The sequence below is a fragment of the Equus przewalskii genome, chromosome 21 (genome assembly GCF_037783145.1).
Source record: "Equus przewalskii isolate Varuska chromosome 21, EquPr2, whole genome shotgun sequence".
NCBI classification, from domain to species: Eukaryota; Metazoa; Chordata; class Mammalia; order Perissodactyla; family Equidae; genus Equus; species Equus przewalskii.
The window spans coordinates 3,384,978-3,457,066 of record NC_091851.1 but is presented as its reverse complement, the minus strand read 5'-3'; the positions used below and the strand labels follow the sequence as shown (position 1 = coordinate 3,457,066).

At 43.2% G+C, this 72,089-nt stretch overlaps 1 long non-coding RNA gene across 1 annotated transcript; it reads left to right on the top strand.

Moving 5' to 3' along the window:
- The first annotated feature begins 47,430 nt into the window (after positions 1-47,430).
- On the top strand, positions 47,431-53,217 carry LOC139078065 (uncharacterized). The gene is made up of 4 exons (XR_011530796.1): positions 47,431-51,724; positions 52,164-52,270; positions 52,587-52,730; positions 52,962-53,217. It is a non-coding gene; the product is annotated as an uncharacterized lncRNA (long non-coding RNA).
- The last annotated feature ends 18,872 nt before the right edge of the window (positions 53,218-72,089 follow it).

The window sequence follows — 72,089 nt, the reverse complement described above, 5'->3', positions numbered from 1 at the left end:
TTTTCACTTACAGACAGGTTTTCAAGAATAAATTAAAGTCGTAAAGCAGGGGGTAGCTGTATGTTGCAAAGCCCTGTGCAGACTAATATTGCATAGAGAATGATGGGGCAGGGGATTGTGATGTGCATTATCTGGTTTAATCTTCCCAGCAGCCCTCTGGGGACAGGCGCAACAATCCATTATGCAGAGAAGTGATGATGGTTTTCTACTCCGTCAGTGTAGCTTACATGAAGCTATGTTTCCCAGAACTGCCTTCCATGCATAGTTCTACCTTTTGGTTGTGTGAGACCAGAAGGGAGAAGGGAAGTAGCAACGCTTGCACGGTGTACAGGGGTGAAGTGTCACCTGGTGGGTGTGGACTCCTCCAGCTCCCACTCATGTCCTCCTTCAGCTTCTCCAGGTCCTGGGCAGCACAGGTGCAGCTCTGTGGGGAAGGCACAAGTTTCTTCTGAAGGTCACCTGTGTCATCAAGATTGGAGATGGTGAGAAGGGATGTGGGCTTCAGTTGGTTCTTGTGGGTTCCTTCTTCACGTCTAGCTTTTCTTCCAGATAGCCCACCCTGCTAACCTCAGTGACTTCAGATCTACCACCAGATGTAGAAGCAATGATCTTTCTAGATTTTTCCACCAGCTGCCACATTGCACAAGATCTAGTCCCTGCAATAAATCCCTTATTCCATGTCGCTCATGGGGCTCAAGCTCTGAGTAAACCTGACTGATACAGGAGTCATCAGATTCAGAGAGATGTGCCTTACTTCTGGCCATATAGATCCTCAGGGGACTTGAGAGAAGTGAAGAAAATTTATTCAACTCCCATCCTGCGCCGGGGCCTGGGTTCAGTGCATTTACTCTTTGGATTGATGAGTACATTTGATCTTTACAGCAGGTATTATTACCATTTTATAGGTGAAGCGGCTCAAGTTTTATTAGGGCTAGTTCTACAAATCATTTTTTTTTTGCCTCAGGGCAAGCTGATATCCAAAATTTATTTTTTTTGAAGAATCTGTCGTTGTAAAAATATTACTCTGGAGACAAATTTTCTGAGAGCAGTAAATACCAGAAGCCAAGCCAAAAACTTCGGCACCCTGTTGAGATTGGGAAAAGGCAACATTGAGTTATTTTCACTTAAATTTGTGACTTGGAAAAAAATCAACATGGATACTCTTCTTGTTCCCTCCAAGGCCTGTGGCTGCAAATTTTTTGCATGCCCATTTGTTTCACTACAGGGAATGGTAGCCCGAAGGTGCTGGAGATACACGGGTTACAAGGTTCTACAGCTGTATATTCATTTCCCAGAATTCAGAAAAGTGCAGTGGTCAATTTGGTAAACATCACTTCCATGGAAATTCAGTTTACTCAGGTTGTGTATTTGAATATTAAGCATACCCTGTCATGAATCAGGCTTGTTGGTTGACCAGCTGGCTAACCATTTCTTTGGGTTCAGTCTTTCTCATGTCTTTTGCTACTCCAGGCTGGCATTCAAATGCCGGGTCCTGAGCATGTTTTGAAAGAATACATTTGAATGCAATTACTAAGCCTCCTTTAGAAGTCCAGCAGCCCTGTCCATTATAATAATTGATAGTCCAGAAACTTGTTAGAGAGAAAGGAATTTAATCAAAGCTAAAAGTAATTTATAGGGTAAGTCCGACATACGCATACTTTCTCTAAGCCTTGGTTTGATTGGTTTTCATTTTTGGGATGTGTATTTGACATTTGGAACAATTTTGGTCAATAATGCTTTCATTCAAGGCTGAGAGTTCTTGACCTGTGTATAGAAAATGAGGGAGAGTGCCAAGGGAAATTTGGTGCCGGTGGCGACTGCTGAACTTTCAGGATCATTAAAATATACTGCTAACTGCATGAAATAAGCACATTTGACTCAGGTTTCTCCTTTGGGATGGTATTGGCCGGTTTCCCAGGAGAGAAACTTCTTCTCCCTTCCCAAAGATTCTACCTCTAGTTAGACAGACTGCTTCTTCGGTTATAGTGGCTGCAGCAGATGCCCTGGGTGCCTCGCCCTTGTCTCCGCAGAGCTTGTCTCTAATAACCTCAGGTACTGATGTCTTCTTACTGGGAAGTCTGCAATTCTTCCTGAACTTTTCCTAGACTTAGGAGCATGTTGGCCTGGACACATGCAAGCTGTAAATTCTGGGGAGTTAGTGCATCAAGAAGTAGCCCTTGGACAATGATGGATGGGAATTGGTGGGTTAATGTACAGCTGCCCCTCACGATGGACAACTAGGAGTGTATTCTCTACAGTTCCCTCTAGTTCCCCAGTGGGAGTGAGGCCCAGTTGACCACAGAAGTAACTTTTTCATATATACAACCCTTTACTGGATGCTTCTGTTCCCTGACTCACGTCCCCACTCTCCTGATCACCTCCCAAATAGCCTATGCATATGAATCCTTGTCTCAGGATCTGCTTTGGGGGAGTCCAAATCAAGATAATGGCCTTTATCTCTGGTCCTGTCGGGGCTGGCTTTGTGGGCTCAGCCTGAGGAGCAAGGTCTCTTGTGCTGATCAGATGAGTAGATTACTGGTGGACCCATCTGTAGAAGGAGCCAGCCAAGAGCAGCTGGGAGAACTGAGTCCCAAGGCAGCTTCTGCAGAAGCAAGATAGAGATGGAAGTGGGGAATTGGGCAGTGATCAGCAGGAGGATGGTTGAAGAGGAATGGAACCTTAATGGCTGGTAGCAGAGGTTTAAGGGGGCCTATAGGACGCTGGCCAAGAGACTGTTAGGAATTTCTCTTTTCTGCAGATACTTGATGAAGTACTTCATCCTCTTCTTCTGTCTCTTTACCCATCATCTGTGAGCTAGGCTGACGACTCTCAAATAGCTAGCCCCACCTCTGAAAAACCCCTCTTTACAATAATTGACTATAACTGCACCCAGACGCCCTGTGGCTACCTCAGCATGCCCCGAACCAAATTCATTTTCTCTCTGTAATCTTCCTTTTCACCCCACCCCAATGCCCCAGATCTTTTCCTTCTTCAGCGTTATTTCCTCACATTAAGAACACGCTCTACACTTCTGAGCCATGTGCTGTCGCTTTTCCCCGATCTTCCCCCCTTACCCAAACTGCTTGACCCTGTGCCCTGAATTCCTCCTGGATGAGTCTTCTCTGCCCCTTGCCTGCTTCTTATCCACATTCCCTCTCACTCCAACTTTTCAATAGTCTTGTGACTCCTTCCGCTCTCCCACTACACCCCGTTTGTCCTTCCTTCATGTTGCAACCAGAATACTCTTTCTAAATGACGAATCTGGTCATTTCATTCCCATCCCTAAAACCTTTGATGACCCTCCATTATCTACAAATAAAAGCTTCAATAATTTAGTCTGGCATTCGAGGTTTTTCACATCCTTGTTCTATTTCTTTTCTTATCCTATCTGTACATCTGTCTTCCTTGTGCTCAAGAAGTGTGCACACATTGAGATGCTCCTCTGCAAAAGGGTTTCAAGATAAGAAGCTGGACAACACTGCCCTCTCTGGCTCACTCTTGGATATTCAAAAGGTGCATCAGCACATTCTAGACTCCGAGAAGTCTCAAAATAAAGAAATCTGTTTAATTTTGCTTAACTCAGTGTTCCCTAACTTATTTGACCACAGAGTCTCTTTGTCACCTTTACAGAATGGCAGCTCTTAGTAACATTGTGAAGAACTAGTGTTCCTGGAAACAGGCCACTTTTTCTGACCACACCAGACTTCACATCTGAAACACACGTCAAACTCTAGGACTAGAGTTTTGTTTGTTTGTTTTTTTTGTTTTTCCCTCAAGCTGTTCTCTTACTCTGAAATGATTTTACCCCAGTGTCTCTCTCAAACTTCTAAGGCGTCCTTCAGGGTCTAGCTCAGATGACCCCCTCGCCATGCAGCCTGCCCTCGTGCCCACCAGTATCCCTGCCTCTCTCTTGCTCCCACTCAGCAATTCCTGGTACCACTGTTAGAGGAGTGATTTCTTTCTGCCTTCTGGTATAATTACTTACATTCCTATTCAACTTTAAGATCTTTAAGGACAAAGATGTTTTATTTTCCTTGTTTAAACAATGTTGCCTACAGTGCTATGCAAGTACACTGACCCCAAATACTTAGTGAGCAAGTTTTTTTCTGAACTGACTTTATATTCATTTCATGATTCTCTGTGACATCTGTCCAAGCGACAGAGGAGCATTATTTGTTCAGTCAGATCTGGTTTGAATCTGCCTACCAGCTGGTGACCTTGACCATCTATGGAGCTTCTCTGAGCCCCAGTTTTCTTACAGAGCTGGTGTGAGAATTAAAGGAGGTGATGGATGGAAGGGGCTTAACACCATATTGGAACCCAATCTCAAACCCATAATAAGGGACAACCTGTATTGAGTGGTCCCCAGGTGCCAGCCTGGGACTAAGTATGTTACAAGCATTATTTAATTAAATCCTTGCCACACCCTTGTGAGATATGTGTTATTATTCTCATTTGACAGGTGACAAAACTGAGGGTAGGATCTGAGCTTTTAGTCTCTCTTCAGAGCCCCTGTCTGTTGAATCACCACATGATACTGTAGACTGAGGGAGCAAAAGTATTTACCAATTGTTATTTATTAGTTTTTGGTGAGGAAGAGTCCCTCTGAGCTAATATCTGTACCAATCTTCCTCTATTTTTTATGTGGGTCGCCACCACAGCATGGCTGATGAGTGGTGTAGGTCCACACCCAGGATCCAAACCTGGAAACCTGGGCTGTTGAGGCCCAGAATGCCCTGAACTTAACCACTATGCCACAGGGCCGGCCCCACCAATTGTTATTTTTATTCACAGTGACTGCAAGAGAGGTGGAATTCAACAGAAAAAGGGGATATCAGAAACTTCTGAATTGAAGGAGACGTAAGTGTTGTCACTGTTGACACCAATAGTCCTAATTGTGAGGTCTGGCACAAAATAATGCTATTAACATCTCAGCTTCCTTATCTGTAAAGTGAGGGTAATAGTGATATTTTCACCTCGCTGAGCTGTGAGAATTAAATGAGGTAACGTACATGAAACGCTTCACCCGTGTGTGGCTCGTGGTAAGTTTTCTGATGAATGGTAGCTCTTGTTGTTATATCTCAGCATCATCATCATGCATGGGGAAGAATGACCTCAGATGAAAAACTGCCACCTTGTGGTTATGCAAATTAGAAACATTACACATAAGTTGTCAGTAATCTTTTCACTAGAGGGAGGGAAAGAATTAATTCAACCTTGAAATTTCATTCCAGTTTCATCTGAAAAACAAAAAGCAAGAAAATCTCTTCTTTTAAAACTCTGGGACTTATGAGAACAAGTCCCTGGAAAAAACCAAGCCCATAACAGTGCAGGAGCAGGTGCAACCACAGATCTTTGCCTGTGTGGACATGGAGCAAAGCTGGCGAGTCATTGCCAACTGCCCATGAAGGCCTTTGAGGCTGTATCTACAGTGCTGCACAGATCCAGCCTCTCCTCAGATGCCTATGCTGCTGCTCAGCTGCATGTCCTTACTGCTCCCTAAACTGGTCTCCTTTCTGCCAGCCATTGATTCCGTTGTGGCCATCCTTCACACAGCTGCCCGAGTTATCTGTGCATCACAGGGCAGGGCACGGTGACCTCCTTCTGGAAACTCTGAAAGAGAAGGAAATTTAAGTGTGTTAGCATGGCATTCAAGGCTCATCATGTTTGACTCTAGCCTACCCACCCAATCTCGCTCTTCACTACCCATCTGCTTGCCTTCTGTGTCAATCTCCTTGGGCTTCTCGCAGCTGTGATTTCAGGCTTCCAGGTCCTTGTTCACCCTGTTCCCTCATTGTGGAGTATCTTTTATCTCATTTTCCTCCAAGATGCATAAAAAGCCTTCCCTTCCATGAAGGCCTACCTGATCAACAAAGACAAAAGGTACATTATGCCCGGAAGGCCCCTCTCCCGTCATCCCTGTCCCTGGGAGTTTCCTTAACCTTTCTACTATAGCTGCTAGTATGTTCCACTTTATATTATGATTGGAAGTTGACATGTTTATGTTCTCAACTCTGTTGTAAAATCCTTAACATATTAAGCAGCCATGTCTATCTTAGGCAGGATCCAAGCAGATCTGGACTTAAATATTGCTTCTGCGATTCTATCAATTTGAAGTTGAACAAGGAAACTAATCTCTCTCTTTTATTGATTGTTATTATTATTATTGAATTACGCAACTGCAGCCAAACTGTTAGCTGATCAGCAAACCCATTTCCTTCTTCTTCCTCGTCACACAGCTGCACATCATTTCTCATCCTCCCTTAGGGTTAGGTGTGCTCATGTGACAGAGTTCTGGCCAAAGGAGTGTGAACAGGAATGATGTTTGCTACTTCTGGTCCACGCCCATGAAATCCTTTTGTGCAATCCTCCATGCTCTTTTCCATTTCTATAGCAACCTTGGATGTCATGTTTTGAAGATGGGGATGGGGGAGTCAAATTTCATGATGGCCTCCAGTGATCTTCTCCTCCTGGTATTCATACCCTTGTGTGAATTCATACCTTTGTCTGTACCCTCTCCCACACTAAATACAGTGGATGTGTGTCACCAATAAGATGTTAGAGAAATGGCAGTGTGTGACTTCCAAGACTAGGTCATAAAAGCTGGGCGTCTTTTGTCTTGCCCTCTCTTGGATCACTTTCTCTGGTGGGAGCCAGCTGCCATGTCATGAGGACACTCAAGCAGTCTTGTGGAGAGGTCCCCATGGCAGAGAACTGAGACCTCCAGTCATCCACCAGCACAAACCCTCAGTCATGCTGGTGAGCCATCTCATAAATAAATCCTCCAGGCCCAGCCCAGCGTTCAGATGACTGCAGCCCTGGCTGACATTTTAACTGCAACCTCATGAGAGACTCTGAGCAGAACCACCCAGTAAAGCTGCTCTCAAATTTCTTCCCCATGGAAACTGATAATGTTTAATGTTGTTTTAAGCCACTAAATTTTGGGGTGATTTGTTATGCAGCACTATATTGTGAATATAGGGGGCCACAGATGGAAGCGGCTTGGGTCCCTGAATGACTCCTTCGACGGAAGCTTCCCACCGAGATTTGGGGTTTTACCTCTAAGTGGGAGCCCTGAGACTTAAACCACATTAGCTTCACAGTAAGTCTGCCGTTCTCAGACCCCAGTAAATTTCTCTATTTATTCAGGTCTTCCTTTTATGGACTTTAGTAAAATTTTATAATTTTCTTCATGTAGGTTTTGAGTTTTCTTCCTTCCTTCCTTCCTTTATTCTTTCTTTCTTTCTAGTGGTTAGGAACTTAACTGATTTGTGTATGCTGATCTTTATGTTTAGCTACTTCCTTAACTCTCATGTAAATATAAAAATCTGCTAGCTATTTAATTTTGGATTTTCTAGATAAGTCATATCATGTGCAGAAAATGACAGTTTTTCTTTTCTTTGCTAGTGTCTTATTTCTTTTTCTCATATTTTTTGTGATGACAATACTTCTCATAGGCCTTGTGCTTTTAATGGCTCACCATTAAGCATGACAGTAGTTGAGGATTACTAGTAAATACAAGTTAGTATATTTTATTTGATGTGTAATTTGCTAAACATTTTTTTAAATCAGAAATTGTTTTTGAATTTTATCAAATCATTTATGATCTCTATTGAAATCTCAATATCATATTGTTTTTTAATGTAATATATTAATGCAATTATTAACATAAATAGACTTTTGTAATTTTGAATTGATCCTGCATTCTTAATATAATTGTTATTTCAACATAACATATATTTTAAAAATACATATAGTTGAACTTGTTTTGATGCTATTAAATTAAGATTTTTGCCTATATATTTACATGAGAGAAGAGTCTATTATTTTATTTTCTGGAGTTGTCTTTCCCTGATATGGATATAATTGTTTATTTTAGCTAGTAAAATGAATTAAGTAACTTTTCATTTCTTTCTGTTCTCCTGAACATCTCCCGTACTCTAGGATCTGTTTCTTTATTATTCCATAGAATCTTCTCATAAATCTGTTTGGGCCTTATCTTTTTTTTTCCCGTTAGGAATAAAGCTTTGACTGCCTTTGTAATTTCTTCCAAGGTTTATTATCTACTGAGCTTTTTCACTTTTTCTTAAGCCAATTTTAACAACTAAAAAATCTCCTCTACGATTCTATATTTCCTTTCTTATTCTTAAACTTACTTGTTTGCTTCTTCTCTCCCAACTTCTTAATCAGATTTTCCAAGACTTTGCCTATTTTATTGGTCCTCAGATAAGCAGTTTTTGGTCTAATAAATTAATTCTACTTCATTTGGTTTACTATTTTAATAACTTTTTCTCTTTATTCTTTTTCTACCTTCTTGAGTTAAACTTTAGGCAAATGCAGTCCTGCTGTAAGTTTTTCTCAGAGTACACCTTAGTCTTCATTCCATACACTTTGTTATCAAATATTTTATGGTTTATTGCTAAAGACTGTACAACTTACAGTTTGATTTTTCAGCAGCTGTTCGCATCAGTGCTTTACATTTTCAAGTAGTTCTCTTTATTTTCATATTCTTTCTCCTCTTTATCTTTTCTCTTTCTTTTCCTTATTCTAATTTTATACCAATATGATCACCATGTTAACTGTATGACTTCTTCAAATCTGTTGATATGGGTAAATCTTTAATAATTTATTTTGTTCTGGTGGCTGTATCAATAATTGAGAGCAGTAATTTGAAATTTTCTACTATTATAATATGTTTGTTAATGCCTCATTTTGGTTTTATAAATTTTGAGGCTACTTTGTTAGGTGCATTCAAGTTTAGAATTGTTACAGGTTTCTGAAGACGTGGACGTTTTATCATGATGTTCTGTGCTTCTCTGTCCCTCTCAATGATTTTTGTACTCAAATACCATAACATAGTTTGTTCAGCTTATTTTTGATTAATATTTACCTGGCATTTTTTTCCCATCCATTCTTTTAGACTTTTGATGTCCTTAAGCTGAAGTTGTACAGCTGATAAACAGTGTAGAGCTGGATTTTATTTTCTGTTTTATTTCAATCAGACAAGTTCCACTTGATTGGTGAGTTGCAGCCATTCTTGTATGTTATGATTATTGATATGTTTGAACTTGTCTATTCTCATCCTATGTTTTTATTCCTATTTGACCTACTTTTTCTAGGCTTTTTTCTCCTTTATTGCCACTGATTAGAAGGAGTAAAGTTTCATGATTTATTTTTCTTGTTACATTTTTTCCCTCTCTCTGTGGGTTTGGAATTTATGTATTTATGTAATTTACATATTTTATCTCTGTTTTATATTATATATTTGTATCTGTTATTTTAATGAATCACCATACGGTGATTTTATACATATGGGTAAATATCCAAATGTAGAAAATGTAACAGTGTCTAAAGCCCAGCTCACATTTTTCAGGGGCACAGTTGGGTGGGGAGCAGAACGCAGGGTGTCCATGGTTTGTGGAAACCTCTGGCTACAGCCCACGTAGCAGAGATATTCTGGTATTTCACAAGGTTTTAAGGTGAAGGAGGAGGAGCAGAAAGTAGACAAAGTTGGCAAAAAGAGCAACCCAGGAATCACAGAAGAGCACAGAGTCTCAGAGACATAAATGTGCGCTTCTCATTGGGACACAGTTTATGGATTTGCCAGTGTGTGTTCGTGTGTTTGTGTGTGAGTGTATGTGTGAATGTGTGTGAGTTTGTGCATGAGTGTATGTATGTGAATGTATGTTAGGGTGCGCCTGTGTGTGAATGTGTCCCTGAGTGTGTGTGTGAACATGTGTGAGTGTGTGCTCACACGTGAATACATATGAGTGTATGTTTGTGTGAGTAGGTGTGTCTGAGTGTGTGTTTGTGTGTGTGTGTTACACTAAGCACTGAAAACAGGGAGAGGCAGAGAGTGGGAAAGAAGCCAGAAAATACATCTGACATTAAACAAAAAGGAAAGAAGGTGGTGAGGAGGCTGAGCAAGCACGGGCTGTTCCTGTCGCCATGTCGGAAAACGTTAAAGGCCAGATCTGAGTTGTGGGTTCCTTTGCAGAAGACAAATGGATCAGGGGAAATTGAATTTACCTGGCTCAGAGGTTATAGGTTGACAGCAATAGTGACCCAGACAGGCCAGTCTGCGTAGTTCAAAATCATCTCCTCTTTCACAACGAAAGCCCAAATGACGTTATTTCTGAGACTCCTATCCTATGCTGTTGGCCTTCTGTTTCATACATCAGCTATCAGTATGAGAATCAATTTGTTGACTACGGTTACTAAAGAAGTTCCAGGTCTCATCTCAGTGTAATCTATACTCTGATCAAATTATAAACAGATTTCTAGAATTCAATAATGATAGTCCACATAGTGTAGAAAAGTAGAATTCAAATCAAATATTCTCTTGTTCAGTGACGAGAACACTAGTGACATGTCAGCTTATGAGAAACAGATACAGCAAAATAGACTACCCCCATGTCTAGTTTCCTTCTCTCCATGAGCCAGAGTTAGAAAATCTCCTGAAGTGACCGACACACAAAAGGGAGTTAATCAGTGTGATTTAAAAAATATCATGTTGTCTTTCTAAACTGTATTTTTTGTTGCCATTAGCACTAAAATCTCAGCACATGCACTTCCAACCCCAAAAGAAATGCAGCCTTTCTGCGTCATGCAGGCTGTCTTCCTAGCCTGCTTCCTTTCACAGTCCATGTTTTAGTGAATGAGAGGAGGGCTGGAATATGCCTTACACCAATGAAACACCTTCGATAGGGGATGCAACTGAGAAACGAGGAAATGACACATTTTCCTGGTATCGTGTGAAGAATGAAGGGATTTTTAAAAAGACCGATTTATCTCCTAAGTCAGCTGAACACTACCGATAGTCCCAGAACAAGTATGGAGATGGCTATGCAATAAATTAGAGACTACTAATTTAATAATGGGGAGAAGCACAAATTTGAAACCAAGGCTCTATGTGTGTTTTATTTAAATAGCCTATTTCCTGTGACTGTTTAGAAAATGCCAATTATTTTTTTAAAATCAGATAATTTGAAGTCACTTTGAAATACCAAGTTTTATAACACCGGTTTTGCTACTATCGTTAATTGGAAGATCCTGGGAGGCCATCCTGCTCTGTCCAGTAGCTCCTGCTGTCTCAGAATTCTCAGTGATCCTTTTGGCACCCTTCAACCTCACACTGGCTTTGTCCTTACCCTTTTCCTCCCTGCTGCTTCATATTTTCTGGCCATGCAAACTCCTTCAAGCAGGCTACCAAGGACCAAAGTTTACCCTGAGGTCCTACTTCGAGCTCTCACCGGGACATCTGGGAATGTCCACATAAGAGTCAGCCACAGGCCTCCGGGGGATGGTAGTTGTGCATTCTGGATGGGAGAGAAATTGTGTACAATATTTCTCTGATGGGTCATCCTCCCCAGCAATTCCTTGAGTGGAATTTGGTGTCGTCCCTGCGCTGTCCTGTCAGCCCAAGCCCTCGCTGGCCTCCACTGCCGCAGGTGGACGAACACATGTCAGAAAACATAACTTCAGGCTTCTTGCTCTGAGGAGGAGGCAAAGGCCTCATGATCATCAATCTGTCTTTCATATGGGTGGGTCAGGGTGGATTTCTGAGAGAATCTCATGATTCACCCACAGCCCATTCATCCTGCTCAAGCTGTAGGTCAGGCTCCATTTAAGACAACGTCACCGTTAATTAGGAAAAATAGGGGGTCAAGAACATTATAAACTCAAGAAACTCAGAGACATAATCAACTCCTGGTGGATGGCGGAGTCTGTTTTGAAGGTTGGTCCTGGGGCTTTTCAAGTGTGTATGTCCTGGACACGATGAACCTTAGTAGGAGAGCAAGTGGGGTTAGGACCAGGAGTTTCTGCAGAGCCCCTTAAATCAGGGCTGCCTCCCACCAGGGAGAAGCACATAGGAGGGGGCTGCTGAAGATAAAGGTCTGCATAAGTAGATCTCTATCCTTCCCTGTCAGCAGTCCTTCCTTTTGGACCCATCCCAGTGGCCGGCCTGTCCTAGAATCTCAGATGCATCTATCAAAGTCTCTCAATTCTTTTTCCCTTCAGACTCTCACTGACTCAGGCCATGTGCTTCCAGTATATCTCTCATTTCCACTTGATCTCACACCATTCCCAGCATCACCTTCCTGAAATACAGGTCATTTCAGTGGCTCCCTATTGCCTACATCATCTACTTTGCTATTGAGTCCCTCTAGTGAGTTTTTCATTTCCAGTATTGGATTCTTCATTTCTGATTGGTTCTTTTTTTTTCCAATTCTTTGTTGATGTTTTCACTGTGTTCATGCAGTCTTCTCCCAATATCAGTGAGCATCCTTATGAGTTTTTGTTTGAACTCTTTTCAGGTAGATTGCTTATTTCTGTTTCATTTAGTTCTTTTTCTGGGGTTTTGTCCTGTTCCCTTGTTTGGAATGTATTCCTTTGCCTCCTCGTTATGCCTCTTTCTCTGTGCTCATATCTATGTATTAAGTGAGTCAGCTATGTCTCTTGTCCTTGGAGAAGTGACCTTATGTAAGAGACGCCTTTTGAGGCACAGCAGTGTGCTTCCCTCCTGTCACAAGTCCAAATGATCCAGGAGTGACCTCAATATGGGCTGCTTGTGTTCTTCTGCTGTGGCAGGGTTGCTCTTACTGAAGGTATCCAGAGTCTAGTCTTTCCCTCCCTGGCTGGCTGTTCGTAAATTGGGTTTGGGGAGCCCCAGCACTGTTGGCTACAAGGTCTAACAGCACACTTCTGTTGCAGTTTTCCTGTTAAATGAGTAGACACCCAGTGTAGCTGGTTGCTAGGCTCAGGGGCTTACAGTTGTTGTAGGCCTCAGGACTGCAAGGCTGTTGTCAGCTCTCTTAGGATCGCAGCTGTGTGGGGCAGGCCCTAGGCATGGGAGCACCCAATTGTTTCATGCTTTGGAAGGTGGAGCCAATCCCCTTTGTGGCTGTTTGTGAAGTACAGGTCTTCTGCCACTGATAAGCCCCACCCCCTGCAGGACCACACACACCATCAACACAGTCCTGGCTTGTGCACCCTTCCCAACTCCCTGGATTGTACCCCATTGCCCCACTGCAGAGGCCCCCACCTCTCCACCAACGTCCTCCACAGTTCACCTGGTCCTCACACAGGCCCTGCCCCACAGAAGCGGACACACTTGCCTGCCTGTAGAGGATCAAGGCACCCAGTCATTGCAGGCTGACAAGTAGCCTGAGGGTTTGCTGTTGGGTGGGGCTGATCCCTAGGGCCGGCTGCCTGCCCTGGCTGAACTGGATCGAATCTGTGCTCTAGTGGTTGTGGCAGACCCCTGGGCTAACAGGCTGGGGGAAGAACTCCAATGGCATCTGCCACGGTCTGTGTCAGCATGCCTGTACTAGGTCTCAACAATGGCTGCCACCAATGTCTCAGTCTCTGGAGAGACCTCACCTCTTACCAGGATATACCCAGAGCCCACCAGGTGAGTCATTTTTCACCAAAGAACTGTGCACCTTTCTTTCTGGTGATTTTAGGTTGCTCGCTGAGATGGGTGAATTTGCGATGGGCCCTTTAAGAGCTGGCTTTATTCTGCTTATGTTGATAGCTTTTCTGGGGGTATCCCCTGTTGCAGTTAATAGCCAGCAAAGCCAGATAATAGGATATTCATCTCAGTTGTGCTGAGTCTGAAGGATGCTTACAGAGGTGACATGCCCCGACTTGTGTCCCCACTCCTTCAGGGAGGGCTTTGTACCTTAGGGTGGCTCCTGCCTCACTGGCTGTGAAGCTCCATGGCTGGTGAAGGTGGCTTTTTTCTCTCCAGAAGGAATTTCTGCCTCTTCCTCCTCAGTCAGGACTGTCCCTTGTTGTGGGGGTTCTTTTTATCCAGTTTTCAGTTCTGTCTCCAGGGTAATTTTTCTAATAATAGTTGTGACCTGGCTGTGTTTGTGGGAGGAGGTGAGTTCAGAGTCTGCCTATGCTGCCATCTTGATGAGATCTCCATCCCTGTTGTCTACAGAACAAAGTACCAACTTCTGGGTTTTCTCCACATGTCCTTAACCTAGCACACTGATATAATCTTTATTTCTTGAGGGATATCTTCATTTTGATGCCTCTGGACCTTTGTGTATGCAGCTCCCTGAGCCTGGAAAGCTCTTCTCTTCCCCATTTCCAATGATTGCAAGACTTCATGCTGGTCAAGACCCCTCTTTACTGCTCCTTTTTGTGTGATACCTTCCCCAAGGTCACCAGTTGGAGTTCATTGATGTTCCTTCCTCATTTCCTCCCTGAATTTAAGCAAATGGGAGCATTTCCTCTATGCCATTTTGTGTGTGTCCTATCTGACTTTGTGTTATTTGTTGAAGTTTTACATTATTTATTTTATTCCCCCAGCCAGATGACATTTCTGCTCCCTTTTCTGCTCCTGGCTTGGGGCACCTGGGGAGCAGCCTCTGCCTTTCCTGCATCTTTGCCTTCCCCCTTGCAGGGACAGTCACCTGTTCAGGGGCAGGCAAGGTGGATGTCCCACTTCCATCAGACCAGAGCTATCAGAAGTGCCCGCTGCCTCAGTATTTTCAAACATAAGCTTGTATTTATTTATGAGAAAATTCTAAGCCCTTCCTTTCTTTGTTCCCGTTTTGACGCCACATAGAAGCTCTCTTTGAGAGATGTGTGCCATCCCCTGGGTTGTAACACAGTTGCCTATTTCTGGGCCCAAATTGGGCTCATACATCCCACTCCTTTCTTGGAATTAGGATGTCATCCTAATTTGAGGAGGGTCTGGGGTGTTAGGTTACTTTGCTTGGTGCCTGGGTAGAACTTCCTTGGTGCAGAGCCCAATGACATTAAATTTTCTGATAATTATGAGAAAACCATATTATGATTCCATAATCAAAATTATATAAAGAAATTGACATTATCTCCACTTTATCCTACAAACACAGTTGGTTCTGAATGGATCAATTTTTTATTGTCCAGGTACATCTAGTAAGTGCTCAATAAGTATGCTTTATTCTCATTTTTTATGTCTGCAAAGTCTTAATCTCCTCTTTCTTTACTTTGAAACGTGGGAAGAAGATTGAAAATGGCAACAAGCATGTCATAAAATCACATAGGATCATTTAGGAAAGTGGGGAGGCATTTATATCTTAAGTCAGCACTATATAAACATCTGCAGGAGCCAACAACATTGTATGTTCTCCAAGTATTTTGCGGAAGCAATGAGGCTCCTGCTGGGACATGATCTTGCCAAACTCCCTTGAGCCTCAAAGATGGTCTTTTCCAAAGCTCTTCTCTCTGTTGCCCCAGGCCATTTTCTGCCAAAAAGCTGCCTGCAAGCAATTTCTTTAATCAGGTCACTAAGTATGACCCCAAAGAAACAACACACCAAGATATCCATTCAACTCTCAAAAGCTTTACTTGTGATTCTGGCTCTGACCAAAGAGGCTTTCATGGCATATGTGAGAGAAGAGAAGAGCTTTTCAGAAACCACACTTGAGTCCACACCAAAGTGGAAGAGGCAAGAGGCATCAGGCCCATTTCCAGATTTCTCTCTGGCCCAGATTGTCTAGATTTACATCCAGCCGCTGGGACAGTTTATCCAAAAGCTGTTAAGACGATTTGGGTTTCACACAGAGTTATAAAAACACAGTATAAGCCTGATGTCTTTATTTCCCATGAAGTCTTGTTGGGGGGAGGTGAAGCATACTTGAGTCCCAAATCTTGGAGCTATAGGGGCCATAATGGAGAAATATCCAGGTCTTTCAACCAGGACTGGATAGTGACAAAGAATAATTCTCCCCTTTTTTTTCACATTCACTTATAAGTTGGCCAAACTGTCATCTACTCACCAGTAGATTCTTAGACCTGAGAGATATGGAACAATTTCTCTTCAAATGCTGACAGTATTCCTGCAAAATCCTTTTGTTCTTAGAAAACATCAAGTCAAATAAATTGATAAGATTCCTGGTGGAGCTGAGGATACAAGAATCACTATATCAGAGACCAAGCGGATTCACCTAGTTCTCAGCTCTGCAGGGTGTATGAGTCAGATCCCAGCTGCAATAATGCTGTGCAATAAACGCTATCAAAATCTCAGCAACAAAAATAACAATTACTAATTTTATCTTAATCGTGGGACTGTGGATAACTTGAGCCTGGCTTCAGGCTGCCAGAGGGTTTAGGTTTCTTACATCTGTCTCTCATCCTGGGATCAATGATGATCCAGGACATAGTCTTTTTGTGGTTGTTGCAGAAGCTCAAGAAGGGTGAGAAGGAGCACGTAATGTTTCTTAAGGTCCGGGCTCCGAACTGGCACATTGTCACTTCTGCCCCATTTCATTGGCCAAGCACGTCATATGGCCGGGCCCAACATTAATTGGGTGAGGAAGTAAAGTCCATCCACAGTGACTCATGGCAAGGGTGGGAAGGAGGCAAAAGTTGTGAGCAGAGACTATAGTTCATCACTCAGGGTAACTCAAACAATGTCAGTGCAAAAGGGTCAAAGTCTATCTTACCTTCTTGGCAACTCAAGTGGCATTTCTCAGTCTAGCCAAGGGACCTACAGCTGAAGTTATGTATTAAGAATTACAATTGAAGCAGCCTGAGGTGCAACTCAGGCTTGTGGATTCTGAAAAACTTCCTCAGGAAATTCTATGGCTCTTGTTGCTGTCTCCCATCCCAAGGTATAAAAACATGCTAGCATTTTGCTTTTTGCTGAGGAAGATTAGACTTGAGCTAACATCTGTGCCAATCTTCCTCCACTTTATATGTGGATGGCAGCCACAGCATGGCTGATGAGTGGTGTGGGTCCACACCTGGGATCTGAACCTTCAAACCTGGGCTGCTGAAGTGGAGTGTGCCAAACTTCACCACCATGCCATGAGGATGGCTCCCAACTCGTCATTTTTTTCTTTTCGTTTTTTTTGGTAAGGAAGATTGACCCTGACCTAACATCTGTTGCCAAGCTTCCTCTTTTTGCTTGATGAAGATTGTCACTGAGCTAACATCTGTGCCCATCTTCCTCTATTTTGTAGGTAGGACACTGACATAGAATGGCTTGATGAGTGATGTGTAGGTCTTCGCCCGGGGATCTGAACCTGTGCACCCCAGGCTGCCAAAAGCAGAGTGCGTGAACTTAACCACTACGCCACTGGGCTGGCCCCTAACTAGGCATTTTTATGGCATGCAAATCTACTATATTTCGTTGACTACAAGATAATATGGCACATTGAGAATTTTCCAAGGTGGGGATTTGGGAATTGTATGTACCTGAAAACACAGCCTGTTGGAAGAAATTACTCTTGGATTCCTTAGAGTTATAAGGAAACAATAATGACTTGCATTTGCATAGCACTTAAGAATTTAAAAACAAGTCTAACATATCCAAACTTCACGCCCCTTCCTGCATCAGCTGGAGCAAATATTCTGACAGGAGAGCAGGAGACACCTAGAGAGATTCCACACGGCGTGAGCAGGGCTGGCAGCTGGACTTCTCACTCCATGCTGAAGGCAGTTTCTCCTCTCTCACCGTGTCTCTTTGATGTACCAACAACGCAATGATATTATGGATTTAGATATAAACTTCTTGGTTTTTCTTCACAGACTTTCTTTATAAAGATTTCCTCCCAGAGTGACAGTTATTGACAACCCCCAGGTTGCTCAGTGGCTAATCAACTGCTGACGACTCTGCAGCTGTGGACACGGCACCTGACTGCAGGTCCTATGAGCTGGGGTCCAGGCTTGGGTGCCACGATCATCCAGGTGGCTTTGGCTTGTTGGCAAGCTACTGCTTCAGCTTCCTCACGCATCTTCATTAGAGCGCAGTGAGAGATCAGTAAGAACATGCATGTCATTTGAGCACTTACTCGGCCAGGCATTGGAGACACAGAGAAACAAGAGGTTTCCGTCCTTGGGAAGCTTCGATCTAGTGGAATATACTGAGGTGTAAAGAAATAATTTCAAAAGAATGTGGCAAAGTTCTGTAGACACTTTGTCTGTGAGTCCCTTGATTGACTCTTCCAAACATCTCTTAAAGGTAGGTGGTAATCCCTTTTTACAGATGAGAATATTGAGACTCGGTGGGTCCTAGTAACTTGAGGAAGGGCTCACAGCAAGTTGACAGCTGAGTCAGAATTCCAGCTCAGATCAGAATTTGATCCCCAAGTCTTAGCCCTTCCCACCACATGGCTTATGGAGAATGGAGCATCCTATTCGGGGAATGGGTTACCTCCAAAATCTCATCTTCAGCAGTGCCCTCTCACATAACAGATTTCAAACTCATGTGTTAGTTTCTTTGCCATCTCCATTTGGGCAGGAACTGTGTCTTATAAGAATTTTAACCCCCTGAAGCAATTGACATTGTCTAGATAATAGTAGATACTAAAAAAAAATCACTAATGATTTAAAAAAAGAAATGCTAACACAGAAACAAAAAATATACTCTGCAATTCAAAGCCAAATAGGCTTGTGCTTGAGAAGATTGCTGCTTTGTTTTTGGAGGGTCTCGGGATTACCCACATTGATATTCTCTTCTTGAACAGAGACCCTCAAGGAATGAAGGATCAAGTGGGAACATTAGCATCAAAATCACATTAGAAGCAAGGCAGGTACCCAGTCACTTCACTGCTCACAAGAAATACGTTCCTCCCTTCCTTCCCTTTCCCTTTTCTATTTAAAGACTTCATTGACCTTTTCTTAAGTCCCACTTTCCATTTAATCTCTGTGTCTGAGATTAAACCTAACCTTCTCCTTCCACCCAGTGGTCACCCTTTGAAGTCACAGAGAATGCCACACACAGAAGGAAGCCATTAGTAGAGAGCGTCCCAGCCTATATAGCGACCATAAATGAGAACACTAAGGAAGCGTTTTCAACCGCTCCAAAGTCACTGGAGCTGCCTGCTGGCAGTGCCTTCCCATTGATGACAGGCCACCAAAGAGTTCTCTCTCTACAGCTCATTTCTGGTGGCAGCAATATTACTATTTAGGCCTCTGACTGAAATGAGTTTTGTGTTGCACGTGACTGCTGGAGACAGGGATTCTGGAATCAGAGTTTCAGCAGTCCCCTCCAGCCTGCTCCTTCTCCACCCGGGAGGGGCTGGGGGCCAGGCTTGTGTGGGGCCCCCTTAGTGCCTTTCTTCCATAAATCCGGAGCCTGTCAACCTAGAAATATGCTTATACTTCTAAAACTCTTTCTATTTTATTTTGTGTACTTCAGTTCAGGTTTTGAATTTACTCCTAAATCTCAAAAAAAAAGTGTGTTGAGTTTACTGAAAAGTGTGAAATTGGCATTTGTTATAATGATGAAATCACTTCTAAGAATTTCACATATATCAATGCATAGAAATTATTTTAAATATATGTTTCTGTGAATATAAAATACTTACTTGTTATCATAACACTCTAATCAGAAGGTGACAGATTCCAGGATACGAAATACTAAGAAGATATTTGATCACCTCAGTCTCAGGTTAAATCTGGAGAGAAAGGGTGTGCTGAAAAGAATCCTGACCTTGGAATCTGGAAACCTGGCTTGTAAACCCAACCACTTATTGCATTCTTGGGAAATCAGTTACTTCTTGAGCCTCACTTTCCTCACTTGTAAAATAAGGTGGGAATCGGTCGCCTCTCCATTTCTCCCAAGTTCCAATAATTCTATTACTCTGTCTTGGTTTGGGTTCACCCGGAAGCAGAACCGAAACATTAATTTGGGAAGTGATCTCAAGGAACACTGTTAGGGTGTGGAGAAACAAGACAGGAAGAGAAGGCAGTCCATAATGGATGTATCATCCATCCATTTGTCCCTGTGGGCCACCCAAACTTAAGTCATCTGGAGAACCCTGGAATACAGGGTGAACACGCCTTGGGGTGAGGGAGCTGGGGTATTTACACACCAAGTCCCGCTGGTCACAGTTGAGGGCTCTTCCTAAAAGGCATGTCTGGCCTGCCTTATGGTGGACAAGGCTCAGGAAGCCCCCGAGGCTGAGAAATGCGGTGCTGAGGCTGCGAGGTGGGCGGTGCTTCCTCACGACGGTGCTGGAGGTGAGGGGAACACGAGGTCTGCCTGCCACACGTTTGCCTGCCGGATCTGCATGAGATTTGTGCCTTGTAGACACATACAATGACTCTGTGTAGACAAAGTGAAAGTTGTCGCAGAACCACAACGTGTATCTTCATGATAACTGCCTAGTCTCACCTGGTGTGGTGGTTTCACCCGGAACGTTGCAAAACACCGGTATTGTTAATGCGTAGCCTTGCTGGTAAATAGATAAAAGTATGTGGTTCACATTATTTACTTTTATATCAGTAGAGTAAATCCATGTCACCCCAGTGATGTCTTGCTGTCACAATGTCATTCTCACTTGGATTCTGATGCGCCTTCTCAAGCAAGAGAATAGCAGCTGGCAGAGTCAGTTCCCTGGGGATGGACAAGGCCCGGCGCCCACGAGAGGGAGTTCAGCTCATGGAAATGACACCCAGGGCTGACTGGACGGACTACCGCCAAAGAGAATTCAGGCAGATTCCAGGCTTCTGGGCACTGAGGGAAGTTTCCTGACATAGAGAATTTGCCTCAGTGATGCATCCCTAATAACTGAAAATTCCCATCTCAATAATAACAGAGGAAAGGACTGAACTCAATTTCCAGTTTCTTTCATCCGTTTTTCAGTTGGTTAATGGAATTCATTCACTGAATCGACAAATCTCTGTTGAAAGCCTGTCGTGCTCCAGTGCAGCAGACACACAGTGACCAAAACGGATAAAATCCTACTCTCACGGAGCTTCCCTTTTGGTGAGAAAAGACAGAGAGCAAACAAATAAATAACTAAATGAACACTGTGTCAGGAGTGAGAAACGTTAGGGAGGCAAGTGAGGCAGGGAGAGCAGATGGAAATTGGAGAAATTTAGGAGCGGAGTTTTTGTTCAGATGGTGGACAGGGGAGCCCATCAGATAAAATGCCTTTGAGACCAGACCCAGTGGGGTGGAAGGAAGGCTAGAGAGAACCATGCAGACGGCTGGCGACAGAGGGGCCCAGTCAGAGGAAACAGAAAAACCGAAGAACCAGAGACCAAGCTGAGAGCCAGGGATGGCACTGGGCAGGGAGGCGAGGCCAGAGTGCCAGAGGTGGCCCATTAGCCTCGGGGGCTTGTGAGAACCCTCACTCTTACCTGAGTGATGGAGGAAGCAGAAGCCTGACATTCTCTGACTTTGGCTTGAAAAGATCACTCAGAAGCTGCAGGGGAGTGAAGCTGGGGGCAGTAGTGATAGAGCGACCCAGACTGCTTCATGCAGATTTTGTTCACATCTCCCACGCGCAAAAGATCCTCTAGCTTCATCTTTCCCAGCTGCTATGGACTGAATTGTGTCCCTCCAAATTCGTGTGTTGAAACCCTACCCCCGAAAGCGACAGCATTTGGAGACGAGGATTTTGGAGGATAGGTTTGGATGAGGTCCTGAGAGTGGAGGCCCCATCATTATAGGAAGAGGAAGACACCAGAGCTCTCTGTGCCCTGTGAGGACACGAGGAGAAACTGGCTGTCTGCAAGTGACGACGAGGGCCTCACCGGGAGCCGACCGTGCTGGCATCCTGCTCTCGGACGTCCAGCCTCCGGAATGGAGAAAACAATTATCTGTTGTTTAAAGCCACCCGGTTTATTTATTTATTATTATTATTATTTACCATATCCAAGGATTTCTTTATCATTGATAATATTTATAGAACTTCACATTCAAAAGAACAAAATTCCTCACAAGGACCTTACAGATCCATCGGTAAGTAGAATAGGATTTATGAAAGGAGACCCGGGCTGGCCATCCCAGGGAGGCATGGAGACAGCGAGGCTGCAGGCAGCCTGGCAGCATGCAGGGGCTAGGTCTTCTGAGAAGAAATGGGAGCAGAGTCCACGTGGTCAGTACACCACAGACTCCAACAAGCAACTGGTCTCTGGGGATCTGGAACTGACCAGGGAGAGCGAGAACCCAGAGAACAGAAGCCTCGGTTGTTTAAAGCCACGCCACCCATGGTGCTTCGTCACAGCAGCCAGCAGATGACAATTCAGCCTGTTTTATTTCTCGTCTCCCTTCAGCGCCTCACTGCAGCCAGCGGGCATAGGGCTCTTCAGGCACAGTGCTCAGGGTCTTCCGGAGACCACCAACTGCCCCGTGGAGGGATGGGCTGCAAAAGGGAGTCACGGGTCTGGAGACGCCAGAGGGGCCTGGATTGTGCAGGGCTTTGAGGCCCCGCACAGGGGCTGGGGTTTCACATCTTCAGCACGGGGCAGTTGGAGGGTGAAGGCGGAACTGCTGCACAGTGACGTTTGTCGTAAAGAGATGGTTCTGGCTGCTGGGGAGGTATAACAGGTGGAAGGAAGGCAGGACTGAAAGTGAGGCACAGAAGGGACATTCAGGCGACAGGCAGGCATAGGACCGCAGTGGCTGAGTCACCAGCAGCCGCAGTGGGGAGGAGGGAAGATGGAATTGGGGGACATTTTGGAGCTATCGAGACTCGTGGATTGAATGAGGGTGTGAGTGCATGTGCGTGTGGGGAGGTTGCTGAGGGAGGAGGAGACAGCCAGGGAAAGCCCCAAGTGCAGGCTTGAGCAAATGGTGGGGTGGAATAGCAGGCAGCGGGGGTATGTCAGCGACCCCCAGAGCTTGTACAGTGGCTGTGGTCACAGGCGTGTGGCTAGTATCCGATACTGAAGAGATTCATGGAGAAACACCATGAGCCTGGGGTCAAATGGGCAGCAGCAGAGAGAGAGGGAGCAGAGGAAATGGGAGTGGAGGTGTCAGGGGAGGAGGGAGTGGCTCTGGGGCCAGTCTTGCTTAGATTTTCTGGGACACTTGGAGACCAGCAGGTGATTTGTGGTATCTGACCTGTGGGTCACTGCTGCAGTAACTGGAGTCTCAGGTCTTTCTTTTTTCTTTTTTTAAAGATTGGCACCTGGGCTAACAACTGTTGCCAATCTTTTTTTCTTTTTTCTGCTTTATCTCCCCAAACTCCCTCTGTACACAGTTGTATATCTTAGTTGCAGGTCCTTCTAGTTGTGGGATGTGGGACCCTGCCTCAATGTGGCCTGATGAGTGGTGCCATGTCCGCACCCAGGATCCAAACCCTGGGCCGCCACAGCGGAGCACAAGAACTTAACCCCTCGGCCACGGAGCCGGCCCCTAAGGTCTTTCTGAATGTAGGGTTTTAACAACTGAACGTTAACTTTTTTTTTTTTTTTTGCTGAGGAGGCTTGGCCCTGAGCTAACATCTGTGCCCGTCTTCCTCTATTTTGTATGTGGGACACCTCCCACAGCATGGCTTGATAAGTGGTGCCTAGGTCCTTGCTCAGGATCTGAACTGGTGAACCCAGTCTCTGAAGGGGAGTGTGCAAACTAAACCACAACGCCACTGGCTAGCCCTAATTTTTTTTTTTTTAAACATGGAATTTTCAAATATAGACTGGTTCACCATCAGGAAAGTGTTGTTCAGGATGACGCCTAAAGCCCCTTTCAACTCAAATTCTAATGGTCAGATGCCCAGAGCAGTAGCGATGCTAGAACAGCTATTTCTTATCCATAGCAATTGACTTCTGAGTTTAACTTAATGTTAATGAATTTGTTTCAAAACCAACCAACATTAATGGCTTTCCGTAAACTTGTTACACGTGCCATTGAATTTCCAACAGGTAAAATCTAATTTTAAATCTTAGTTAAGGGAAAAAATGTTGTTGTTACCAATAGATAATTGGTATATAAAGGAGAGTTTGCCTTTGAATATATATATATTTAATATATATATATGATTTCATGAATGAATTATATTTTTTGAATTTAATCTTATGAATTTTATGAATGGCTCTGTATTTGACTTTGAAAGTACTGAGAACATTGCCAAAAAAATGATTTAAGTGATTTTTTTCAGAATCGCAAAGAGGAGACAGTAATTTTGCTTTCATAGTTTCCTAGCCATCTGAAACCATTTAGACACTTTCTATGTTATTTTCTTGATGTCTCTTTGAGGTAAGAAGGTAGAAACTGAAATTTCAGTTTTTCTATTGATTAAAAAACGAAATGAAGGGGATGACACATTGCTTTTCCAGCCCCAATTCCATGTAGATGCCGCACCTGCAGGAAGAGGGAGCCACTTGCACCCACTTAAGGACAGGCTAGATGGCTCAGGATGTCTCTCCTCTCGTCATGTTGGCTGAACTCCATTCAGATACCGTGAGGTGCCATTTGACATTTGTTAAGTTTTACTTTACTAAGATAATTTCTTATTGTTCTAGGAACAAAAGAAGTAGATTATTTCATTAATTAAAAAGCAACCAGGAAACCTTGTTGGGTGATGCTCTAGCAAGAGCCTTTAATCCTGATTATGGACATTCTACAACGCCAACCTTAAATTTTTTCTTGAGGAAGATGTGTGTAAATAAGTAAATAAAGGAATAATGTAAGGCAAAATGAATGGCTGGAAAGTGGGAGATATGGTTATTTGGCATTAGCACAGTTTTTCAGAAACACTCAGTTGTTTATACAGCAGAAACAAGCCCCCCAAACTCAGTCCACTGAAACTGATTTGCATGTGGGGTTTCATGCTGTTAATAGTCCATACATAATTTGCACAAATATTTGAAGTTGTAGATGCTTTCATTCTGTTTTAAACAAACATAACTTATTTGCAAATGGTTAAAAAGACCAGAAAAATTGCAAGAATGCTCTTTTTTAGTTCTGCAGATATTGCTTCGTTTTAAAGCATCAAGGATGATTTAGATTTTTGGAAGAACAGAGGAGGCGTGAAGATTTCTAAACCCGCACAAATGCAAACCACTACGGGGAGGACCAGCCTCAGGACAGCTGTGGTCTTTAAGCCAAATCAGTGCAAGACTTGCTCTTTTTGAACAATAGCAGCAAAACCCCTCCAAACTGAAACTACGAAGGACCAGAAACCTTGTTTTCTTACTAATGTGAGCTTGGAACCACATTGGCTTTCAAGTGAATTGGCCATGACCACACCAACACTTGGATGTGACTGGAGCTGTGACTGCGGGCAGATGTGAGCTTGGCGTTTGCATGCCCACATTCACAAACTTTTCTCCTTTCTCTTGGTAGCACACTGAGGCTGGCCTTGCTGGAGAACACAAAACTGATTGCAGACGTATATTACCTGAAAGCATGCTGTTTGGCTTAATGCGAGGTCTGTATACTTAGGCTCTGATTTAGAAAAATGCAACATTTACCCAGGATATTTGACAAATGCTCAGAAATGTATATTATGCCAGACAGCTGTCTAAGCAGCAGGCTTCTCCCATGGAGAGCTCACTAACCCCATTTCCACTTACTGAATAAGGAGCTCTGTCTTGTCTGGGAGGAATCATAAAATCCAAACGTATGGCTTCAAAGTGAGGAGTGAGGAGGGGGTCAGAAGCTTGTGAAAATCACGATTTCTTGCTAGGACCCAAGGACTAGCCAATGCTTTTCCAAGTATGCATTTTAAGTGGTCATTATCTGTTTATTTCATTTATCTATGCATGTATCTATCTATTCATCCCATTTCAAAAAGGCTTTGAAACTGCAACAGTGATATGCTATCTTTCTAATTTCTTTAATATACAAAGAGCTCTTATAAACCAATAAGAAAAAGATGTTCCCAAAAGATATGAACAGAAAAAGACATACTAATGTTTTAAAAAGATTTTTACTTATCAACTGGGCAGAGATCAAAACTTTGAAAACAGGTCGTGGTTAATCTGTGATAACACACAGTGCTGGTGCGGCTGTGGGAAAGCAGCCGCTCTCATACAACGCTAACTGGAGAGCAAACTAGCATACACTTTTGGGGAAAGCAATTGGCCAATACCTTTCAAAATTTAAAATGCGTAGATTTCCTTGTCCCAGAAGTTTCTCTGGAATTCTAACAGATAAGACTCATGTTCACACAATTTGAATATGGTACAGTGACTACCTCTGGGGTGGGGAATTGTATGGGCGAAGACAGGGGTAAGAGAGAAACTCACTTATTCTCTGCATGCCTCTTGCATTAAGTTTCCCAAACACGTGCCTATATTACTTAGTCACAGAAAGAAATTTTAAAAGTATATTTGTTGGATGCATAAATGACTATAAATTCAACAAAAATAAAAAAAGAAAAGGAAATGGCCTATAAAAATACAGAGATCAAACTGAATAAGAAAGTGATAAATTAGGCTGAAGGGAAAATAAAGGTAGAAACATTAAGGCGAGTCCAGAGGAAAGCCTGCATCACGCACAGTTGCTAGAGGTGGGCTGGAAATTCCTAGCACCAATGTAAAGAGTGCAGAGGGTCTGAAAAATGAAAGCAGTCATTTACCAGAAGTATAACCATCCAGGACCTGAGACTGCAGAGAAATTTCTCCTGTGCGTCCTCACAGAGAAGGATATAGCAACTAATGTCCAAAAAAAAAAAGCCCTCAAAAAAACCAAGTTTCAGTAACAACCTCTCCTTGTGGTAGATTGATTACTATTCCAGATTCTCCTTTCTTCTTTGTAATAGGGTTCTCCACCCAAGCTCCTTGCCTGGAGACTTAGCGGTGCCTCCCACTAGGGCAGGCAGAAGGGACATCCCCACCCGCTCTCTAACACAAGTTCCCTCATGGAACTTCCTTTGTCCAGTGAAACAAGGGCAGATTGGAGAGCCATGTCTAACCAGAGGGTTTAAATGTGCTTGCATGGTTTGGCTTGGCCTTTTGGGCTTCATCCCCCACTGTGAGAAATGCATGCCTCATGCAGCCATTGCTCCTTCAGCCTCTCCCCTGGAACAAGACACGTGGAGCGGTCTGGAACCATAAACAAAGCCTGGAGTCCAGTTGAGATTGGCTAAACTGCAGCTGATCTGCAGACGTGGTGTGTAGAGTAAGTGTTTGCTCTAGTAAACAAATGAGATTATTGCATTATTGCAGCAGGACCCTAGCTAATACATCTATGGAGATGGGGATGAAAAGCGAAAATGAGTTCAGAAGGAGGCTTTTGAATTGCTGGAGATAGTGAGGATGGGCAGGTCCTCTAATAAAACAATATGAACTTCCCCTAAGGTCATGACCTTACCTGAAGACACTAGGACATTATTGATTAGTGGAGTATTATACCAGGTGACACAGTGCTGTGTGAGTGACTGCAGAAGCAATTAGTGTTATCACAGGAAAGCTGCCCTGTGATCCTGAGGATACCACCTGATGATTTCGGGCATTCATTGAGAGACGCTTAGAAACTGAGGTTGATGGGTAACGTGTGTGCGCAAGTGCGTGCACCTGGGGGTTGCATTACAGGCCATTCTTCTAAGAATCTTGGTGCTAAAAGTATGTCAGGGTCAAAGACCAAAACACAAGTGTAGAGTCAACCATCCTGAGCCTCACTTTTGGGGTTTCTCCCCATGTCCTTCAGTGTGACTCAGTTCTCCAGGAACAGTGTTGGTGGTGCCTTCAGGAATAGTCCAGGGTGAGAGCTGAAGGCAGAGGCTAGACGTACGCATGGGGAGTTCATTCTTCAAAAGGGATAACAAGACCCCTGTAAGCACAGCATGGTTCTATCAGATTGTCTCAAACAAAAGCCTTGGGCAGTATTTTGGCATATATTTTGTAATCTTTTTGTGTGTTTAGAAAGAAAGAGAATGTTCTTCAGATATTCAATGACTTTTGGCTTCATCCTAGGCCCGTCAGTGAATGTAACAACAAGGTTCAATGATGAGGCATGCTATAAGGAAGGAGAAACAACACAATTGCCTATGAAAACAACTTAAAAAGTTATTGGCCTACATATAAAAGTGAATTTTGGTGGATGCAAATATAACTAATGCTAAGGCGGGGAGTAGGGTGGATGTGGGGCAGGAAACCCACAGAGGTGCAGAGGGCTGCTCGTGACTGTCCCTGGAGCGCGCCACTCCTGTCTCCTGTTCCCACTTCTTTTTAACTCTCCTCCCCTCTAGGCAAGATCCTCAGATGTTTGGTGTTTATCCTTTTATCCGTGTCTTCTTGTTAAACCTGCAGAGTACTTTTATTTTCCATAAATGTGTAATACAGATGCCACCGTGCTTCTTGCTCTCATTCACTCAGCACTGTGGTTCTAAGATTTGTCCTCCTTCCCTCTGCACGTCAGTCTGCTGCTTTAACCCCCTCCTGGTGTCCTGACTGTCGTTCACCACTGTAGCTCTCCATCTCTTAGGTGGGATACTGTTTACACCATCCCACTCTGCAAACAGTGCTGGAGTGAACAGCCGAGCACACAGCACTCCACAGACTTGGGTGGGAATTTTTCTGGGTACCCCCCAGAGGCAGATTTCCTGGATCGTAGGGGATTTGTAGATTTAGAAGCTGTGGGGATTTTATCTTCCTTCCCGCCCTCCCCATACCAATTCCTCCAACCGCTCTCCCTGTTTCTGTCGGGAAGCTGCCTCACCGCAGGCTGGGTACCTCCGGTCACCTTTCTCTTCTCCCTTCTCTTTCCTTCTCATTTCCTTCATATCCAATCAGCTTCCTAGTGATCCGACCTCTGCCAGTCTCCTGTCACACTCGTATTTTCATTCTCACCATCACAAGTCTGGTTTCAGGTCTTGAGTGCCCTGATAGAAATGCAACAGTTTTCTAATTGGTCTCCCCACTTGGGGCTCTCTCTGACAGCAGCTCAGTCCACGTATGGATGCACGTTTGGTTCCTGCTACTCCCTTGCTCTCAGGCCTTCAGTGACTCCCCAGTACCTTCTGAGCTGGCATCCCAGACCCTCCACAAAATGACCCTTCTCTCTTGTTCCAGCCTCCAAGTCCCTCCTTCAGTCTTGTCTCTTCCACCCTCCCCCCTCCAGCTCCTCCTCGCTGCACTTTAGCAAACCTAAACACTGCTCAGTGCAAACACCAAACCTCCCCGTGTCTCCCGGTCTAGGACCACACATCTTTGGGAGGGAAGAGGGATTCTAAAAGAAAGTGTGGAGAAGGAGGGTGGTTTTATTTTGAATATTCCTACTTGGCTGAGTCAATTTAGAGAGTCACTATTCCCTGCTTGTTCATCTATTGTTTTAGTCTAAAGAAGAGAAATATGTGCATGAAGGGAAACAGTGGCTTGATTTCCCTGGTGTTGTGTCCTTGGATATCTGTCTATCTATCTATCTATCTGTCTGTCTGTCTGTCTATCTATCTGTCTGTCTGTCTATCTACCTATCTATCTATCCATCTATCCGTCTATCTACAGTCATTTCAAACGCCAACCTCTCTCTATGTATTTACAAATACATATATTTACACATACATATACATATATACACATACATATATATTCTTCAGATATTCAATGACATTATCTATAATATAATATGTAGATGTCTCTATATATCATATATATACTTAAATGAAGAGAGAGAGAGAAGAGACATTTATTTAAAGACCAGCTCATACAATTGTAGAGGCTAGCATCTGAAGTTTGCAGCGGAGGCTGGCAGGCTGGAGTCTGAACAGAGGCAAACTCCTTCCTTTTCTAGGGGGAACCCAGTCTTCTCTAAGGCCTTCAACTGATTAGATTAGGTCCATTCACATTATGGTGGGTAATCTGCTCATAGTCTACTGATTAAATGCCAATCTCATCCAAAAACATCTTCACAGCATCCAGACTGGTGTTTGACCAAGCAACTGGATGCCATGGCCTAATGAGGCTGAGACATAAAATTAACCATCATTAGATCAGTGCCACCATACCTCATGCCCAGCCTTGAACCAGTATTTCAGTCTTCTGCTGGTCCAGGTGGGGAAATGGGAGAAAAATGAGGACCCTACATAGACCCTCTCGTTAAATTATGAATATCATTGACATTCCTGCTAGTCCAATTGGGAGATATTTGCCACTTGGTTTGTAAATATAACGATGTGTGTCTTCAGCACACATTTCCACTGTTTGGCAGACGATGCATCCATAACACATCCATGGCACATGGGTTTAGGAAATTATTTGACTCCCTAGTTCCAGATGGTGACATATTCGTTTTGTGATACTTGAATATGAATGTGTTAAATTTTTTATGTGTATGTGTGTATGTGGCAGCATATGTGTCACATCTGGAATATCAGAAATATCAAGAAACCAGATGTATATTCATATGATCAGATATGTGTACAAGCATATACTACATACCCCTTTAAAATGCGAACAGTTGCATTTGTATCCTTTGGTTTTATCGAAGGACTTTGTGAGTGAATAAAACCATAGGAAAACATATGGAAGAGCAGTCAAATGGGTTATCAATATAATCTACGTTGTTTTAACAGCGTCACAGAGGGCAGAGGAAGGGCAACGGTATTTATTGATATGTAGAGTTTATGGCAGGTCTGTGTGAGGCACTGCTCTCATATTGTCTCATCTGATGCTGTGCGAGAGCGTTTTCGTTCAGCTGGGGAATCAGGCTCAGCAAATAAGGTGCACACGTGAGATTTGAACTACAGTGTACCTTAGTCTAAATGCGTATGGTGTTTCCCCTTATTATACCATAGCCGCATCTCTGCCATTTATTGAATGCTTTCGGAGCACTCAGTAGCAAATTATTCATAAGGCTTTATGGTGATAGTGGGCAATGCGTGGAGACTGCTTTGAAAGTCTTGCAGGAGAATTCTGCTTTGTGGCTTAGAACTTGGGGACACACTTTCCCGGTGTGGTGATCAGAAGGGAATTCATCCTCCGTCTCCCTCTTTTCTGCTTCAGTACGCACCTTTCCCCACACAGGGCATTTTAGAGGAAATTCTGCTAGTCCCTCCCTTTACCAGGTTCCTTTGTTTTAGAAAAATCATTCCAAGTGGCCTGAGGGGGATGGATTGGAAGGGATCAAGTTGGGAGACTGAAGAGGTGATACAGGTGGTGCGTGATGGAGACGGGAACGGATTCGAGACTCTTTAGGAAGTACAATCGGCAGGACTTGGTGTTGGCTGGGTGGGTTGGGAAAGCGAAGGTGAATGAGGCCAAGGATGACTCCTGAGTTTCTGATTTTGGCCCTGGGGCAGATAGAAGCAAGTTCGGATGGAAAGATAATCAGTTCACTTTGTGTCTGCCGAGGTGGAGGTGCCTGTGGGCCATCTGGGTGGAGCTGTCCAGTAGGTGGTGCTGTGGCCGTCAGGAGGGAGAGCTGGCCTGGACACGGAGCTCTGGGAAACACAGTGACTGGCACATTACCTGGTTCCTAACAGGTACTCAATAGATATTTGTGAAATGCATGGGATGGGAGGGGATGTTGCGGACATACTTGGATTGGGAAAAGAAGTTGACAGGTTTGCATCAGAAGGTTTTCTTTCCCTGAAGGAATTGTTATCTCCTGAGGAGGAGGAGTGGGTGGTGGTGTTTTAGGCTTGAGCAGAGAGGAGAACTTCTGAACTTGTCAACTATTTAAAGGAAGCGAGTCAAGTAAAGAAGGATAAGGAGATCCCTGGACAGTATCAAGGGCTGGATTGAGGTTGGATGCTGTAAACAAATAGTGATTCCAGCCTGCTAGGTGGTATGACTTCGCCCACAGGGCTGTTATCCTGGGTTTGGATCCAGATGGCAGAAGTTGGATCGATTAGCGTTGGAGTTTTACTGAGTACTTACAACGAAAGCGAGGCCAGGGAGTTGATGTGATTGACAGAAATGGAGTTTGAGAGTGTTTCTTTCTCTTCAGTTTTTTAAAAGAGTTTGAAAAGAATAGATATTAGTTCTTCTTTAAATGTTTGTTAGAACTCACCAGTGAAGCTATCTGGTCCTGGGCTTTTCTTTCCTGGGAGGTCTTTGAATACTGATTCAATCTCCTTACTACTTATTGGTCCATTCAGATTTTCTGTTTCTTCATGATTCAGTCTTGACAGGTTGTATGTTTCTAGGAACTTATCCATTTCTTCTGGGTTGTCCAATTTATTGGCATTCATAATAGTTTCTTATGATCCTTTGTATTTCTGTGGTATTTCAGTTGTAATGTGTCCTCTTTCATTTATAATTTTATTTATTTAAATCTTCTCTCTTTTTTCTTGGTTAGTCTAGCTAAAGGATTATCAATTTTGTGTACTATTTCAAAGAATCAACTATAGTTTTGTTATTCTTTTCTATTGCTTTCCTGTTCTTTATTTCATTTATTTCTGCCATAGTCTTCATTTCCTTCCTTCTGCTAACTTTGGGCTTAGTTTGTCCTTGTTTTTCTAGTTCTTTGAGGGGTAAAGTTAGATTGTTTATTTGAGATCTATCTTTTTTCTTGATGTATGTATTTATCACTACGAACTGCCCTCTTGGAACTACTTTTGCTGCATCCCATACGTTTTGGTACATTATGTTTCCATTTTTGTTTGTCTCAAGATATTTTTGATTTCTCTTTCAATTTTTTCTTTGATCCATAGGTGGGATGTTCAGGAGCGACAGGAGTGGAGTTGAAGGGCCAGACTGTGTGGTCTCTATGGGACTGGGGAAGACCTGCTGAGGTTAAGGAAGTTGAAATCTCAGTGAGGAGGAAGAAAAGTGAAGTGGCTGTAACCAAGCAAGAAAAAAGGGTTCTGGTGAGATTGCAAGTATGAATGTAAACTTTAGTGGTTCTAAGGAGGACAAGATCCAGGGTGAAGCCAAGGGAAAGTGTTGCCATGGTGGGATGGAGAGGGAGGTCACTGGAGGTGGGTGAACCAGGACCTGAAGGTGAGAGGTCCCAGAGATGCAGCGCCTCCAAGAAGAGGCCAGTGATGGGCAGAAGGAAGGACAGAGGGTTCAGTATGAAGTTCTTCTTGGGGGGGAGAGGTGAGTGACAGCAAGAGTAACAGTGTAGGGCTAGGCGAATGGTGGGGAGCTGTGCCTTTTTTTGGATTCTCAGAAGCAGACCTTGAAACAAGGATCTGGGTGCAGGTGGTTTATTTGGGAGATGATCCTTGGAGCTCAGGAAGGGAGCAGGGAGAGAAGGGAGGAGAGACAGTGAAGGGCTCACTAATGAATGGGCTGTTCTGAGGGCAACTGGGGCTCAGTCCCACAGCAGACCTCCTGAGACTGTGTGCAACACACCTCAGAACGGGCTCATTGAGGGGCGAGGAGCCCCCAGCTCTCACTCATTATTGCCTCTGAGTTGCTCTGGGGCCGCTACTTGTCAGCACCTGTCCTGCATATGGTCAAGATGCTCCACTGATAAGAGAACATCCTTGGAAAAGAGGTAGGAAGGCTTCAGCCTGTATGAAAACTGCCGCTGTAGGCTGAGTGCACACAGGTGAGGCACTGCCAGGGGCTTCAGTTTTGTGGAGTGAGTCTGGAAGGAGCAGTTTTGGGCAAGGGAGAAATGTCAGGACCTGGAAGTGACACTGTGAACAAAGAGGTGGCTGCTCTCACCTCCTGGCTCTGAGATAGAGGAAGCACATGGGGACATAGCAGATGACCCTCAGGAGGGCTCCAGGAAGAAGTTCACCTGCAAGGGAGAGCCAGGTTCCAGCTAGGGCAGGAGGATACCCTCGGTAAGGGGCTGCAGTAAGAGATGTTTGTCTTGGAAAGGAGGTTCCAGGGGGCTCAGGGAAGTTTGGGTGGAAGAAGAGAAGCAACATGTGGGGATGAGAAGAAGCTCAGAGTGCCAGGGGACACAGGTGCCTGGAGAGGTTTCTGTCTGCATTGTGACTGAGCAGTACAGGCATGTGACCCGGGGTGGGTTCTGCTGGCCTCGTGGCTTCTCATAAAGTTTGTCCCTGGTGTCCTTCAGAGTACTGGGGGCTTTTCAGAAGGAATCATCTTCCGAGCATGTTTCCGGGTGACTCCAAGGACAGATCCAGGAATCTTAGTACGTGTTGGAAACAGCAGCACCCAGGTGGCTGGAGGTAGCTAGACTCTCTGGCAGGTCCCTGAGGTGGGGCTCTGGTTTAAGGCCACTGGCTAACATGCCCCAGGGGAATGGCCAGAGCTGGTTCTCTGTGTTCTGAGGCAGTTTCTCCAGGTGCCTGCCGGAAAGCATAACCTCAGACTGTGCTGCCTAACTTCACCCAAAACGGGGCTGGGAAGGGTGAGGAGGCCTTCCTCACATTTGTCATGTTGCCACTTTTTTAACTGACGCAATTCTTTCTTCAAATGCGACATTTTATCAAACCTAAAATAAAAACAGATTTAGGCAGAGCTGCTGGGAAAAAAGGTTCTGAGTGTCGGACACACCACAGCCTCCCCAAGTGGCCAAATGGAACCCAGTTTGAAAACCATCAGTCCCGATAGACTAAAATCTACCCCTACACTGGGCCATCATCAGACAGTCACATGCTGAGACCTCCTTGCTTTGGGCCCCCGTGCCCCGCACTGCGTTTCATCTGGCTTTGCTGAGGACTGCTGGGGGACACAGCCGTGCTCGCGTGTGTTGATGAAGATCCTGTGTACTGTTCACACAGACACCCTTTTATGGGCCACAGCAAGAGAAACTCCTTGTAGGAGTTCCTGGCAGAAAAAAGTGTTTTTCTTCTGAGCTGCAAATTTTTTTTTTAAACACCGTGGCTACCAGGAATGTCATAGAAGCATTTGTCTGCCTATAAAGCTTAGCTCCAAGTCTGTGGCCCGTCCACCATTAGCATTTGCACAGAAAAACTGGGAACCGATTTCACCTTGGACTTCATTGAACCACCCTACTCTCATTTTTCCTTCACTCTGCTTTCTCTCTTTAACAACTTTATTGAATTAAGTACCATATTGTGTTTAGAACTGAGAGAGGTTGCTTTTTGGAACTGTAATGAACTTTGACAATTTAAGGCTGTCTAAGTTTGTGTTCCCGAGAGGTAGCCTCTGAGATGAGGCTTTTCACGCAGTCATTGATTTGGGAAGTGAGCCTGGGAGCATCAGCAGCAGAGTGAGGAAGGGATGCGGGGAGGGTGGGGAGCCAGCTACTCAGGTATGATAGTGAACAGGTGACCACTGTGGGCAGCTGGAGCTCAGTCCTGCTGAGGGGCTCTGGGATGTTGGGAGAACATTTCTCAGAGTTGTTTCACTAAACCAGAGGATTTGGGGTATTTATCCACCAACTCCCATCATTCATTGGTGGGGCCTGCTCTTGGGGGTGTTAATTGCCCATCACTCTGGCCTGCTGTGTGTGTGTGTGTGTGTGTGTGTGTGTGTGTGTGTGTGTGTGTGTGTGTTTGGAGGGGGCATGCTGCTGTGGCCTAAGAAGGCCTTCAGGCCAAAGCTGCAGGTGTGTGCAACAGGAACCAGCAGCTGGCAGGGAAGGTGAGAGCTGAGAGGGTGAGAGTAGCACAACTACAGGGGTGACTACAAGGGTTTTCAGAGGAGCAGAGATCCATACAAATGCCTTTATTTACACAGTGCCTTTTGGTGGTTATTTCTCCGGACACCTAACAGTGTTTGTAATGTAGCGGAAAAGAATTTCAGTACTTTGAGCAAGAACTATCTTCTTCACTCCTTTGGCATGACATTTATGTGCAAATGTCACGTCACAGGCCTCATGGATCTGAAGGGGTGCCTACATGTTTCTGTAACTTGATCCCATCTGTTCTCTTTCCCTCTGGGGGAGCAGGAGCTCAGATATGGCCCTTGGAGTCAGACTGGGACATCTGCCTGCAGAGTGAGCTGGGCAGGCCATGGAGGGATGCTGCTGCTGAGGTCGGATAACCTGTGGGTCCAGGGCCGCTGCTTGCCCAGGTGCCCCTTCAGGCCAGGCATTGCACACATGTCTCCCTACATCCTCAGGGCTCAGCTGAGACCAGGTCATAACTCTTGACGAGAGTTTACTGAAGGTGGTAACCTTTTGGGGTAACCAAGTGCTTGCAATATGCAAGGCCACTAATTCTCCCTCCCAGCCTGATGCTGCTGGAATCAACACCTGGCACATGGAATTGGTGTAGATCAATACACGAGGGCGAAGTACGGAGCAGGTCAGAAAGTCCTGAGGAGCTGGCTCACCATCTCTGAATCTTGTAAAATTTAGAGGACAAGACTGGCCTTGTACACCTTATAGAAACAAGGCGGACGGAGGGTGTAAAACGACAAGGTTTTTTCCACAGTTATTATTTTAATTATTGATGTTTAATTACTAACATTAAGTTGCTAAGTAGGAGAAATGACAATAGCCATATAGAGTTTTACTTTTTATTTTGAATGTTTTTTAGCTTTTGCATAGCAAAACCTAATACGCATTCCTCTTTTGTTGTTTTTAAAATAGTGCTTTTTTATTGAGGTGTCGTTTACATACAATGCAATGCACATATGTTAAGTGTTCACTTCCAGCAACTTGACAGATGCAGGCACATGTGTAGCTCACACACCATCAAGATAGAGAACATGCCCACCCTACCAGAAAGTTCCTGAGTGCCTCTTCTTTTCCATCTGTGCCCAAGAAGCCCCCGGTGCCTGGACCCTACCCGCCCCTCCGGCCAAAGCCCCCGGTGCCTGGACCCTGCCCGCCCCTCCAGCCTCCTCTCGCTTCCCTCTCCTGCTTTGTTCACAGCTTTTCCAATTGCACCAGTCTTCTCTCAGCTGCTCAAGCACACCCAACTCTTTACCAGCTCACATGCTGTTCCCCCTGTCTCAAACGCTGTTCCTTGTATGCTTGGCTTGGCTGCCTCCTTCTGATTCTTCACATCTCCATTTAAATGTCTCCATCTTGGGGTGGCCGTCTCTGAACACTCCTTCCGAAGCGACCTTCTACCCCGTTTATTCTCTGTTACTGCATCTTGGTCCCCGCTCCCCTGGCACTTGGTACAATTTGAAGTTACATATTTGTCTTCTGGTCTGTTGTCTGTCTCCCTCACGAGGCCACTGGCCCCATTAGGGCCGGGAACAGGCCTGTCTTGTTCACTAGTGTTACCCAGCACCAAGTAGGATACACATGCAGCAGCTGCTCATAAGTATTTGCTGGATAAATCATTGAGTTTATGTAAAATGTTATCACACCAAGCACTGTTTTACTAAAACCCCCTTCACTGCCAGACATGGGGATGACCCCAACTGCGGTGGCCCCTCCCTCTTCTTCAGCCGTGGGGCGTTAAGTTGAATCTGGCAGGTAAAATCCAGCACAGTAAAAGGTGTGGAACAGTCACTTGAGACCTGAGAGGGAAAAAGTAGGGTAATTTACTAAGATATTAATTTGTGTGTGTGTGTGTTTTTCCTGTTCCACAAAGGCAGCCAGACTTTTTCTTGCCCCTTGGGCACAAAATGCATATTTCTTGCACACCTGTTTGTGCATGAAGATTCATACCCACCATCGATACTTCATTGTGATGGCTAGATAAGTTAAATCAAAGGCAATTTCTGCTTGCTAAACACCATCATCAAATCTTGAAACAGCTCATTGGATTTATGAATATTATTTTAATTTATTCTGTGCTATTTTCACCACTACAAAGATAACAGTGTTCTGCATTTGTTTATGAAAATAAGTTTGCCTTGGCATATTTTTAAAGTTTTAATTTCTCTTAGCTACACCGCGAAACCAGTTACTGCTGTCTAATTCATTCCATATTTGTTGCTGGGCATAAGCCACGCTTCTAGAGTCATTCGTGGACCTACAAAGACAGGCCCTGAGTGTGCAGGTGGGTAGTAAATGATCAGTCATTAGCCAGCGACTGCAGGGAGGAAATTATTCCTAGGGAGGAAGGTAAGTTTTTCTGGAAGCAAAGCTAAATCTTCAGTTAACAGGAAATGGTTTCATAATTTATAATTCATGTGTGACATAATTTACATGATCTGTAAATTACCTAATGGTTCCCTAGAGTACATGTATTTATGCATACATTCATGGTGTAATCTTACCTAATTCTTCCACATTTAAAAATTTTACCTTCATGGCTGCGAGGATTGAAGTCTCCGTTCCCATCAGAACGCCGCTCTCTCACTCGGGGCGTCCGCACCTTAGCACGTGTTGGCAGTAGTGGACTGTTTCGGTGTCTGATGCCCCACTTTGCAGCAGCCCACGGTTCTGTGAGTGGCCAAGCTGGCATTCCAACCGTGTTTCCCACTTCAATCCAGTGGTTCCACAAACTCAAGTTAAAAATGGAAGAGGAAAGACTGGGAAGAAAGGAGGCAGGTGGAGAAAGAAGAATTGTGGAGAGCACACAAATCTACTAGAGAGCAAGTGAAAGTGTCCCTGTCATGGTGGCCGCCACTGCTTTTGGGGGGGGAACCATGTTGGTGGTGGAAACATTAAGAAACTATTAATAAACAGTGGCTTTTGCTCTGATTGCATTTTCCCAGTGTTTTAGAAAATTAGAAATGAAAAAGACATGGATTTCCTCATCACGTAATGAAATGTTTTAGAAGAAAATTTGGGAGAATTTAAATAATTTTTGTTTGCTTATAATATTAACATCATTAACCCATTTTTTGTCGGAGGAGAATTTGCCATAAAAATCTCATCCACTGAACTGATTTTTTTTCCCCTTGGATTTAAAAAATTAAATGTATTTAGAAATATCTGATTCAAGAGTAATAAATGTTTATTACAGAAATTTTGGAAAATGCAAAAAGTACAAAGGAGAAAATTGTAATCTCCCATAATCTATCTCACCATACAGAGAAAGCCAAATTTACTTCCTCTTTTCCTGAAAACATCTTTTATTTCATATTTAGAATGTTTAATGGAAAGTTTACTTAAATTTTTTTAAAATAGAGTCTTATAAACATACACAAAATTAGATAGTATAACGAACCCACATGTACCCATAACCCAGCTTTAAAAATTATTGCCAGTCTGTTTCAGCTTTCTTTTCCCCTCTATATTTTATTTTTGTTGGAATATTTTCAAGCAAATCTCAGGCATCATATAATTTTGCCATAAATACTTTAGCATAAATACGTCTTTAACTAATAAGGGCTTTTTGAAAATCTGACTATTGCACCATTATTAAATCTAAAAAGTTAAGAAGAATTTCTTAGTATCATCTAATATTCGTTCACATTCAAATTTACCCAATTGCTGCCCCGTTGCTTGTTTTGAATCACACACTACATTACGTCTGGTTACAGGCTTTAAGTATCTTTTATCTGTTTTAGAGTCTCCTCTGTGTCTTTCCCTTTCTCTTACTTTCTCTCCTTTTCTTTTCTAGTGGTTGTTGGATACTCTGGGTCTTTGGAGCTGCAGAACGTTCTCCTTTCTGGGTTTGCCTGCTCCCTTCCTTGTGGTGATTTTTACTGGGTTTCTCTATCCCTGCTCTTTCCTATAAACTGGGTGGTAGATCTGGAAGTTTGATTAGATTAAGGCTTTCGTGTTTTCCTCATAACGATGCTTCATCTATGGGACCCTGCAGCATAACATGAGGCCTATAATATTTGTCAGGCATTGTCAGCCTGATACATCAGCATAATGGTTTTTATCAAAATTTCAGCAAACAAGGTCCACTAATGAGCGTTACTTAGATCTAGTGGTGTGCTGGAGCCAGCTCACACCTGTTTGTACCCCTTGTGGCAGTTCACAAATGCTGACCAACTGCATCTCTTCCCAGCTCTGGTTGGTAGTTTGAAATCAGCCGTGGTGGAGTGTCTGCGCCACAGAAACTGGCCAATGCTACGCATTTCTTCTCCCTAGCCAGGGTTACACATGTACAAACACAGCTCTGCCTAAATCCATTATTTCACTAAGGCGTACACAACAGTGATTTTCTAACTCCGTCTGTATTGATTAGCTAGAATTCTTCTATGAAGGAGAACTTTTTTCACTATATGGTTACCTTGAAATACAGAAAGCCTAATTCTGTTTTTTTCCATTGATGTATTTTCCGAGTAACAAATTCTTGCCTTTTGCAACTACCGATCATAACTAACGAGGTTTTCTTTAACATTATGTACTCATCTATTTTCATATATTTGATGTGTTTCAATTTAATGCACACTTTATTTTTTTGGCGTCCGGACTGCTCTGTCATAGGCCAGCAAGAACCTCTTCAATTTGACTCCTACGTCCTTTTGACAAATCTAATCAAGAACCTCCCATAGTGTGCATTCTCGAACACCTAATTTAGGGAAACTTTCATAACTGATCTGTTCTTAAATGATTCACTGCACTAATTTACCATCTTCTTCCCCTTAAAATACTTACTGACTAATGCCAAAGGCATTGCAAATGCACATGCACAGTAGATTACTTTCTTGACCAGCGTTTTCCTAAAGAAATTTCTACCATGACGAAATGTTCCTTATCCTCCCTGTCCAATATGGAAGCCACCAGTCTCATGTGACAATTGAGCACTTGAAGTGTATCTAGTGGGATTGAGGAGCTGAACTTTACATTTCATTTAACTTTAATTAATTAAAATTTAAATAGCCCCATATGCTAGTGTCTGCCGTATTGGACAGCACAGTCCTACAGTATCTATACATTTCTGCCTCCTTCAGTTACGTTCTGTTGTCATCAAGAGTCATTGGGCTTGTTTCCAAATTGCTTTAGACCTTTTGTACTTGTTATTACATTTGTATACTTTGATTAAACACTGTGAAAACCAATGAAACACAAATGTGAAAATAAAGGAAAATCAAACTGAACACTTTTGAAAGAATTCATGAAGGCAAGTCACTCAGAAATGGTTGATTTAGATGTGTATTAGATAACACTCCAAGTCTGGAAAAGTTACAAAAGTCTGTCAATTTTTCTGTATTCTGATAATTTAACAAGTGTCTTCAATTTCTCATTGCACTTTAATAAAATAAAAGCTAGACTTCTAGATAATTCGTTGTGAGTGTGGCTTATGGCAAAAGATAATGTACAACTCCAGGTAATCCATTCTCAGAAAAAAGCTCTGGCTCCCTTTTTTCTTCCCTCCTTTCTTTTCTTTTTTCTTTTTTTTTTTTTTTAAAAGACAAACATATGCATGTATAATTTTAAAAAGACTATATTTATAATTTAACCTATTATTTCAAGGAACTATTAGTTCTAATAGCAGAGGGTTTCAATGTATTTTCATATATCTGATCTATTCAGAAGGAGGTATTTTCTTTTCATTATATTTTCTAACCATTATGGCCTGTGTTTGTTCATGACTTTGGCAGGACAGCATGGAACATATGGAGTCCAATTCTTTAACACTCTAATGTGTTTCATTTTCTGGAATCAGACAATCTACATCCTGGAACTAAGGACTCATGAAAACAAAGCCATTGGTTTTAACCACTTTTGAGAGACCATGGAAAGCGACAGAGGTGAGGGAAATAGGAAAAAAGGGACATGGGCTGATACGTGGTCCCTGGACACTGAGAAGGGAGTTGAGTAATTTCAAGGAGTCAATATGGGCCATTACAAGCAAGTCACTTTAAACTGGCCTCACTCCCTTTTGTAAAAGAGTGGGAGGATCTTCATACTTCAGAAAGTATTGTTTCTGAATCATTACTATACACCAGGCCCCATTGTAAGTGCTTTAGGTGGATTTTCTTATTTAAATCTCCTGACATTCTTATGAAGTGGGAACTATTTTCGTCCTTGCTTTAGCAATAATTAAGTTGAGGTCTGGAGAGGTTAAGCCTCTTGCTCGAATCACTCCACTACAGGGAGGGAAGTCAGGATTTGAACTTACATTTTATCAATGGGTCAAGAAGGAGTTTGAAGATGTCTCAGGATATTTTTGTGAGCTGGATGGTCATATAATTACTAGGATGAAAGACCAGATTAATAAACAGATTTTAAAATGGCTGATTCTTGCCTTTTTAGTCTCTGTGTTTGAGTTTGACTATTTTAAATATATCATATAAGTGGAATCACGCAGTACTTGTCCTTCTGTGACTGGCTTATTTCATTTAGTGTAGTATCCTCCATGCTCCATCCTTATTGTCTCAAATAGGAGGATTTCCTTCTTTTTTAAGGCTGAATAATATTCCATTGCGTGTGTATGCCATATTTTCTTTGCGCATTCATCCTTCAATGGACATTTAGTTGTTTCCCTATCTTGGCTATTGTGAATAATGCTGTAATGAACATGGGAGGGCAGATGCCTCTTTGAGATGCTGATTTAAGTTCTTTTGGGTTTACACTCAGAAGTGGAATTGCTGGATCACGTGCTAATTTTATTTTCAATTTTTGGAGGAGCCTGCATACTGTTTCTTATAGCAGCTGCTTTATTTTGTATTCCCAACAAGAGTGTACAAGGGTTCTGATTTCTTCGCATCCTTGTCCACACTTACTATTTTTTGTTTTTTTGATAATAGCCATCCTAACAGCTGTGAAGTGAGATCTCATTGTGCTTTTGATTTGCATTTCTCTGATGATAATGATGTTGAGCACCTTTTCATATACCTGTGGGCATTTGTAGGTCTTCTTTGAAGAAAAACCTATTCAAGTCCTTTACGCATTTGGTAATTGTGCTATTTGTGATTTGTTATTGAATTGTATGAGTCCCTTACATATTTTGAATATTAACCCCTTATCAGATATATGGTTTACAAATGTTTTCTCCTATTTTGTAGATTGCCTTTCAATTCTGTTGATTGTTTTCTAACCAGTGTAGAAGCTTTCTAGTTTGATGTAGTCCTACTTTTTTATTTTCGATTTTGTTGCCTCTGTTTTTGGTGTCATATCCAAAAAATCACTGTGAAGGCCACCGTCAAGAAGCTTTTCCCCTATGTTTTCTTCTAGGACTTTTATAATGTCAGGGCTTGTGTTGAAGTCTTTAATCCATTTTGAGTTGATTTTTGTGTATGTGTGTATGGTGTAAGATAAGGGGCCAATTTCATTCTTTCACATGTGGGTATCGAGGATTTTTTGGTTTTTTTTTGCTTTTTGGCCTTGAGATAACATCTGTTGCCAATCTTCCTCCTTTTTTTTTCTCTCCAAAGCCCCAGTACACAGCTGCATATCCTAGTTGGTTCTTCTATGTGGGATGCCACCACAGCATGGCTTGATGAGTGGTGTGTAGGTCCATGTCCAGGATCCAAACTGGTGAACCCCAGGCAGCTGAAGCAGAGCACATGAACTTAACCGCTCAGCCATGGGGCTGGGCCCTGGATATCTGGTTTTCAACACCATTTGTTGGTATATCCATAAAATGGAAGGCTACTCAGCAAAATAAAAGAATAAACTACTGATACAAGTGACAAAATAGATATTAAAAGCAATGTGCTAAGTGAAAGAAGTGAGACACGGCAGACACAGATATTATACATGGTATGATTCAATTTTCAAGAAAATCTAGAAATGGCAAAAATAGAGCAACGGAATGTAGATCACTTGTTGCTGGAGTTGAGGATGGCAGTAAAGGATTGATGGCAAAGGGCACGAGGGAGCATCCTGGGGTGATGGGAGTCTTCTGTTTCATGACTATGCTGGTGATTACACAGCATGTACACTTGTCAGTAGTCGTCAAAATGTACACTTAAAATTCATGAATTTTGTAGTATATGAATTATACTTCATTAACTCCGTTTAAAGAAAAAAATGACGGATTCATACAATTAATCCTTTTACCCTAGTCGTCACCCACTGCCACGGTGAAGACCTCTAGCAAAATGCCACAAGGTCACGCTAGATCCTATCTGGTTTAACATCCTTTCTTCTTTACTATTTCTTTATTTCTGTTTATTGCGCCTTGACACTAGCAAAACAAATATATTTTCATTGTAAAATAATTGGTAACAATTAACAGTGGAAACCTCGAAGTCCTTCCCTTCTCTTCCAGCTCTACTTATATCTGTCTTTTTCCGATGCAAGTAGAATAGAACTCCATATATTTTTCAGTGACCTCATTTTTTATGTAACAATGTGTCTCAGACCCTCTTGCTGCAAGTCATGAGTCTTAGAACTACTCCTATGTCATTTCATGTGGGCCTGTCTTATTCTCCTGAAGGATTTCTATGTATTCCAGTCTGCAGAGGCACAAGTGACAGTGGTGTAAAGTGTGTACACTGGGGCCTGACGGGGTCCCAGCTCTTCCACAGACTAGTAACATAACCCTGGGCAAGTGGTTTAAACTCTGTGCTTCAGCTGCCTCGTCTGTGAAATGGAGATAATAATAATACACAACTCAGATGAAACAATGCAGGGAAAGTCCTAGAACAATGCCTGGCACATGGTAAGTTGTATCCAAGTATTTATTATTAGTACAAGCGTGTAAACATTTATTTAACAACCCCCATAAATTGTTTCCTATTACTTGCTATTTTTAAATATTTCTGCAAAGAACATTCTTGCGTATACAATTTTGCACATGTGTGAGTCGTTTTCTAGGGCAGCTCCCTGAAAGGGAAATTGCTGGAGCAAAAGCCTTAGTTGCAACTTTGGCCTTTAGCTACAACTAAATTACCTTCCAAAAGTTTTTACCTAATTCTAATTCTGCCAACACCGTAAGGGATACGCATAGTCTGAATCCTGTCTGATAATATACATCTTTTTTTTTTTTTTCCTATCTGGTGGACAGGAAGTGATATCTCACCATCACTTTGATTTGATGGATTAACATTTTTGTCATCAAGGTGAGTGAAGACATAGGTGGCTTCTGATCAAGTTTGCCAGTAGTGACCCGGGCAGCTAGACCAGAGACTCAACATGTTGGCTGAAGCAGAACGTAGCAAAATGGCATTTAGTGGAGATCAGTGCAAAGCCTTTTAAGTAGGTTCCAATATTCCGCAGGCCAAGTTCGAGAAGGGGTTACAGCTGGACAGCAGCATTCATGGGCATAACTCAGAGGTTCCAGGTGTAGCAAGAGTGTGATCAGGTTCCTAAAATAGCTCACATAAGGATGGGCTGCCTAAGACAAGCGAAGTCCTAGGTGACTCTGTGTTTTGGGGAGAGGTCAGCTCCCTCTTACCGAAGGTGCTGAACAAGGCTGGACATGTTTTTGGATGTATTGTAGAGAAACAATATGTCTCATCCTAATGAACTTCTAGAATGGGTTCTAGAATGGTTCTAGAATGAGGGGGGATAATTTAATGAAAAAACTTACAAATTCTTTTGTTGTCAATATTCTCCAGGTGATGGAGGAGCAGAAAGGTAGATTGACGCCCCCTGGAGCAAGCGAAAATTTTTTTATTGTAGGAAAATAATTCTTTTTTAAAAAAGTGTAGACAGAGCACAGAGGATTTTTAGCGCAGTGAAACTACTCTGTAGGACACTATAATGGTGCATATACGTCACTATACATTTGTCCAAACCCACAGAATGTACACCACCAAGAGTGAACCCCAATTTAAACTACAGACTTTGGGTGATAATGATGTGTCAGTGTAGGTTAGTCAACACAACAAGTGTGCCCCTCTGGTTAAGGATGTTGATAAAAGGGGAGGCTGATTGTGGAGGAGGGTGTGCGTGTGTGAGGGCAAGGAGTATGCGGGAAGTCTCTGTATCTTCGTCTCAGTTTTTGTGTGACCCTAAAACTGCTCTAAAAAGATAAAGTCTTAAAAAAATAAGTATAATTTACATATAGTAACATCCACTCTTTTGGTGTATAGTTTTGTGAGCTTTGACAAATAATCATATAACCATCACCACAATCAACAAATGGAATAGTTCCACTGCCCTCCAAAATTCCTTTACCCTTCCCTTTGGAGACAATGCTTTCCTCCACTCCAAGCCCTGGCAACCATTGAGGTGTTCTCTGTCCCTTTACTTTAACCTTTTCCAAAATGGAAAATGGAAAAATAAATGGATTCATATAATACATGGTGTTTTGAGTCTGGCTCCTTTCACTCAGCACAAGATACTGGTTGTTAGCCATGTGGCTGTATGTATCAGTGGTTCCCTTTCTTTTCCTGTGGAGCAGCCTCCTGTGGTATAGAGGTACCACACAGTTTGTTTCTCCATTCATCTACGGAAGGGCATTTGAATTGTTTCCAGTTTTTGGCAATTACGACTAAAGCTGCTGTAAACATTACCATAAGTTTTTGTGTGAATATGATTTTTCATTTCACTGGGGCAAATAACCAGGAGTGAGATTTCTGGATTCCATGGTAAGTGCATGTTCGACTTTAAAAGATAATCGTATTTTGAATGCACCAATTTTGCTGATTTGCCCTGCGATTTGGGATCAGAAGTAGGTTCTAGGTCTAATTTTTAACATACAGCTGTTACCTTTCCCTCCCACGGCAGGTGGTGAGAGCACCATGAACATCAAGGCGTTCTTTAAGGTTTTGAAAGACAAGTTGCTCCATATAGATAGGTAGCAAGTGTCTAGGAATTTCCTTGGTGATATTTGTGCAGACAAATTACATGGAAGCAAATTTGCCTCGTAAGAAACCACCACAAAAGCATGCAAGTCAATTGTAAAACTTCCAGCTAAGAAAGATTTTCTTGTTCTTTCATGCTTAGCTTTCATTCTCCTATAAGGAGTCCTTGAGTAACTTGACACACAGCAAGTTCCATGTTTTAAACAAAATCAGTCCATTGTCCTGAAGGCTTCTTCCAGTCAGAGAAAACTAGCACTGAAGGGCACTAAATGAACAGTGGTACGGGGTAACATTATGTGGGCAATGTTGTTGAGAGTCAACAATATTTTTTATTATTTCACATTATTAGTTCCATCAGTTTGCATCAGATCAGTGGATAGGCCGGCCATGAGTTTCTTCTGCTTATAGCTACATAGATTTACTGTTTTGAAATAAAATCTATTTCTTTCTTAAATAAGCAAGGACATTGGATCAACCAACTATTCGCAGAAAAGGAGTGTTTTTAATTTTTATAGGCATCTTAGGACAATCAGATACCAAATAATGTGGAGTTTATCTGACAAAAAGGAAATCTCTTACCTGTTTGAGTAGTTTCATAAAGTTATAAGCAGCACTGGTTTAATATAGATCGAAAATTTTTATTTGAAGAAAAACTTATGTTTGGCTTTAAAGAATAGTGATTCAAATCAAATTAATCAAGTTAGCAAACCACTGTGACTTTTCTACTTTTTTAAATGAGGGTTCGGTGATTAAAAATCAGCACAGCTTTCAGTTAAGACTGATACAATTCTGTTCCAATTAACAATAATTAATCTTTAGGGCACAAGGATAATGTACCACAGTATTTCTAATAACAATGCAAAGTGAAATAATAGAAATGATCATAATCGCTAAACTAAGCCAGTCGATACAAAGGAACAACTCCGTTCAGTGCTCTTACCTGTCAACTGGTCTTAAGTGACCTTCAAATAAACGCACAAGAAAGTCTGAGGACTGAGATGAAAAATTTCCCTACTTTCTTCAGTACATTCATTTAATATTGCTAGTATTAGATTTGTAATAACTGTCAATTTGTGAAATTTAATTTCCAGCAGAAATGCAGAAAAATAATATAGAGGCAATAGAACTCTTCTAAGTGGTTTCAGCTCTTGAGCAGTTGTTTCAAGAAGTTCTTATGAGGAAATAAAATGCTTTGTACTGTGATCTTTTCTTTAGGGTGACACTTCTTAACTCGGGGTCTCGGGCTGACATCAAACGCAAAACAGCCCAGTGGGAGGACGGATGATTAGTCATCGGTCAGCCCTCACCCCTGCGCCGGGAAAGTGGACGCACAGGAGCATCTCTCAGTGCCTTCTTAAGTTACTAAAACTCAACTTTCTTTTTTGGATTAGTAAAGTGATACATTGTTGATTCTGGAAATTGCTAATTTAAGATGATTTCTCTGTGTAGTATTCAGCAAACCATAAGATAGGTTTTTGATAATTTCCAGTTTCATCAAAATATCGATTATTGTCCTGCATAAGCCCACTGTAGTCTTAGCACAGAGTCTGCACAAACCGTGGCCTGAGGGGCTGGCTTCTCTGAAATGTGGGGCATTCAGGATCACCTAACAGAAGAATGAGTTCTTGATGGCTCTTTTCGAGTGAAAAAGAAATTTACAATTTCACTTTTAAAAAAGAAAACAAACAAGGATGTAGTTTTGCAGTGCAAGCATATTTTCTTCTTAGACATCGTATGGTTTTAGGTTCTGTAAGAGAGCTCTATTAGAGATGGGGAATTACTGTATTTCTCAGGGAGCAGAAAAAGATGGACTTCTGGACCACTGTGTGCCTGGCCACGATAGCTCTTTGAAAGGGAGGGGTGATCAGCTAAGGGGGAGGCTCATTTCTATTATTTAGTTTGAAGTTCTAGGATCAAAGTGTGTCAGTGAGTGATTTATCGTTTCTTTTTCAAATATTCCTGTTAAACACACACAGACACACAATTTGTATAGTGGCTTCTTCAGGAGCCTGTGTCAGTCCCTCCGGGCTGGGAGACCCGATGACCTCACAGCATGTGGCTCCAACCAGCTACATCAGCATCCTCGGAAATTTGTTAGAAATGCAAATTATCAGGCCCTATCTGGACCAATTCAATCCAAAGCTCTGGGGATGAGGCCGGCAATCTGTGTTTTGAGGAGTCTTAAGGATTCTGAGGAAACTCAAGGGTGGAAACTACTGACCCTGACAATGTTACTGTACAAAGAAGCAAATTTAACTTCGAGGTTTTTTTCTTGAAATCTTGGAGGGCTGCTCTGCTTTTGGGCAGCATGGCAAGAAGTCAGAAGCAGTAGGCAATTAACACCCCTGGGGCAGCCCTCCTTCACTGTCTCCCGGGACCTGGAGGGTAGGTGTCCGAGCTCTTGCTCCCCTTCGGGTGGCATAATTCCACGAGCGGGTTTTGCAGAGGTGGCCCTGTGGGATTGCGAGCTGGTTGCCGACATACGTCGCCAGCCTGCTCTCCCTTCTCTGTGTTACTCTCTCTTTCCCTGTAAGTATTTCCTGCAACCCCAAATAAACTACACTCAAATCCTTGCCTCAGCGACACTTCTAGGAGGCTCCAAACTGAGGCACTCACACTGTGTGAGTGCTCAAAAAAACCGGTGAACTGCACTTTCCCTTCCTTGTAACCTGGGTCAGAGGCCATCATTCCATTTACTACTCCCCTGAACAGAAGCCAGAATATACCAGGAATGTGAGGGCCAAGGTTAAGAACATGGACTTCAGAGCGAAATTCCTGCGATGGAATCTGGCTTTCTCTCTCACTGGCTGTGTGATCTTGGGCTCATCTCTTAACCTCTCTGTTCCTGTTTCCTCGTCTGTAAAACAAGCGTAATTATAGCACGTGCCTCAGACGGACGTGAGGAAGATTTAATGAGCTCATCACGCAAAGCGGTTAGGACAGTGTCTGGCACATGGTAAGCATTTAACAAATGTTATCTATTATTATTAATATTGTTGCTGTTGTTTTCTTAATTTGTTGTTTTTTTCTTGGCAAGTGATTTCAGCACTATTTTAGTTCTATTAATTCCTTTTCACCAAAATTCCTCTGTTGTTCTCCGATCTGTTTATCATGCTTGTTTTTTGTCAAGTCATGAGGCTTCATAGAGCGTGAAACACTAGTAAGATAGAATTATTGATCCTGCATTTAAGAGTAAACATTTGCAGAATAAGAGCTTTACACAAATTATGCTGTTGGATCGTCTCAACAATCTTAGGATATAGGTATGTTAATTCTCCATCTCACTGGTGGGAAAATTGAGGCTTGAAGAGGTCAAGCCACTTTTCTAGCGCTACAGAGCTATTAAGTGGTAGGGATTCAGACTCAGGACTCTTGACTGCAGACCCCCAACTCCTAACCCTGACACTGTACGAACAGGACTTCTCTGTGTTCCCTCTGTGGGAATGGTGTTCTTAGTTTCCCAGGCATCAGAATTCTCTGGATGGATGGCTAAAATACAGATCATGCAGTCCAGCAGCCAGCATGTCTAAGTGAGGAGATCTGGGGGCATTTCTAACAAGTTCCAGGTGATGCTGATGGTGTGGTCCAGGGACCACACTTTGAGAAGCACTGCTCTGCATCATAACCGTGTTAGAACAAAATAAATAAGATAAAGTGATTTGGGATTATGACCTCACTGTCTTGATACATTTGATGCATGTGATGCAAATACCTCCCTTGGCAATCTTTTTGTTAACGAGATATAATAGAAATTTATTTCTCTCCTACATAAAAGAGACCCAGCTGTAGGCCATGCAGGGATGGCACAGTTCTGGATGCCAGAGACTCGGTTCCTTTACACAGCATCTTGTTGCTCCTTGCACAGCATCTTGTTACCCCATCATCTTCAGCGTTTGGCTATCATTGCATAGTGTAAGATGGCTACTGGAGCATCAGACATCACTTCTGCATCCCAGCTGACAGGAAGGAGAAAAAACTAAAGAAAGGCACACTTTTCCCTTGAAATTTTTTTTTTAAAATTTTAATTGTAAAAAAACACGTGACGTGAAACTTCCCATCTTTACCATTTTTACCTGTACAGTTCAGTCATAACTATTGTCACATCATTGTGCAACGGCTCTCAAGAACTTTTCCATCTTATCCTTTGTCAAACTTTAAGAAACGATTGCCCCAAAAATGTACCGAAGCATACTTTGAATGGCTGCCTGGGCCAGTGACACTGTGGGGATAAGATCTGTGCCTTCACCTGCAAAGCGTGTCAACTTCTGGCTTCTCTCTCCTTATTGGCTGGCTTTAAATAAATCACGTGGATGCCCAGCAAATGCTTTTTGGAAATACTGGGTCATCGTGCTAACGGAAAAATGGTGAGGGGGAAAGCCACTCTTTCAAAGCTCAACTTACTTGGACATCTGTTGCATTTCTTTGGATCACTCAAATCCCCTAATGAAATTTTAAAAATTATGTAGCAGTGGGCTCCTATGCCAAAAACAATGGCATTAAAATTTTTTGTTTTAGCAGTGGAACCTTATATCAATACATTTTATGTGAAACCATCTACCATGTAAAATGTTGCAGCAGCAATATTGCTGAGGTTGAGCAGGGGACAGGGTGGAATGGAGGCTTAGAACGCCATCCTTTAGCCTCCCTCTCAGAGGAGGACCCCTAGGATGTCAGGCAGATTAAATCACACCCCCTCCAAGAACAACAAAAGTGTCCTAATCTCTGAGGTCGTTAAATATTTATATGACGTCACTTATAGGAGCTAATTTAAGAACTCTTAATTATTCCCCCATTCACATATGTCTTGCCTTATTTTTGAGTACTAATGGGTATCCTAGGACTCTGTACAAATAAGCCAGTGGAATGTTCTGGAATAAACACTGGTTTGGGTGTTAAGAGACTTTTCGGCTAACCCTGGCTCTTCCGCTAACTGGCTTTGTTACTCGGGGAAGTCAGTTAATCTCTCATTTGTAGAATGAAGGGCTGAACTAACCGATCTCTTAGGGTTTGTTCCTCTAAGCCCCGACCCTCTATGGTTCTCCTTAATGCCTGGATATAATGACCTTACTGCTGATGGAAAGATTATCTTGGGAAATGTTGGCCAAAACTAAACCCTTTCCCCCAGACATCTGGTCTAATTTCCTTCTGCTGGGCAAAGAGACACCCTGGCCGAGTTCCAGTTCAGGTAATTACATTCTGCCCACCACGATTTTCCTTGCATTGTCAATTGGCTACAGTATTCTCCTCTGTTTCTCCTCAGTAACTTGTCCCTCGATATTGTTGTCTGCTGTTTCATAAAACAGAACTCAAGCTGTGGCTTCATTTGGGGGATTTTCTTGTGTTTTAGAAAATGTCACTTTGTCACTACAACGGGTCACAGATATTTCAATTTTTCTAGGTATTCTGAAGGGCTTAGCTCAAAAATACGAGATGGGCTCTCAGATTGGTCTAATTTTAATCGTGACATCTTTGAGACTTACCTAAAAAGTTTCTAGCTGGAAAGTACACTGACAACAATGGCTAATATTTATCTAAAAAGTTTCTAACGGTAAACCACACTGATACTAATAGCTAATAATGATGATGATGACTTATTAGGTTTCAGATACTTCTTTAAGTGTTTTCCATGTATCCACTCATTTACTATTGCTATTCTCATTTTGCAGATGAAGGAACTGAGGCGGGGGTGTTGGGGGCTATGTCTCTTGCCTGCCATCCATGTGGTTCTTCCAAGTGTCTCGTGCGAGGCTGGACAGATCAGGTATGATGCATGCATAGAATGAGTCACTAAGAAGAGTGCGGTAGATCCATATGCAGCAGAGGCAGCCAACTCTCAAGACATATAATTAAGTGAAAAGGGTTAGATGTAAAATAGTATGGATGTTATACTTTTTTTTAAATATACATCTTGTAAAGGGCTATGTATATCTTGCTGCTATATGCATCTTTATTTCTGTTTTGGAAGGAAACCCAAGGCAATGTTAGCAGTGGTTACCTTTTGGGTGAAGGTCGATTTTATCTAATATTATTTTTATCTTCCGTAATGTTTGAATTTTTTTCACTGTATATATAGTATGTTACTTTAAAAAATTTTTAACTGTCAACAAGGGTTATCTGAATAGTGAGATTAAGAATAACCTTTACTTTCTCCTCCTTATGTCCCTATTTCAGAAACATAATAAACTTTATTTATTTTGTAGAAGATTTCTCACAATAAAATGCAATTCGGTCTAAAATCAGCCTGAGAATGTCCAGCTAAGAGTTGGAGAGCTTCATTCTTTTGGGTCTTTGGGCTGGCTGCTGAGGGGTGAGTCTGAGCTGGCGGGGGTGGTGGCAGGGGTGGGTACCTAAAGGCCTCAAAGTCATAAGCCAAGCAAGGACTCGGTCAGACAGTGGGCTTTTGGACCTGTCCCATCAAAACAAAAGCTGCAAAATACATTACAGCCTCAACATTGCTTTTCTCTCTTCCTTGGGGTTTCTAATACACTTTTCTTTAAAGAAACTATACTGAGATTTTTAAGTCACGTTGACAATTAAAACAAGGAATCTGAGGGAAGTGAGTGTTGTCTTACTGTGGGCGCCTCCCATGCTCACATCCCTGGTGGATGTGGTTTGGTTCACAGGCATCAGGGCAAGCCCCTGGACTTGTTCTCCACAATACCCCCTCTTCGGTCAGTACGATCTCAGATTCTGCTACCAACGTGTTAATGAAGCAAAAGGCTCCGGAAAACCATCCCGCCACTTCATGGGAATTGCCAGTTGTAAATGTGAGTACACACACAGCAGTTGGTTATCTCTTTGGGGGTTAAGTTACCCCATTCAGTGTCGGCTTGTGCAGACAATGGCTGGGGGCCAGCCACACCAGAGTAATCCTTTTACCTGCCCTATCTGAAGTGACATTGGAATGAAGGGGCACTTTCCGAGGGTATCAGTTTCCTAGGTAAGTTCTGCAAACAAGCCTGCGGATCCTTAGCTTTGTAATTGTGCTTCCACTCCAGGCCGCAGGAGCCAGCCCGACCTGTCACTCCCGCAAACGATGAAAGCCTCGCTGTGCCGTCTGGTGGAATTCCATTGTCCTGGTGTTTACTCACTGTCGTGCGAGCCTCCACCTAAGCATGGGCTGCAAGGGGCCTGGTTTTCACTCCAAGCACCATATCCCGAAGGCACAAACAGTGATTACAACCTATTATAAAAGGAGTTGGAAAGGCAGACGGGGTTTTCCATCTCTCTTGATGAATAAATTCACCTCCTACATGCCGACACCTTGGGGTTACCCAATACTCTGTCTTGTCATTTTTCTTTCAAAGAACCCACACCTTCCCTTTTTCACTACAAGGAGCTGTGGTGACAGACACTTAAGAATTTTATTTTGTTTTTAAAGGAACTTAGATTACAGCAGGGCTGCAGTGAAAAGGGCTATGCAGAAGAGCAGAGAGGGAGGGAGCAGAAAGGGCATGTTCAAATCTGACAGTGCCCTCGGCGACAAGAGCAAGGCGTGCTGAGCTGAGGTGGAGGCCGCGGTCCATCTCAGGAGTGAGACACACATCAGTCCCCCTTCTCTGGGGACATTCACCCTACCTGTGTAGACTGGTTTCTCACTTTTGCCAGCGTTTACAAGCCAGTGGCAATTTCCATGAATCTAGGTCGTTCATCCACATTCACATATATGTTCACCGACGACTTATAACCTCAAAGCTCGGCGTTCTGGGGAACAGCCTCGGAGACGTGCCCACAGCTCTGCAGGCCAGAAGTGATCCCATCCCTGGGACTTTCCGAACTTCTCTCAAGCCGAACAAACCTGATTCTGCCAGCCTCCTGTCGCAGACCTCGTAGCAACATAAAATCCAAACCGCGCAGCGGGATTCTGGTCCCCACATTCCCTTCCACCTTGCTTGATCCCCGCCCCCCTTCTCTGCTCTGTTCATCAAATACAGCACGCCCGTCCCACAGCTGGCCTCGACTCGGCCGGCGCCCTTTCCCGGGATGCCTCTCTTTCTGCTTTATCTGCCTCACCTCTGTCCACCGGAGACCCAGAGCAAATGCCGTCTTGTGGGCAGCCTTAGTTCAGTGCTCCAGGAGTCAGTCATTGCCCCTCCCTGCAGAGCAGATTACCATCAGCAGTATTATTTGTTTGTGAGTTTATGTCCCCAAAAGTTTCTTGAGGATTTCAGGGAAACGCATTTGGTTCATCTGCATATTTTCAATTTCTGGCAATGTACTTGGCAATTAATACCTATTTATAGATTATCAGTATTTCTTATGCAAAGAATTAGGAAGAGAATAAAATAAAATATACTCAGTGCTAGGGCACCTTGAAACAAAAAAAAGAGTTTTTCTTTGGAGCTTCAGGGTCATTTGCAGGAATTCCCTATGGCCCTTGGCAGACATGGCTCCTCATTCACTAGCAGGCACGTCCTGCGAAGCTCTTTTTGAAGATTCTCCTATTGGTATCAGTTTACCCTTTTTTCGGGGAAATAAAGAAAAATTATTTTTTTCTGTGTTAACGTATACACACGCTCATTATAATAAATTCAGATGACCAAGAAAAGTAAAAGACAAAAAAATCAAACAAATGAAATCCAAAATGTTACATTTGCTCTAAATCCTACCACACAGAGATAACAGAGTTACCATTTTGGTAAAAATTCTTCTAGACATCTCTATAAGCATATACACACACAAACACAGAACATGCTCAGTTTCACATATTCACTTATTCTCAAAACTTATTAAACTTGACGTGAGTCACATTATCTCTGCTCTTATATAACCTCCTTTGTCTCTCAATGTATTAGTTACTTTCGTATCAATACAGTGCTTGATATCATCTACTTCTATCAAGTAATTCATTGAATGATGCCTTAAAATGTTTTCCAAATGTCTGCTGATGGATCTAGGGGTATTTCCAGATTTTCACGACTAGAAATTCCCACCATGATAGACATCCTTGTTCAGTGGAGTCACGTGTCATGTGAGATTTCAGGAAAGGCAACTTGTACAGCAAACTTTGGGAGGAGTCAAAGTCACCATGGAAAATCAGGGTCGTGCCATCCTGGAGAAAGACGTGGCCTCTCCAATCAGGCCAGCACAGCCATATTTTCCTCCTGCATCAGATCAGATAGTTGTTTCCTCAAATAAGCACCTGATGAAAGAGCTGGCTTGCATTTTGGTTGGGGTCATGGGTTGTGGGAAAGGTGAGCAACACATTAACCTTGCAACACTGGGCCCCAGCCCAGCACAGCGAGATGCTCTTGTCCATTCGAGAGTTTTGGAGATGAGATGAGGCCAGCAAAGGGAAGAGGCGGTCCAGTCTCCCTCCTGGCACATGCCTGCTGTCTGAAGGGGCTGAGGCTCAGGGCCGGAATCACCTGGCGAATTTAAGGTTCTGTCTCTTTCTCTCCTCTTACAGAAACCATATAGTTTCTTTTGCAAATGTTAAGTGTGAATTCAGTGTCTTGTTACATAAATGTCCAGAAACGGCTCTGTTAGGTCAAAGTGTACCAGGCCAAAAATTTGTTACCATCCTAATAATGATGCATACAAGTACCTATTTCTCCAAAATGGGCATGCTTGACTGAGTCCACCTTTGCCAATCTGACGGTCTCAGATGTGTCATTTTTGTGTGTCTTTGTATTTCTTTGATAGTTTTGTTATAATTATCCTCCCAAGCCCCCTGGCTATCTGCAGTGATTGTGAAGGGTCCTGTCATTTCCTTCGGTCACACCCTCTGTGGCAGGCTCCTCTTCTGAGGAGCTCGAAGACCTCTGTGCATTAGGGGATAACTCTGTTACACGCATTGCAAATTGCACATATTTCTAGTTTTGTAGTTCATCTTAACTCTATAGTGTTGTTATCTAGTATAAAAAGTTTTTGATTTTTATGTAGAAAACAATATAGTTTTCTTCCTATAGATCCTAACTCATCTTCTGTTTAGAGTGTTAGACTTTAATTTGAGGGGTTTCCACTTTTGGAATTAGGATAAGAGGGAGTTGGTTTTGGCCAGCATTTTGGACTAATTTTATCTATATTTTAATGCCCCTACAATAGTACTGATAATTTCTGTTTTTAAACATATGGAAGAGAGCAGAGGTTCTTCAGTCAAACTCTGCAGAGTAAATCCGTTCCGATGGACCTCGTGTTAGTGAAACCCTCAGACAGAAAACGTAAATTCGAGGGCAATGAACTCAAAATTAAGGATTATTTCTAATTATAGATTATCAGTATTTCTCATGCAGAGAATTAGGAAGAGAATTTTTATTTCAATGTCAAGTTATTTTACTTAAATAAATTATGCTTTTATTTCAATATCAAGTTATTTTACTTAAATAAATTATGATAAAGTACTTGGTAAATTCCAAGGCCTTAATCAAATGCAAATTTTTCATGTTAGTACTATTATTATTAGGGCAAGAGAAGTGAAATACTAACTTCATGAAAAAATAAGACGTAGGTAACATAATTTAAGCCACAAAACACTGTCCAGCATCAAGTCTCCTATGTTCTTACAACAACAGCGTTGGAAACAGACCTACAGTGGATGCCTCCTTGGGGTCTTGGAGTCTTTCTCAGGGCCCAGAGTCCATAGATAATTTCACTGTCACCGTCTTCCAAGAAAGACAAACTTCAGAGGGACATGCAATTCCTTTTTCAAGGCCTCTCAGTCCAGCCCTGAGCCCCACTTCTCAACACTGTTGTCTGTTCTTCCTAGAATGAGAAGAAAGGTATTGCCCAGGAGGCGGTTCAAACTGTCCAGAGAACTCAACTCTTTAATAAGTCAAGGTCAGGAAGCCCTCTCTGCCGCCCTTTTGCCGTTGATCATTTGTGTGTGGATGTCCCACAGCAGGTTACACACACGCACTAAGCCGTGTACACGGGCGCTGCGCACAGCAGCACAATCCACCTTTTCGGAGTCCCGCGTGTTCCCCCCGGTCTGGGGCCCTCGGGGGAAGGGTGGAGGAACTTCGGATGCATGTGGAGTCCTTTGGCCACAAACTTCTTCTAGAACGACTTGAAAAGCAGCATCTCCAAGGTCATCGGCTGCAGCGGAGCTCTTCCTGGCTGCGCGGGGCAGACACAGGCGAGGCTCTGCCCTGCTGGGTCACCAGGCGCCTCCACAGCCGGGGGCCCGCCGCCTTGCCGCCAGCTCACAGACAGGTGTTCCCAGCGCTCATCTCCTCTCTCCTCCTCGCCCAAGACGCTCCCGGAGCACAAGCAACAAAGGCCGGAGGACGGCAGAGGGAGAAAGTTTAAAGTCACACGAGCCATCATTTCTCCCCCGTTGCGTTGGGGACACGTTGCTTACGCTCTGTGGGCCTGGATATTTTACTTTCTCTCAGAGATGGCAGGGTCCAACCCCGGAGGAATTGTGTTTGGTTAATTTTTGTCGAGCTCCGGGAAGAAAGAGGGAAAGGGGGAATTTGCCAGGAAAAGGTAAATGGGACAAGATAATTTTTTAAAAAATATAGCCTGACCTACAAGCGGTGAATGTTGTTAAGAGATGAAAATCTCTACTTCGTGTTTGCACTTCTCTGAAATGTGATCTCACTGCCCCTGATTCCCTCGGACGCAGCAGACCCCTGCCCGCTCTGTCTGAGAATGGCCAGGAGTTCTCTGCTTCCGGGGACCTTGGTGGCAACACCTCCCGCTCCTTTTTCGTGCTCTCCTGGTTGGCCTCTGAACTCTGGGGGTCCGAGTCCCCTCCATGCATAAGCTCTGCACTGGGCGCCCTTCTGGACCTCGTGGTGGCTCACGCTGCCCCCAGCTTGGTACAGCTCGTCTGGACTGTGAGAACGGCCTGCCCGTGTGGACGCCCTTATTCTTCCACACGCTTTTTAGAGGAGACTTCTAAAACCACAGCTCTGACATCATTCCTGAGCTCAAACACACTCGATGGCTTTATAAATTCTACCCATACTGTCCAGTGATAAGAACAAATTTCTTCCTCTGTGGGTTCTGCCTTGGCTGTGTGACCATTTGAAAACTAGTCAATGGTCCAAACGCCAGAAGGTCCAGGCTGGGTCCCAGCCCCTTCCCTTCTATTCTTCATTTCAACCCCAAGCCCAGGGAAAGGATGAGCAGAGGAATGGATGGGTCAGTTTTCCAACTTAAGGTCTGGGACTCGAGGCCCCATAGGTCTGACCTCCCCCTACCGTTTCTCCCAGGACCCCTCACCACACTTCTTGACTCCTCTCCAGGGGAACCCCCAGGCCAGGGCAGTGCCTCGGGGTTTGACCGAATGGCCTCCAATCGCCCTGTTTCTCCCTTTGGAATGCTCCCTTTCCCACTGCTGCATTTCATTTCAAAGCTGTGCTTCATGTTCCAGAAGAGATGTCACCTCCTCTTTGAAGCCTGCCCCTATTTTCTGGGCAGAAACGATCTCTCCCCATATGGCATTCACCGTTTTACAAAGATTAAAGCTATTTTTTTTGTTGTAAAGATAAATTTTTAAAAATTACAAATGTCATACATTTGTAGTACAACAATTCAAGTAATACAGAAAAATGAAAACCTTTTGCGTCCCCGACACTCTTCCATCTCTTGTCTAATTCTTAGAGCTAACCACTGCTAATGGTTTGTTGTATGTATTTTCAGAATTTTTCTTTGCATATAAACAAGATATAAACACATAGTAGACATTTTAAACAAATATTGGGCATCCTGTAATATTTTTCTGCAATTTTCTTTTCTCACTCAATATATCAAGAACATTTTTCTTTGTTAGTTTATAAAAATATACTCACTATTTTTAATGATAGTTTAATATTCTATAAGATCCATGTGCCATAATTTGACTATTCTCCTATTAATAGATATTTTGGGTTGTTTCTCATTGTCCTGCTATTACAACTAGCTGTGTGGTAAATACTCTTATATTCTTATTTTTACACATTTGAAGAAATATTTCATAGGATAGATTCTAAAGGTTGGATCCCTCAAAAGAGTATTTATAGCTATTGGTCTATAAACGTCATCTCACTTACTAGGCCCTAAACTTGGCAGGGTGAATTCACGCCTCTTCAGCTACTTCGATCAAGTTTCCAGAATGTTCTCTGTGGATGGTTTGATATGGAATGGGACATGGAGCTGGAGGGAGAACTTTAGATAAAAATATCACATTTCATACTTTCTCATCAAAATTAGGATTGAAAGAGAAGCTGGAAGAAACATGGGGAAAGTGAATATTTATATAAATATGACAGGGTCGCTTCATGGAAGATAATCTGCATTTGAAAGTCAGAATTGCACACTAGAACTGCCTGGAGAATGTTAGAATATCCCGACGCCCCGGCAACACCCCAGATCATTTAAAACAGGGTCTCAAGGGAGGGGCCCAAGCACCGCACTCCAGGCATTTCCCCAGGTCCTTCCAGGATCCCGTGGAGGCTGAGAGCTGTTGTTCAGATGCTCCTTGCTCTGACCAGCTATGAGGCCTCTGGAACACTCTGGTTGCATTTTTTCCTTCTGTAACATGAGAATGTTCTGTCTATCTCACAAGTTTTTGTGATGGCAGAATGAGATAATAGTTGTAAAAACAATTGTCAAAAGATAAAAGCATTAAAAATAAAAATATTAACCATCATTATTTTTCAGTTCAGTCAGTCACAGAAAAGCAAAATAGCTAGAAATCTTTAAGAAGTTCTAAAATTCAAATAGTGAGAAAACAGGATCATTTAAGGAGAAGAGCAATATTGGGGCTGTGTGCAGCACTGCTGTCAACTTGGGATCTGATAGCCTGGACACAGATTAAGAACAACACTCTCCTCAACTTCACAGGGTTGTAGTATTGTGTAGGTAAACAAGGTCACATCACAGAAAAGAGCAATATAAATTTTTGCCATCAGCAGTGATAAGAACAAATTTCTTCCTCTGTGACTTCTGCCTTGGCTGTGTAACCATTTGAAAACTAGTCAATGGTCCAAATGCTGGAAGGTTCAGGCTGCCCTGCCCCCCCCCCCCACACCCCTCCCCAGCCCCACTTCTATTCTTCATTTCAACCCCAAGCCCAGGGAAAGGATGAGCAGAGGAATGGATGAGATGGTCTTCTGACTTAAGATCTAAATTTGATGATTGCATTTTTCCTGTGTGCCCTGAAATAAACTGATATGTATGCCAGTTCCTGAGGTCTGAAATCCACATGGATTTGGAGCTCCTCCCTACCGTCCCATTTCTGAATGTCCCGATGTATCAAGCAGATAAAAGACTAAGAAATCTTGTAGTCAGAATAATCTGTTGGATTTGCATTTCCCAAACTTACTTGATCATGGAACTGTTTATTAACATCCACTGGGTCCCCATGCCATCCTCTGGATTGAAAGCACTGGCCCTTGTCACTCAATGACCCAGGAAAATTCAACAATGTTCAATCTGGACTTAGTATTCCAGACCATCTCCTTCAATTGTATTATTTTTCAGCTAAGTAAGCAGAACCCCAGAGATGTTAGGAGAATGGACCCCACCGTGCTCCAAGTATACCATGTGTCCCAGGCGGAGGTTTTGGACCCATCAGTACACAGATAGCTTTTGAACAGCCATGCCAGTTTTGCAATAGAGCAAGTGGAGTATATTCGATTGTGCAAGGTGGCTCTTGAGGACGTCTTGTTACCTATCCTAGAAGCAGTGACATGAAATATCAATGTACAATGCAAAGAGAATGAATTAAATGTTAAAGTGAGTGGCATAGACAGTAAGCAGTGGTATGCTGGTAAGCTAGCTCTCCGGAAAGCAAAAGCTCTGATTTGTATCATTTGCCAATTTCTATGGTGTAAATACTTCCACCGTGGCTGAGGGCAAGCTACCAACAGAATGTCACTGAACATGGAGTTGGAAAGAGATGGGCCCCATCAGAGGAGATTTCAGAGGACAGGGAAGTTGGTGATGATTGGAACTGCCTGGAAAGGGTTCATGCGGGGGATTGAACTCAAGCTGAAAAATGCTGAGTAAGAGGATAAGCAGCAGAAAAGCTGGGGCTGGCATCACCCAGAGTCTCTGAAAGACTTTACACCTTTTCCAGGTTTGGAAAGAAAGGGAAACTCTCCTGAGATAAAATTTACCTAGTCCAGGACTTTTAAAAAATTTAGGTTCAGAAATTTTTTCTTCTAAACTTTTTACGTTAGAACACTTTTGAATTCACAGAGATGTTGCAAATATGCTACATAGAGTTCCTACATACCCTGCACCCAGCTTCCCCTATTGTCAATATCTTACATTGCTATGGTCCGTCTGTCAGAATGGAGGAACCAATATGAGTATATTGTTATTAATGAAACTCTATACTTTCTTTGAATTTCATTGGTTTTTGCCTATTGTCTTTTTTCTGTTCCAGAATTCCATCCAGGATACCACAATACCTGTAGTTGTCCTATCTCCTTTGACTCCTCTGATCTGTGGCAGTTCTCAGATTTTCCTTGTTCTTAATGACCTGATAATTTGGAGGAGTAGTGTGCAGGTATTTTGTAGAATTCCCTTCAATTTCTATTTGTCTCATGGTTAGGTGGGGGCTGTGGGTTTTGGAGAGGCAGAATGTGGAGGTGAAGTACTATTTGCATGACGTTCATCGGGGGTACATGCCATCAATGCAACTTGTCACTCAGGAAGCTAGCCTCGATCGCCTGGCCCTGGTGGTGGCTGCCAGCTCTCCCCACTGTCCAGTTACTTTCCTCCCTTTCCCTACTGCACTCTTTGGAAGAGTTCCTTCATCCAAGCCTTGTTCTCTTACTCTGAATTTCCACTATGCCTCCCTTACTAAGCATCTCTAGATTTTTCCCGTTTCAATCAGTCCCAGAAGCACCAGAAGCGATCTTATAACCTGATGTTACCTCTGTCCAGAAACATCTATGTTTCTAACTTGCTAGTGATTCTGTCCTATTAAGAGCAAATTCTGTAGAGCCTGGACACTCCAATGTGTGGTTACTTGGCTGAACACTGTCCGCTATTCTGAGGCCCACTTGCCTGCTGCCCCTTCGCTCATCTCTGTCTTTAATTGCCCTCAACTCTCAAAAGACCTTCAGTTTTAGTTTGAGTTTCTCCAGAAGCAAACCCTGAGACAAGGATTTGGGCGCAAGTTGTTTATTCGGAGACGGTCCCAGAAAGCACTGGGAAGGGAGTGGGGAGGAAGACAGGACAGGAAAGCAGGTGGTACAGGTGTGCTAATGAGTACATGATCAGGTGGTCATCTGGGGCTCTGTCTTTCTGGGGCCATTTGAGAGACTATCTAGAACATACCTCAGATTTGTCCCCAACTGAGAGGCAAGGAAGATGGGGGTATTTATCCTTAAATTCCCATTTGTCATCAAGAGAGGATACTCCTGGGGGCATTAAGTCCCTGGAATGTCCAGTCTACCCTGGACCTCTGGTGGCCAGAGATAGCTCTCAGAAGTGTCCCACAAGCTTTCACTCAAAATCAGGCTGCATGCTCAGGTCTGGGGGGTGCTGAGGGGACAAGGTGGGCCGCCAAAAGCATCTACTATAACCTTCCTCATCCGTTTCCTTTAACAGTCAAAATCAGAGAATCCTAGGGGCTGGCCCCGTGGCCGAGTGGTTAAGTTTGTGCGCTCCGCTGCAGGTGGCCCAGTGTTTCGTTGGTTCGAATCCTGGGCGCGGACATGGCACTGCTCATCACACCACGCTGAGGCAGCATCTCACATACCACAACGAAGAATATACAACTATGTACCAGGGGGCTTTGGGGAGAAAAAGGAAAAAAATAAAATCTTTAAAAAAAAAATCAGAGAATCCTAGATAAAGAACAGATCATAGACATCTGTCACCAAATTAAGATCTCAAACTAAAGGAAGGAAGTTCATATCCAGAAAAATACCTTCCAAAGAGACCTTGTAGCTGAAGTAATAATAGTAGTAAGAGAGTAGGGATAACGCTAGCAGAAACAAGAGAAATTCTTTTATAGTCTGTAAAGCTTTCATATACATTGTGTCACTTAAAAAATAACTTGAGTTTCACAAGAACCTCATGTGGTATTCAGAGCCTGTATTATCCCCATTTTCCAAATGAGGATATCAAGGCACAAACAGTCAGCTAATGAGTAACAGAGTCAGAGTTGGTCACCAGTTTTCTTGAGTCCAAGACTGATGTTCTAGAGTTAACAGATTATTAGATTTTTCTACCCACTTTGGGGTCAGTGTCTGGGGAATCAAATATCCTTTACCCCACTAATGGAGATAGAGCCGAATCGAAACAGCACTGCCAATTCCAAGATAAATCCAGTCTTTTTATTTTTAGATGGCTTTTTGAAGTATTGTAAAATGAGAAAATGGAATATAGCACATTCCAGAACAGCCAGATAAATTCCTTCTTATTAATTCTGTTGCATATGTTTCCAAAATCAGCCTGATGCTAAAACAAGCAAGAACATTGTACACTTTAATTTAGAAATTGGCCGAATTATAAATATAGCTGTGCAAATGTTACGGTTAATAACATAAAAACCAATAATCATGGACATTCTGGAGGTTCTTTCTTAGACGTCTGACATTAAATTTTAAAAATAAAACATGGAGTATTAAAAGACATTGCATTTTATCACAATGTGGCAGCGAAAGTTTGTATCTATCCAAAGATTTCTGTCAGAAAGGGGGAGACCCTGGGAGCACAGGTGGAGAGGCCCAGGAAGACCGTACGGGAAGGCTGGGAGGCGAGGTGGGCAGGCTGGATGGCCCCTCTGAGCATTGATTAAGGTTAGTTTGCCTGGTGCTTAAAAATCTCAGTTCTATGCGATGTTCCATCAGAATTTAGTGTTCTCTTCATGTTCAGCTCCTATAGGCTTTTCCAAAGTTCTTTCCCTTCTGAATTTCTATTAAGAATCCCACCTATTCCGGTGATTGTTTTAAGCTGTATACTCTTCATTATTCCTGATATCATTTCTGCATTTTTATTCACTCCATGTTGACCTGACACGGAAGTTCTAACATGATCTTGTCTTGGCACTCATTGCCTGGGAAGCTTATGTTAGACCGTAAGGAGCTTGCCCGGCCAAGGGGTTGCGTCTTTCTATGTGTAAAAACATCTCCTAAGTGCAAAGTACTATTCAAGCTTGAGCAACCGTCAAGCTGCCCGGAGAGCTGGTGAAAACACAGATGACTGGACATTACCCCCAGAGTCTGATTCCGTAGCACTGGGACGGGATCCGAGAATGTGCGTATCTAACAACTTTCCAGGTGATAACTGATTCTGCGGGTCTGGGGCCACACTTTGAGCAGCCCTGGTGTTGGAGTAAGAATTATATTGGGACTTCCCATCTGATGGAAGAGAGTGACTCTTTAGCAGTAAAAGAATTTTCAGGAATAGCTGACTGTAAGGCAGATTAAGTTCATGAGATGGTGGAGGAAGTGGGAAATCTGTCCACAGACACATGTCCTTATACACAGCATCAGTGGCCATTGCAAACTGTCAATTACTTCTGAGGAAAAGGCACATTATTGGCTTACGCCCTGGAATTCGGTCCCCCATGATATATTTAGTGATTTAGACACTTAATACAAATGCTCCCCTAGACTAATATCACTCAAAGCAAAGAGATTGGTAGTAGTGGATGGATCACCAAACTCTGAATTGGAAGCTCTGGATTCAAGACATGGTTCTGCTCCTCCTCCCTTTTATCTGCTGTGTTACCTCAAGCAAGTCACCTAACCTCTCTTAGCCTTAGTATCCTCCCCGGTCAAGTGATGATAACATGAGCAGTCCTGATCACTGCCCAGCATTGCAGTGATTGTCTAAATAAAAGTGAGCCAATGTCTGTACGTGTAAGGGGTTAACCAGGAGCAGCTTGCTCCTGAAATGGAGATGGGGGTGCGGGCTCCGCTCCATCTGCCCCCTGCCTAGTGGATTGCCATATGGCGCCTCACCTTGTTCCCTTTCAAGATGAACTCTCATTCCCTGAAAAAATTTCTCAGCCTTAAAGTCACAACTTCAAAAATGCAGTGGGGACCACATTTAAAAGGTCTGGCAAATTTTCGGTTGATTTAATTTTTTAAACTGCACTTTTAAAACAAACCCAAATATAGAGATGAAAGCCAAGAATTAAAATATACATACAAAATAGAAAACATTAATATTTTCAAGTACGACGAATTGAATAATTATCATAAGGAAACAATAAAACGTTAAGAGACTCAGACCAGATGATCACTGTTAGTCTCCGTGATGCCGGAACATGTGGTCTGTGCTGAAGACCAGCCTCCAGCCAGTCCAGCGCTGGCTTCACAATGCAGTCCCGCCCTCATTGCCTCTGCTGACAAGCACACTGTCAGCTAATTAAACAAGCTCTAAACCTAATTAGCAGAGGGGGAGCGGGGAGGAGACTGAAGGAAGTCTGGTAAAATGACTTGGAGGATTAAATTTTATAATCAGGACATCCTACGTTAAGTTGTCTCCCGGCCCACAATGCTCTGATTTTTAGTCTGGTTGTCAACCCGCTCTAGCAGCCCTTGCTCCTCTCATGGTGTTTTTTGCCACATAAAGACAGCTAAAGAGATGACTCCTGAAATATCTGGACTGCATCAACACAAGGGACTGGGTGACACGAGGAGAGGAGGGAACCATTGTGCTCCCCTTGCCCACGCCCTTCCCCCTTCCTCCCCAGCCCAAAGTCCTCTCTTCTCAACCAGCACTCTTCCGTAGTTTCACTAACTGAGGGAGATGTTCCACGTGTCCACCTGGAAGAATTTATGAAGAAGCAAGAAGAGTGTGGACTGACTTTGAAGGAGTGGAGTTAAAGAGTAACGTTTCTGCGGTGATGTCACCTCTGTCACACCCCATGTTGCGCTGAAACACAGTGTTCTGGGGTGGGGCACAGAGTTTCACAGACCATAAGGCTCAATGTCAGAAGCCAACTGGACATCGTGGACTTGAAGGCAGGAGATGCCCAGGAGGCCACTGGGTCAATCCCCCCAAAATAATGGTTGGTGCAGTGCCGCCTTTGAAAAAGGGATGTTTTCTCAGCTACTTCCCTAGGGAAGAGCTCCTTAGGATGAGAGTGTTCAAAATATTCTTTTACAAAATGCATTTCTAAAGTTCCTTTTCACTACTTTCTTATTCTGATAGCGAATCATCTCCTCTGGAGGCAGCACAGTGTTTATTTTTTTACTGGGTACTCTGGTTTGCATTTTATTAAAAGGGAAGGAGAGTCCCTTGGGAAGCTGACCCTAAGACAAGGGTTTGGGTGGAATTTGTCTATTTGGGAGCAGCGGGGCAGTGAGGCAGGAAGGGAAAGCAAGAAATATGGTATGCGAGACTGTGTTGGCAACCTTGTTGGTGATTGGAGCTTAATCCTAGGAGAGGGGCCCTGGAAAATAGTGTAAAACACATGCCATAGAGTTATCCCCGGAGGGTGATAGAGCTGGGGTCTCCCTCCCTGATCTCCCAAGCATCATTGATCGAAGCGTGTTCATTCATGGAAACTTCTGGGCTTCCAGGTATGGCAGTGATTTGAGAGCAAGTCTTTAGGCAGAGAGTGAGGCACATGAAAACAGAAATGGTGGAAGATGAGGGAAGGGGTCAGCACAGCACTACAGCAGAAGCAGACTCTCTAAATTCCTCCTTTCCCCTGAAAGCACATGTGCAGACTTAGGTCCAAGGAAGGCTGAGCTCAGGTATTCATACCCATCCAAACCATAATAGAAGTCCTGGTCCCTCAACTGAAAACGTCAAAAAGGCTCCTCCTGCCCTTTACCTTATTGTTGTTGTCGACAAGCACCCCCATCTCTCCTGCCAGCCCCCAAAATGTCAAGGCTGCCAGGGCAGGGCCCGTGCTCCAGCCTTGCTTCACTGTGAGCTCACACACTGATGCGATCTGTAGACTCGCACTGCGTGTTGAGAGTACTGTTTGTTATGCAAAGGGGGCTTGCTGGGCTGAACTGACAAATGGGAGCTGGTGTTTCTGTAAGTGAGGTACGCTATCTGCTTGGGAAAGCACGTGGGGGTGATGCTGGAACATGTACAGACAATGGCTGCTACAATCACAGCACGTGGGTGAGGAAGGGGCATAGAAACCACGCGCCCAGCACCTTCCTTTTAAAGACGAGGAGACCAGGGGCCGGCCCGGTGGCGCAGCGGTTAAGTTCGCACGTTTCCGCTTCTCGGCCGCCCGGGGTTCGCCGGTTGGGATCCCGGGTGCGGACATGGCACTGCTTGGCACGCCATGCTGTGGAAGGCGTCCCACATAAAAAGTAGAGGAAGATGGGCACGATGTTAGCTCAGGGCCAGGCTTCCTCAGCAAAAAAGAGGAGGACTGGCAGTAGTTAGCTCAGGGCTAATCTTCCTCAAAAATAAATAAATAAATAAAGATGAGGAGACTGAAAATAAAAGGGCTAACGCAACTTATTTAGAGGCTCGTGACTAGTTGGTGGTAGAACTGGGTTTGAGTCAGCTCATCTTCCAGTGCTCAAACTGGTTTTAATGGGGTCACGTAAAACTTTGCCCAATTCACAGCTGTGAGGAGGGTGAAGCTGCCTTGACTGGGAGGATGGTATAATTCCCCTGATACCAAGCTGTGGGGTGGTGGGAAGTGAATTCCCATGGCAGAACTTTCAGGAACTGGTGACGTGTCACGTAGCATTATTGGAAGGCAGTGTAGGATGTAACTCAGGAATTCACTCATTTATTTAGTTTTGGCTGCAAAACTGAGTTGTCCGAACATGGCACAGCAATAAAATACACACACAAACACAACTAACTGGTGCTCACAACAGTGCAGATGTATCCACAGATTGTGTTGGGTGAAAGAAATCAGACACAAAAGAGAATGTGCTGTATAAACCCACTTATAGAAAGTTCAAGAACAGGCAAAACTAAATCTACGATGATAGACATCAGAGTGGTGGCTATTTCTGGGTGAACATTGGTGTTGACCAGGAAAATGTAAGTGGGAGCCTAAATAGGTAATGGGAGTGTTTTATATTTTGAACTGGGTGGGAGTACATGGGTGTTTATATGAACAGAAGTCATTGAACTGTATATCTAAGATTGGGACACTTTATACTCTTTATGATATTATATTTCAGTTGAGAAAACAAAGAAAAAAATCAGAGCAATGCACATAACATAATAGATCATAACACTATAAGGGGATTGGAATAAAAGACGCAATTTTCCTCATTCACACATGAGTTCTTTCAGCAAACGTCTATCAGGCTGTGAGTGCCTGGTCATATTCCCCTGGTATTCATCCTTCCCGGACAAGCGGACAGGGTCCTGCTGCAAGCGTGCGCTCCCACGCTCTGCCCACGCTCTCCCACACTCCGGCACAATTTACAGCATGTTGGGGTGAATGGAAAATTTGATAAACATTAAAAATGAGGTAGGACGAGTGCTGAGATGGGGGAGCACAGCCCGGCAGAGAGACAGAGCCTGCAGGGGAACCTAGCTAGTCCTGATGTCCAGGAGAGAGCTGGGGGTGATCAAGGCTCCCCTCCTTCTCTTCCCCTTCCCAAACTTCCATCTCTTTCTATTTCCTTCCTTCCTTCTCTTACGCAGAGAGAAATGAAAGGAGACATTCATTTATTTAAGACATTTCCTTATGTTCCCATAAATATCAGTCAGTATATTGAATTTACCACCCATGTTGGTTTATTGTGCTGCCTCATCTCATAGCACAGAACCAAGACTTAGCCTTTAGAATTGGCTCCGGTTATGGAAGCCATTTTTCAAATATATTTTCAATATTGCTTCCCAACTGTGTGACATATAGATCCTCGGAAAACCCAACACATATTTCTCAGACCAGGGGAGGAGATGCCTTTCAGGACAGCTCCAGACTGCCTACCAGTCAGCAGCTGGTGGAAACACGCACCGAGAGCGATCATCTGGAAACAGGCAGCGGACTTATGTCGTTGGAGCTGTCATCCCCACTCTAGCAGGCTTTCTGGGTGAAAAATTCTTCAAAGCATATGCATTCAAGGCCAGGGCTTTTCTCTTCTGTTTTTGATGCTCCTCACCCAAATGGACAGGTCATGGAGCTCTCCAATTCAGGATCCAGTAGTGCATCACATGGAATGCAAGCTGTGGTTTGAACATCTCTTTCTAGATAGTCTGGGTGTCACGTCAACAGGGATTTATGCATTAAAAGTATGAGATGCCGTACAATTCTGTACTGGGATGCCCTGTGACAGAGGATCATACAGAAACAGAAGAACTCTTCTTATGGGCTGGCCACTTGAAATATTCTTTCCCTTACTCTGGGTGGTGTCAGGCAGCTTTATACAAATGCTATCCTTCGCTTTATATTACAAGCTTAGAAAATCATGCAAAAATGGCAGAATATCTATTCTTATTTCTCTATTACTTTGGTCAAAACACATGCACTTCTAAAGACCAAAGGATTCTATTAAATAAAAAGTGAACGTTCATGGTGAAGTCTCTATAGAAAGCCAAACTCAGTTAAGACTGGATTTTTCTTTTGCAGGAATGGCTCTTTTATTTGCTTAGGGAATAATGATGTGGAAGAGAGGAACAAAAGTAACTTTTTATTTCAACCATTTATCCTTTGATAAAAATTACGGCCTTGTTTAGTCTGTATTACTGTATAACATATTACCACAATCTTAGAAACTCAAAACAACCCCTGGTTATGAGCTCAGAGCTCTGTAGGACAGACGTCCAAGCTTGAGGTGGCTGCGTTCTCTGCTTAGGGTCTTGCAAAGCTGAAGTCAAGGTGATGGCCAGGCCCTGTTCTTTGCTGGAGGCTCTGGGGAGCATCTGTGTCCAGGCTCGTTCACATCTTGGCTGAATTCAGTTCCTTGCAGTGTAGGACTGAGCTCTCTGGTGCCTTGCTGCCTGTCAGCCAGCAGGTCACTCTTAGTTCTTAAACGTCACCCTATTCCTTGCCAGGTGGCTCCCTCCATCTTCAAGCCAGCAACAGAGAATCTCCCTCACTTTGTAGCACTTTCACACTTCAAACACATTCTTCCAGCAAGAGCTCGATCCCTTTTCAAGGCTCACCTGTTAGGTCAGACTCCTTGAGGATAATCTCTCCATCTTAGGGTCAGTTGATTTGGGACCTTAACTATATTTGCAAAATCCCTTCACAGCAGCACATAGATTAGTGCTTGACTGAATAACTGAGAGAAGCTGTGCGTACACCAGAGGATTTAATCTTGAGGTCCATCTTAGAGTTCTGCCTATGACAGGCCTATGTGATAAATAGTGATTCACTTTTTCCAGACAAAATTAGTAACCATGGCATAAGAAATGCTGCCTTCTTTATTGATTACTTACAAAACCCAGCAGGCAATGTAAAGTAATGAAAGGTGCTGTGTATAAGGCGAGATGATGGAGCGGTGGGCTCAGGGGTTCATTGTAACCAGTCATACTCAACTCCAGTCGATGGCTGTCATATGACAATATGTGCTCAGTATCACCAATTTTTTCATTTTTAAGGGAAAATAGAATTCTCTTGAGCTTTAAAAATTGTTGATAACTTCAAGTTTTTTAAAATACTGGGTGAACCAAGTAAAACGCTTTTGCAGTCTTAATGGGATCTATGGGTCACCAGTTTCCTTCTTTCTGCAGTCCCAAGGCATTTGTTGGTTATATTCGTTCATTCATCAGAAGATAGTTATTGAGTACCTACTCTATACCCTGGTTCCAGCCACTGAGAATATAGGCTGGTCAAGGACAGCCTCACTAAGAAGGGCACATTTGAGTGCAGATCTGAAGCAATGGAGGGGATAAGCAGTTATCCCTCCACATGGCAAGCATTCCAGGAAGAAGGAACAGCAAGCGCAAAGGCCCTGAAGTGGTTGTATGTCAGGCATGTTCAAAGAGTGGCCTGGAAGCCTGTGTGTGGAGCGGAGTGAGCAGGGAGAAAGCAGTAAGAGAGGATATCTGAGGAGTCTGTAGGACCAGATCATATTGGGCCTCGTAAGGTAAGTGTATTAGTCAGTTTCTCCAGAGAAACAGAACCAACAGAATATATACATAATTTGTTTATACATAATTGCTATATACATAATTTGTTTTTTGTTAAAAAACAAAATTCAACTGAGTAAATTTTAAAGATCTTATTGGTGAAAGCAGGGGTCAACTTGCTTTAACTAGACTCAGTCAACTGTCTGCCAAAATAGTGAGATAACGCGTTATTAAAGCCCACCCTACAGATAATATCTCTGGTGTGTGGGTCACCACTGTAACAGGTGGGGTGCTTAAGCTTTTCAGGAACTAAGAGTTGACTCCTTGTCCAGTTCAGGTCAGTTGGGACCACCAACTCGTCAACTGGGCCTGTGAGGATGCCCAATAGGTGACCCTTCGATGTCAAGGAGCCAAAAACTCCACCCTCAGATCGTGGTAATGCTGCCATTTTGTGAACATGTCCGATGAAGAGCCACGAACCATGACCACGCTTGCACAGATCATCAATTACCTCACTTCTCCTTCCCTCCAATCCTCTATTCTAACACTTCAGACCACCTCACACCTGTATCCTGTAAATATCCCCAATCCTCATTTTTCAGAGAGGCGGATTAGAGATTGGTTCTCCTGTCTCCTTGCTTGGCTGCCTTGTGAATTAAGCCCTTTCTCTGCTGCAAATTCATTGTCTTGGTGATTAGCATAATTCTTCAGCAGGCAAAACGAACCTAGTTCAGTAACATTGTCTTTATTCAGCGATTCGTAAATCTAACAGATAGAAAGGAGCTCTGAAGAGCTGTACAAAATGAAAGACTTTTATAGGCAGGGAGGGAAGGACAAGGAAGTGACTAGCAAAGAATGGATTGTTTCAGGCAAGATCATCTTCCTTTGGGAGATGACAGGGGTCTATCAGGCAGATGACCTCACTAGTTCTGACCAGGTAATTCCAGACTGACTGGTTTAAGATTTCACTCCCAGGAGAGGCTGAAACTGTGATTGTTAGATATTGTCTTGGTTGGTGATGTGGGCTCAGCACAAGTGACTCCATTTTGAGCCTACTGTCTCTTTTTTAACAATATGTTAAAAGATTTATATTCATTTAAAATGAATAGCAGGACTAAAAGCATTTTTTATGCCTATTACTACATATCTAGTTTGACCTGAAGCGGAAATTATGTCTGGTTGTTTCACTGAGGGAAACATTTCAATTTTGTTCTACTTCAGGAGAAAACGTCTACAATTCATGTCAGCTTACATATCTGCTCTATCAG